The sequence below is a fragment of the Aegilops tauschii genome, chromosome 2 (genome assembly GCF_002575655.3).
Source record: "Aegilops tauschii subsp. strangulata cultivar AL8/78 chromosome 2, Aet v6.0, whole genome shotgun sequence".
Taxonomy (NCBI): domain Eukaryota; kingdom Viridiplantae; phylum Streptophyta; class Magnoliopsida; order Poales; family Poaceae; genus Aegilops; species Aegilops tauschii.
The window spans coordinates 259559393-259631481 of NC_053036.3; the positions used below are offsets into that span (position 1 = coordinate 259559393).

General features: G+C 47.8%; 1 protein-coding gene across 2 annotated transcripts; it reads right to left on the reverse strand.

Annotated features, from left to right (window-relative positions):
• Positions 1–2196: 2196 nt before the first annotated feature.
• On the reverse strand, positions 2197–31929 carry LOC109741105 (mediator of RNA polymerase II transcription subunit 14). 2 transcript variants are annotated; one of them, XM_020300178.4, is made up of 9 exons: positions 31265–31929; positions 18206–19285; positions 17827–17924; positions 15862–16036; positions 8359–9007; positions 7168–8111; positions 5664–6218; positions 5248–5588; positions 2197–3960 (listed from the first exon to the last, which is right to left on the reverse strand). In XM_020300178.4, the coding sequence occupies exons 1-9, from the start codon at positions 31496–31498 to the stop codon at positions 3159–3161; spliced, it is 4878 nt and encodes a 1625-aa protein (XP_020155767.1). In that variant the 5' UTR covers positions 31499–31929; the 3' UTR covers positions 2197–3158. The 2 variants fall into 2 exon arrangements, with proteins under 2 accessions (XP_020155767.1, XP_020155766.1); XM_020300177.4 differs by having other exon boundaries at positions 5248–6218.
• Between the last annotated feature and the right edge of the window lie 40160 nt (positions 31930–72089).

Here is a 72089-nt window from a genome sequence, read left to right on the forward strand (position 1 = left end):
GTTTTAGAGTTGTGTTGTGATATCTTCCCGTGAGTCCCTGATCTTGATCGTACACGTTTGCATGCATGATTAGTGTACGATTGAATCGGGGGCGTCACACCCCAACCATGACCTACCACTGAAACAACCTAGCCACCACCCGATCTACATCAAGTGTTCTCAAATCCAACAAGTATTCAATCTGATAATAGTGAAACCTCAAAGGTAAAAACTCAATTCATCACAACAAGATAAAGTGGGAGAAACACCATATGATCCAACTATATTAACAAAGCTCGCGGTACATCAAGATCATGTCAAATCAAGAACACGAGAGAGAGAGAGATCAAACACATAGCTACTTGTACATACCCTCAGCCCCGAGGGTGAACTACTCCCACCTCGTCATGGAGACCATCGGGATGATGAAGATGGCTTCCAGTGATGATTTCCCCCTCCGGCATGGTGCCGAAACAGGGCTCCATGGTATTTCGAAGGTACAAATGCTTGCCCCGGTGAAGTCGAAGTTCTAGGGTTATTTCTGGGGGTTTCTCTATGTATAGGATTTTTTGGCATCGGTCCCACGTCAAGATGGGCTAAGATGGGCCCACAGGCACCACGACACCACCACCCCCTGGCGCTCCCTGGTGCCTCATGGGCACCTCGTGGCTCTTCTGGTCCTCCCACGAAGCTTTGTGGGTCTCTTTTGTTTAAAAAATCGTCAAAAAGTTTCATCCCAGTCCGAGAACTTTTATTTCTGCACAAAAAACAACCCCATAGTATTCTGCTGAAAACAGCGTTAGTCCAGGTTAGTTTCATTCAAATCATACCAAAACCATATAAAATTGTTATAAACATGGCATAAATACTTCATAAGTTATAGATAAGTTGGAGACGTATCAGGACCTAATGTATATTAAGTTTATAGTGGAAAAGATAGCGAAAATACACCTTGGTACATGGGTGCACATGTACCCGAATTGCAAGAAAAAAATAAAAATAGTAAAAATGATCAAATATTTGTGAAACTTTTTCGGAACAAGCATTGTCTAGTGTATTACTCATGTGTAAAGTTTTGCAACAAAATGACTTCTGTGGTATTCTGAACGAATAAAAACAAAACTGATACTAAATTAAGCTTGATGTTCACACATTTTGTAGTTGCGGTTTTGTCTTTTTTTTACAATATCACAGAAGTCATTTTGTCCCCTTTAAACGTTAGTGCTATGCTATACTATATTTGTCGCAATAAAGTTTCACATGTTTTTGACATTTTTACTCTCTTCTTTTAGTCGGGTGCATATAGACTCGGGTTCAAAAATCCGCACCACAAAGATAGGTAATATGAACCTATTAATATTAACTTATTTACAAATCGTATCCAACTAGTAATATTTTGGAGCATCACATTTTATTGATAGATTAGGATTTTAGTCTTCACATGGGCAACGCTCAAATATATGGCGGCACTTCTTCTTTGAATCAGTCTTCCTAGCTCCGATCCTTCTTATTTTTAACCATCAAAACAGATTAGACGAACCATCGAAATAGAATCTTGCCGGCAAGATTAGGCTTTCTTGTTATTTGTATGCGACAACAAGATTTGATGCCAGGTTCTTTTGATCGATTTAAAGGTGCAACAGCCACTCCAAAGGCTTCAAGGTGTTGGTCAGTGGTGGAGACGGGCCTAGAGCAGTTGGGGCTAGAGCCCTAGGCGTAATACCAATATCCTTTGTAATTTCTTTTGAGTCACTTATTTTGAGACGGAGGGAGTACAACATATAAAGCCACTAGAGTGTAAACTAGCTTAGCCCTAGGCGTGATCTCATGCTAGCTTCGCCAGTGGTGTTGGTCCTTAGATACACATGCATAAAAACTTCTTGGCTGTCATCAACAGGTCAGCCCGGCTCTGATATGGGGACGACAACAACGCCTAGGCGGCTCATTTTGCCAATGACAATGGTCAATGGTCCAAGAACCTCGATATAATTTTTATTATGTTTTGAATACTTTGTATTTCTCGTGAACTTTTATACTCTCTTCAATCCATATTAATTGTTGTACTAAATCAGCTACAATTAATAACATGGATCGAATAGAGTAGTAAATTTGAGTCCTTTTCGAAGAAAAGAAAAACCTCAACACCGAGTTAATAACACTATGGGTAAAATCACACATATGAAGACAAAATATGTCTACAAGCTAATAAATAAATGGTTGCATGACACCACAAATATGTTACTCTCATAGTAACATAGACTAGTAACATATGCATGTTATTAGTCTAAGTAACTCCCATATGGGTAGTCTGAATCTAAGCACTCACAGCCAAACCAAGCTTGCAGAACAGCCTGCACCTTAGGAAACAATATATCCAAGAAAAAAATGGGAATTTATCTCCACTCTTTCTGAATTGTCAACAATACATGCAACATAAGTTTGCATCTTCGAAACAAGTCTACCATCACATGCATATCGGTGATCAAACCAAACATAGCCGTTGTGCCTTCCTTGTGGGTATCAAACCAAGCAGACACCTTCAAATCTACAAGGTTTTCAACAGTTCACCGGGGTCGATTTCATGGAAGAGAGGAAACATAAGGGGAAGACCAGAGTCGGAGACCATGAAGTGAAACCAAAACTTTCCACTGTGTTCCCTTTTCAGCTCTGCCATAGCCTGTGTCAGATTCTGGCATACACCGAGTGTTCGACCCTACCCCCTAACACTTTGCAAGCTCCATCGCAGTCCGCGTCACGCCTCCCCTGCATCTCAAATCTAAATCCAATTCCTGCCAAAGCAAAGACTAGGCAAGTCCTCTGTGTCTGGGTTCTAAGGTTCATGGGGACATTGCTACTGCAGAGAGGGACAGTGGGCAACACAGGCTGCTGCTTGTTGTCCTGAGAGCTGAGATGTACATCTTCCACAAACATGCTTTTCAGGGGTTCTAAGGTCTAATCAGCAGCACACTAGCTACAAAGGTGAGCTGTACAAAACAAACAATGAGTCACCATAGAGTACCAGTAACCAATAACTGGAACATCATGAGCCCTCAGCTGAAAACACCAGTATGTCAGCCACCATATTATCAAACATCTAGTGACTTATTCAGTAGTGAGCAAGTCAGCAACTACCAGAAACACAACTCATAGTCTGGCTACAAGAATTCAAAATATGCATTTCATGGTCGAGTTGAGCCAGCAGAAAGCGAGCCATCTCTTAAATGCACTAGGCACAGTTGCAGTTGCTTTTGGACCATTTCAGCAACCATTTGCAGCCTTCCTCGGCTTGTCTCTCCACCTGCTGGCGATCCATTCACCATCTTCACTGCTTTAACAACACTCTGCTTACACCTCTCCCAATCCTCGTGTTGCAACCAGCAAGATCTACCACCATGGCTGCCATCCATTGCAAGGTATGCGATATGACTAGTATCCCCAAAGGTGTACCTTAATCTCAGAGAAACACAAAATGGTAACCAAGCAGCTCCACCAGATGTCCTCACATGTGGTGTAAGATTATGGTCAAGCACAAAAGTTAGGGTAAAATCTACTGAATTGTTGGCTCTGTCATGCTGAATATTACTCTTGGATAATAAAGAAGGTTCAGTATAATCATCTGAAACTGATCTTGGATGCTTTTCCAAACAAAGTTCAGCCCGTGCCCGCTCTGCAGCAGCGATGTCCCCATGAGCCTCGGACAAGCTTTTATTCCATGTAATTAGTTTTACAAATTCTTGTATAACTGAAATGGGCAGAGTAAGCAACATGATAAAAGAAGCAATCCTAGAAGCATCATAAGGTTCACAGACAACACATCTGCTAAAGTAATCGCATATCTCATGTATCTCAGATGGTGTTAGCTCTCCCTGAGCACTGCTCTGAGGAGCTTGCTGTTGCTGTTGCTGGTGGTGAAACCGCTTCACATTAAGAACTTGAAGGTGCAGTTGAACTCGCTGAACACTAACTGCAAAGACATAACCACTGCAGGAAAAACGAGTCAGAAAAAACATTCAGATACAATATTCCTTCAGGAATCTACATCGATGTTGGTGCATATTGACTGATGTGATAATAAACTGATATAAAATAGATTACGATGAATGTGATTTTGACCCTTGGTATATCCCAGCACTTAATCCTACCATTTTCATCTACAATCTAACATGTAGTAAAAGATTATGTACTTGTATCGTTGCTCTTAGCGAGCAACCGTCCAGACTAGATAAGATCATAAGGTTGCTATTTCATCTTTTGGGTTCATTGTTTGAGATAACATTGCACTGATTATTCAATTACATACTATTGTTAGGGATAACATCTCAAAGGACATAAAAAAATTTGTTAGCAAAAATTGTTAGGCACGTCTCTATTCAAGGATGCGCACAGATATTGCTTTGTGACCATGAGGTCAGGGGTTCGAGTCCTGAAAACACCCTCTTGCAGAAACATAGGGAAAGGCTGCGTACAAAATACCCAAAGTGGTCGGACCCTTCCCCGGACCCTACACAAGCGGAGCTACGTGCACCAGGCTGCCCTCTTTTCTTAGCATCTGGTATATAGTGATAAGAACAAGTTTTCCCTGCATCCTGTTAACCAGATCAAATTTGTTGGGGGGCGAACTGCCTAATTTATAGGAAAAGCAGAATTGTTTCTGTTCAGAAGAATGGATCAATTCTCCCTCCAAAGTTTATCGCCCAAATCTATGGTCTCATCTTTCACCTAAAAACCCTTACTTCAACCCTTGGCATCCATCCCTTCTTTTGTACTCACTCTGTCCTTGGTACAATTTTGTACTAAAGTTAGTACAGAGTTGAGACACTTATTTTGGGACGGAGGGAGTACAATATATATGAACAAGAAAAACTAAACATTAAAAATAGGACAACATTAATGTAAAGAATGATAAGAAAAATTTGCACAACTCTGGGAACTTTCCATGTGCAATTGTGTTCTAATAACACGCATCTAGTCATCCAATTGCATCATATTAGGCCATTAACATATCAGAAAAGCAGGGGATATTTTGGTTTTCTGTAAAGTATAAAAGTTGGGGATATCTTGGCTTTCTTGTACTCCCTCCGTTCCTAAATATAAGTCTTTCTAGAGATTCCAAAAGGGACTACATACGGAGCAAAATGAGTGAATCTACACTCTAAAATATGTCTATATACATCCGTATGTAGTTCCTATTGTAATCTCTAGAAAGACTTATATTTAGTAACGGAGGGAGTAGATACCATGCTAATATATGAATAAATTGCATCTTACCCCACAAAGAAGCGCAACGCTGGCTGTTCTTGATCCAAATTCAGAAGTGCACCTTCATTATCTTTCAAAACTGACCCCAATATATCTTTCAGAATATCACGCAATTGCGCAAACAACCATAGAACTCCAAGGTACTTGAGAATGCCTCGCAACACCTTCTTAAGAGCAGCATGAGGGACCCAGCCACCACCATAGCCACCATCATCTCCAAGCCCGATAAAAGCTGTGTTCAATTCTCCTTTCATATGCACAGGAAGGTTAGTGTCAGGAGAAAGGTGTGCAGGAGCTCCGTCTCCTGAAGGTAGCGTGGCATTGCCTGCTCTACTCACACTAGCTGCTATCTGACAACCAACACCTGAAGTTAGCTTAATTTCCCCAGGAGTACCACCACTCAAGCGATTCATAGTAGTATCTACCTGTTGACTTCCAGATGAAGTATTGGCACTAGTATGTCTAGCATTCAGAAAGCTCGGCTCAAGAGTATTTAGACCCTGAGCAACATGTTCCATTATGAATGGTCGAAATTGTGGACAAGGTAAAGATCCACCAATTGAAGGCCCACCTTTTGGAGGGGTTGCTGGCTGCAGCCAGACCTGATCCCCAGCAAAGCAGCGCATGTCAACAGAGAACTTATTGCGATATATAATGCGTATCCAGTATGGCCCACGGAGCACAACAGAAACATCAAAAGGCATCAAAGAACTAGGAACTAGTCCATGACCAGTCCAGCCTACAGCAGAGAGCATAGAGGAAGTCTGAGCATCATGACTGTTTATATGCACAGTAGTTGATGATGAACCATTTGCCAAAAGAACATTGTTTTGCTTTTGTGCAGAACCGCAAACAGCAGGGACAGCAGGCATCTTTGCAGGACGAATTGCACCACCAAGGGAAAGTAAAGGACCTGCTGTCAGTCTGATACAATCCAAAAATGATGCTACCTCATTGCAATTCACAAAATCCTCCAAAAACTGCATTATGGAAACGTGATTAAACAAAAGATTGACAATATCTCGTGCAAATTTCATATAGAAGTATGCCAAGTCTTGTTCAGAGTTTAGAATGCCTAAGTAGAAAATTCAAAAGTCTGGCGCAACACAGATTGGCAGAACTTTTTGCACTTTCTCGGTAAAAAAAGAATCATGCAAATAATGATATTCTGTGGTCACATTTTGGTCAAATTGAGCTTAAATCGACCAGTGCTGCATTTCAATTTGTTCATGAACCAAATGCTAACCAACTACAGACAAGGAAACCAAATTTAAACCACCAGTGTTTGACAACTTCAAGTTACAAATAAAACATGCCATGGTAACTGCTAGCATTCCAAACATAAAAATATGCACTTTGATCAACAGTTTCCATGTAAGACTAACAAAAGTACTACCTCCGTCTCAAAATATAAGACGTTTTTGCAGTTCAATTTGAACTGCAAAAACGTCTTATATTTTGAGACGCTGCAAAACGTCTCATATTTTGAGACAGAGGTAGTACAAAACAACATCATATCTGAACAAAAACAGTATCTAAACTTTTAAAGAAGTCGAATAGTTCAGTTGGATGCAAGTGACTATAAAGTGGGCAGCCCGGTGCACGTAGCCCCCACTTGCGCAGGGTCGGGGAAAGGTCAAGTGACTATAAAGTGGATTGAGAACAAATGTAGTTTAATCACTGAGATGGCTGCAGTTAAAAAAGGAAAGCATGCACAACTGCACACCGTACTGATACCTATTATACCAACCTCACTGAGATCTTTATCAATATCCAATCTAGTAAATGAGGTGATGCATTTTCAAATATAAAACTTCAGTCAACATGTTACCCCAAACGAAGCATAATCACAAGTCAGCCAAACATGCAGTAATGTAATGCACAGTTGCATATACTGTGATGCAGTACGCTTGTATCTAAAAACCATACCTTTGTGTGTGGCCAAAGATGATCTGGTGAAATACGCATTGTGCAACCAGCCTTACTGGCATCCCACTCGACAACAAAGTGAACCATGGGCATGGCATTGGCACCATAACTGAACCACAAGTTCATCAAACCAACAGCGTTAATCCGGAAATTTTTAGCCATCTGGTCCGATAACCTGTTCCTGAAACCTTTTCTTGCATGTAACTTTGCCTTTGTAGCTAACTGATTCTCAACTAATTTCTCATCTACTTTAATACGAACCAACCTCCGCATTCCACAAGCAAATACACGAGCATTTGAAAGTCGTCGTAATTCTGAGACAAGCCGCTGTATACTATCAGCCTCAACAGAGTTGTAAGTCAAGGTGACCCCATCATAGTCAAAAGAGATGTGTGAATCCATCTCAGAAGTGTTTGCAATGCGAACATGAGAACCCCATTCTGTAGTATTGCTGCCTCCATGAAGTTCCCACAGTGCACCATAATATGGATCGTTGATCCTAACACCCCATGACATGCTTCCAGCTTCACCGAGACGTAAGCATGTGTGTTTCCAAGAACCATCTTGAGCAAAAGGTAGCCGTAACCAAAGATTAGAGGAGGGTGTCCCCAGACCAACTTCTTCTACATATGGAATGTTAAGAGAATTCATCTGGGTAGTCAGTTGAGCATATTTGATACGAAGCGAACAATGCTTTATGACTTGAAGAAGCACAGAAGCATATATATTTTCTGTAATACAACAATTTCCTTCTCTCAGTATAGTTCCATAGGTGAGGGTTGTTCGAGATTGCACGCTGCTTGCATCTTCTGGCAGTTTTCTTCTCTTTCTTGGCCCACCACTGATTATTGATCGCTGTAATGATGGGATGTTCAACAAGAACTCTGAAAGATATCTCTTTCCAGATGGAACTTCAGAGCGTAAAGCGGAGATATTCTCCAAACCTGACAATTTCCAAATAAAAGCATAACATTAAGAAGAAAACCTCTTTATTTTACATAAAAAGCTATTTGAATATCAGAGACTAAAAATTCTAATTTTGGTTAATGTGCACAGTACTATAGTTTGGATTATTTGAGAATCAAGGCAAGGAGATTTATTTCCATCCACAATAACATGATTTCTCGAGATCTAAATGAGCTCTCAAGTCATGACCGAATTAACAAGCTGATAGCTTGGATGGATGATCACCTGCAGGGACCGAAACGGAGGTCTCTGTACTATTTGCAGACTTCGAATTACTCAGCAGATAACTGTCCAAAGTGACACCAGAAGCGACTTTTGCTGTGTCAATGTTAGAATGTAGTAACTCGTCATCCAGTTCAGGTGGGCCAGCTCTACTGCTAACCCCCTGACGGCCAACTTTTTGAGAACTCAAATGAGTTGAGGGCGAACTATAAGACAGCCAATTTTCCTTACTTGGAGAATCTCGCTCATATCCTAATACTGCGTTAACAACAGAAGAAAATGAAGGCTTTAGAGGAAGAGACTCATCAATTTCACTATGCCCGGGAGACCCATCTTCCATGCTTTGTAGCACCTGCAATTTCTCTACATCGAGAAGATTTGCAATGCATTCATCTTCACCTAGTTGCATCTGGCCAATGTCAATTCTGTTAAACCTTACAACTTCTTTAGCGTCAGTGGTTGTATCAATGTTAGACCTGTCTTCTCCGTCAATATGCACCTCAAGCAAATAAAAAACCGGCATGAGGTTGTCATCAAGTTGCATCAGAAGATAATAGGCATTTGTACGCCAAGGAAATCCCATAACCATAAAATCTGAACCATACAGTATGGATTTTGGTATCTTCAGAGTAATCTGACACTCGGAGTAAACCTGGAACAAGCACCAGACAAATAAATTTAGTATATAAGTTTTAAGATAGTACTATATGAACGAAAACAATCAAATATAGAAACGACGTTTCACTATGAGTATACACATAAAAGGCTAATAGTTCTAAAATGTTTGGGGCCCTGACAGATATAAAGCTGAGGCTTTTCCCTGTGGTCCAGTTGGTGCTAGTAATTAAAACTCAAATGCATAGTACAAGGACATATATCACTAGAATAACGTGGATAATACCAAGAAGACATCTTCTCTTCACATGTGACATGTTCCCTTATGCATGGAACTTTGAGCAAAATGGCTCATAAGCGTGAACTTTATAGCTTAATTTAAGTTGGCACATTGCATTTAGACCAGGTATATATTAATCTCAGTTGCAGCTTGCACCAAGTTTCTGAATACTAAAAACTTTGGACAAGTGAGTTCAAACAAATAGTACGGTTCAGTCCAGGCAAGAAATAACCGGACCAACCGAGTAGGTCAGGCCTTGTGTCAGGTGATAAATCCATACCACTTCACTCCACTCTTCCACCTCACTCCTGACTAATGATTTGGTTACGTGATTACAAAATAAAAATACTTTGGTTACAGATATTTGTGTGTGGATTGGCAACTCCTCGGCGTCGATACTTCATTGGCAAAAAGGTCCAACAAGAAAAATAGTATTGGTGAGGCAGCCACGGCCAGACTCCCCAGTGACCAGGCACAACCAGACTCAGCTTGGAGACGGATAAAATGGAATGGCAGTGATTTTCCCTCCTTTCGATGGTGACAGAGAAGGGTTCAAGACGATGTTGTGAGCTCGGGTGCTGCAGAATCAAGACATAAGTGTGATGTCAGTGTAATTGGGCTCCAGATGTCAACACTAAGGATCCTGGACGTACCAAACAGGGAAACCAAGGGTACCAAAGATCAGCCATGTTTGGATGTGGTGTCAGCACACTGCCGAGGTAGATGGTTCTTCAACAGAAAAAAAAAAAAAAAAACTTCTGTTGATATTAGGAAATATGCAACTTGTATTCCCATGAGGCCATAGGCCAGTATATATACATGTACAGGTGCAGGAAATATGCAGAAAACCCCTTAGACAATGGGTAAACAGAAAAGGCTACATGACTATATATACTACTCTAACACCCCCCCTCAAACTCATGGTGGATGAACAACACTGAGTTTGGAGAGATAGAAGCCATATTGTGCTCTTGTCTGGGCCTTCGTAAAGAAATCCGCCAACTGTAAGTCGGAAGGCACATACTGAAGAGCAATAACCTGATCCTGCACACCAGCACGCACATAAAAAGCATCAACACCAATATGCTTGGTGAGCTCATGCTTCACAGGGTCACGCGCAATGCTAATAGCACCTGTACTGTCAGACAATAGCAGAGTAGGTGTAGTGACAGAAACACCAAAATCCTGAAGTAACCACCATAACCAAGTCACCTCTGCCGTCAAAAGAGCCATAGCTCGCAACTCAGCCTCTTTCACTCGAACGGGAAACTGCGGTCTGTTTCTTCGTCTTCCAGGCAATAAGAGAACCACCAAGGAAAACACAATAAGCAGAAAGTGAACGGCAATCCGAGGGATCACTAGCCCACCTAGCATCCGAATAGGCCTGAAGCTGTAATGAACTGGAGGGAGGAAAGAACAAACGGTGAGAGATCGTGCCACGAAGATAGCGGAGAACACGAAGAAGGTGACTGTAGTGAACCGAAGTGGGAGCAGAGACAAACTGACTCAAAATATGGACTGGATAAGAGATATCCGGACGAGCGACAGCTAGATAGACAAGACTCCCAACAAGATGACGATAACGCGTCGGATCAGACAAGGGGTCACCATCAGTATCACGGAGGTGAACATTGAGCTCCATGGGAGTCTCAACAATGCGCTCATCAGTAAGAGTAGCACGAGCAAGAAGATCCTGGATATACTTTTCCTGGGAAATAAAAAAGCCATCAGAGGTAGAAGAGACTTCTATCCCAAGAAAGTACCGAAGAGGGCCAAGATCAGACATAAGAAACTGCTCACTAAGACGGGCCTTCACAAAGGCAATATACTCAGGGTCGTCGCCAGCGATGATCATGTCATCGACATAGAGAAGAAGAAGAGTCCGACCACGAGCGGAAAGGTGGACAAAGAGCGCTGGATCATGAGCACTCGCTGAAAAACCAGCGGCAGTCACTACAGAGGCAAAACGCTCAAACCAGGCGCGAGAGGCTTGCTTAAGGCCATAGAGAGAGCGACGAAGACGGCATACCATGCCATCAGGAACAGAATACCCAGGTGGGGGCTGCATGTAAACTTCCTCACGCAGCTCAACATTAAGAAAGGCATTCTTAACATCAAGCTGAGACACAGACCAGTGACGAACAGAGGCCACGGCAAGAAGTGTGCGAATAGTGGTCATATGGGCCACAGGAGCAAAAGTCTCATCGTAATCACGGCCATGCTCCTGCTGAAAGCCACGAGCCACAAGACGAGCTTTGTAGCGCTCAAGAGATCCATCGGAGCGAGTCTTAACCTTGTAGACCCACTCACAAGTGATTGGGCGAACACCTGGAGGAAGAGAAACAAGGTCCCACGTGCCGGTGCGCTCAAGAGCAGCAAGGTCCTCTGCCATCGCAAACTACCATTCGGGATGAACAACAGCTTGACGATAAGAAGTCGGCTCAAGAACAGCAGCACCAGCACTTGGAAAACCAAGACGATCAACAGGCGGAAGCGGACGAGGATGTAAGCCATAAGTAGGCTGAGAGGAGGAAGATGGCACATCAGAAGCAGATGGCGCATCAGTAGATGCATCCACAACACGTGGACGACGAGTATAAAAGTGAGAGAAGGATGGAAGAATGCCAGGAGGAACCATCAGGGTAGACTCAGGTGAGGGAGAGGGAGATGTCACCGGAGAGGAAGGTGCGGAATCATGTGACAAGCGAGGTGAGGAAACCATCGGAGATGGCGAAGTTGGATGTGCAATGGTCGGAGAAGCAGGGGGAGTACGATGGATGGACAAGGGCTCAACGGGGGTGATAGGTGTGTCAGAAAAAGTGAGGAAAGAGATGTCCTCTACTGCAAAGGTCGATGAAGATGGACGCGGGTAGAAGGGACGGGACTCATCAAAAGTCACATCCCGAGAAATACGCATCCGACGACCGACTGGGAAGACGCGCATAGCGGATGCCACCTCTGATGCATTGCGTCCGTGGTGTCGGACCAAGCCCTGTTGCTGCTGGACTGCTCACCCACGCCCACCTTGCATAGACAATTCCATTTTGAGGAATACTGGCTGCGATTGGAAGGGTTCCATGACGTTGTGACCGTGGCCTGGGGCTCCACATACCACGCCGACCCCTTCCACCGTCTCATGCTCAGGCTCCCGGCGACGACGACGAGTCTTACTAGCTGGATCTCCAGGTCTACAGGCAACATCAAGGCCAAGCTTGCGATCTCCCAGGACCTCATCTCGCGCTTCGACCAAGCCCAGGAATCGCGCAACCTCACGCCCCCGGAAGCCTGGCTTCGCAAGCAGCTCAAGATATCCTACCTGGGGCTCGCGTTGATGGAGCGCACGATCGCCCGGCAACGTTCCCGCATTGCCAATCTCAAAGACGGTGACGCCAGCACGGGCTTTTTCCACCGGCAGTGCTCGTTCCGTTGGCAGAAGAACCGCATCTACAGCCTGTCCGCGGACGGCAGGGTGCTCACTGACCACGCCGACATGGCAGAGGCAGCCTTCACTCATTTTGAGGCCCTGCTCGGCACGGCGACCGTCCGGGAGCACTCCCTGGACCTGTCACAGCTCATTGAGCCGACCGATCTTGCCGACCTCGATGCACCGTTCAGCGCAGAGGAGATTTGGGAGGCTGTCAAGCGCCTCCCCGCACGCAAGACGCCGGGCCCAGACGGGTCCACGGCAGAATTCCTCCGTGCATGCTGGACCATCATCAGGCAGGATTTCCTTGACGTGTTCCGGCAACTCTATGACATGCGAGGAAGGGGATTCTACAAACTGAACCAAGCATTGTTGATGCTGCTCCCGAAGAACGCCGCCGCCCATGGGCTGCGCGACTACCAACCGATCTGCCCCTTGTGGCCAAAATCTTCGCCAAGGTGCTTTCGATCCGCCTCGGTGCCAAGCTGGATCATCTGGTCAGCCGCAACCAAAATGCATTCATCTCGGGAAGAAGCTTGCACGACAACTACGTCCTTGTCAAGCAGTCACTCAAGCTGCTGCACCAACTGAGAGCTCCGAGAGTCATGCTCAAGCTCAACCTCACGCGCGCCTTTGATTCCCTGTCATGGCCATTCCTCTTTGAGGTTTTGCACCGGTATCGATTTGGGAACCGATTCTTGGAGTGGACCGCCATCCTCCTGTCTTCTGCCAGCACGCGCATCCTTCTGAACGGCGAGCCCAGACCCCCCATCTGGCACCGACAAGGGCTCCGGCAGGGCGACTCCATGTCCCCGCAGCTCTTCGTGCTCGCCATCGACACTCTGGGACGGCTTTTGCGACGTGCCCACAGCCTGGGCATCCGGCAGCCCTGCACCCACGGCGACTCATTCCAGCGTTCTCGCTCTACACCGACGACGTCATGGTCTTCTGCCACGCCACGGCGGATGACACCACTGCGATCAGGGAGATTCTCGCCTTGTTCGGCAGTGCCTCCGGCCTGCAGGTGAACTTCGCCAAGAGCTCCGCCACCATCCTGCATGGCGACCAGGCGGCCACGGAGATGATCGCGCACCTCGGCTGCCCGGTGGCGACTCTCCCCATCACCTACCTCGGCATCCCCATGTCTACGCGCCGCCCATCTGCCGCCCAGCTATAGCCCATGGTGGATGCTGTCGCCGCGCGCCTACTGACCTGGAAGGCCGCTGATGACTAAAATCGGGCGCCTGGCGCTGGTCAAATCGGTCCTGAGTGCCATCCCGGTGCACCAATTGCTTGCGTTCGCGCCTCCCAAAAAAACACTCAAGCAGCTCGAGAAGATTGAGCGTGGTTTCCTTTGGGTTGGACGAGCCGCTGCCAATGGGGGACACTGCCACATGAACTGGAACAGAGCCTGCCGCCCCATCGAGCTTGGGGGCCTAGGCGTGCGAGATCTCGAGCGTGCCGGCCTCGCTCTACGGCTACGCTGGTTGTGGTTCTCCAGAACAGACCCGGAGCGAGCGTGGCAAGGGCTCGACCTCCAGTTCTCGCCCACGGAACGGGCCCTGTTCTGGGCATCCACGTCCACAGTCATTGGGAATGGGTAGACCGCGCTACTCTGGGAGGACCGGTGGATCGGCGGCCAATCTGTGCGTGAGCTCATGCCTAACCTATACGGCTGCATCCCCAAGCGATGACGGACGACGAGAACAGTGGCGGACGGGCTCAATGGCAACTCCTGGGCACGCGACATCCAAGGCAACCTCGGCCTCCACGAGATTGGTCAGTATCTGCAGCTCTGGCAGATCATGCAGCGCGCCGAGCTCTCCGCAACTCCGGACAGGTTGATCTAGAGATGGACAGCAAGCGGCAACTACTCCGCGCAGTCCTGCTACATGGCCACCTTCCATGGATCAACGGCCTGCTATTCCTGGAAACTAATCTGGAAATGCTGGGCGCCGCCGAGAGTCAAATTCTTCCACTGGTTGGCCAACCAGGACCGGTGCTGGACTGCAGAGAGGCTGGCTCGTCACGGACTCCAGCACCACCCCCGCTGCCTCCTGTGTAACCAACAGCCGGAAACGGTGCGCCGTCTGCTGCTGGAATGCCCCCTCGCCCGGCAGGCATGGCACGAGACTCTGGCCTGGCTACGCATCCCAGCCCCAGCACCCACTCAGGAACTGTCGCTTATGGACTGGTGGAAACATGCCAAGGATGACACGCCGTCGATCCTACGCAAGGCCCTGAAATCTGTCGCGTTGCTCGTGCCATGGATGGTTTGGAAGCACAGGAACAGCTGCGTCTTCGACAATGCAACGCCGTCCTTCAACACGCTTCTAGATAGTATTAAGGACGAGGCCTGCTCTTGGGCGGCAGCCGGGGCACCTGGCCTCCGACTCGTGCTGCCTCAAACCTAGGACGTGCATTAAAAACTGGATGTAACCCGCACGTCCTCGGATAACTGTAACTGAACTTCCCCCTTTTCAATGGAAAGAAACGCAAAGCTTTTGCGTTTTCTCGAAAAAGAAATGTAACAGTTAACTCAAGAAGCGTTGTAGTAGGGCGCTAACAACCCAATACCTCCATCCAAGCCCTTGTAGATCTGGGGAGAGTGGCTGACACCCTAGCTTCTTCAGTTTTTCTGAGATGGCGAAAAGCAGAAGCAAAGGAAGTGGCAAGGGGTGTTGGCGTGGCAACTGACTCTGGGCCTAAGTCAGTGAACCGGCCCAATTTTATTATACCTGGTCCAAGTTGTGACATTGGCCCAACTGAACTTACGTGGTAGATTCTCTAAAACTTGGTGCCAGCTGCAACTGGTGTCAAATTACTTTGCAGTTACTCCTTTGATCTACATTATGACAGTTCACATTATTCAGATTGGCTTCATACCAAGCACGGGTTACTGTTTTTTTTACATGAAAATGGTTAATGCAAGACCAAGTATGATCAATTAATTGCATGAGAATTCTTTTATTGGCTATTGTAGTTACCAAGCAAATCATTGTACAACCAAGTAAGGTTTTGGTTTTAGGTTCATCGTGAACAAGACGACGTATTGCTGTTTCATGTCGTAGTATATCTAAGCTCCTAGATTTTTCCAGTATTCAATGAGATCTTTGCAAGAAATAAATTCAAGAGCTGATTGCAACACAACAGAAGATAAAGACAGCAAGTTGAGCAAATTGATAACCTTCACGCCCAAAAACCTTCCTGTCGCAGCAAACAACTGAAGGATGCTTCTGGTCTTTAAGCTCACGAAGACCTCAGTGGGTGTTATGCTCCGTTTATTAAGGGCTTCTTCAGAGTCTAATACCGCAGAAGGTGGTAATATATTTTTTGGTGATTGCAGGAGAAAGCCACCACTCCTATTGTAGAAAGAAATAAGGTATAAATTTAGGAAGTAAAGGGGACTGAGCTGGAACAAATATAGAGATTAGATTTTTTTTTGGGGTGGGGGGTTATCTTATCATTCTGCATGTTTTGTAACATATGGGTTAGAGGTCTTACCGTCTTACACACCCATATTCTAGGGTCAAACTTTAACTAGAACTCAAAATCTATCCCTCTCCTAAACATCCCCTAAGGAGGTACTTTCTTTCCTTCATGATAACCGACTTGTTGAAGCCTATTTAAGGGAAAAAAATAATCGTGCACGACTCTCATTCCTAGAATTGATGGAAGGCTTAGAAATTAGAATAGAAATAACTCACTATAATACACTCTTGAATTTTATTGGAATCTATATTGTGGAACATGCAGGAAGATAGGCCTTTTACCATGAATTAAAAGGATCACTCCCTCCGTCCAAAAATATTAGGCCCGCACGCTTTCCAATATTTGTTCAGCAATGTGTGGATCACATGACAAAAACAATTGATACCATTGGGCTCTTATTAGAAAACTTTTTTATGGTGTCAAGTTTGTACATATGAAGTAATGCAGAGTTGAACTAATCGTCGGTCAAAGTTAAATATTGAAGAACACTTGCATCATTGCCAGTCTACTTGACAGATATAACCATAGTTGTCATGGTATCACCTAGGAATTCATTTGCCTGCCAACCAACACCTAGGTAAAGCACTCGTTGCCGCCGAACTTACCGGTTGTGCCATCCCACGAAGCTCAATGTACGTGAGGTGTGTGTGTGCCCCGTGATCATCATGCTCATGCCATCCCATGAGCTGGTAAGGACACACACCTAAATAGCTAACTAACAACCCCAACGAGATCAGCCAGGGCGTGGACATGCACACGCTGCATGGCTGTTTATTTAGCTAACAGTATAGCTAAACAAGCTAGCTACTAACGGGCAGCAGGATTACAAACTCAACAGACATGCAACTGCAGTTGCGCGCGGCCAGTGGACATGCAGTTGCGCACGGCTGGAGGGCGTGTAACTGCCGTTGTGTGCGGCCGATGGAAATACACTAGTGCGCAACTGATGGACAAACAGTAGCGCGTAGCCGATGGACGTGCAACTGCAGTTGCACACCGGTTCGCGGGCGTGTAACTGTACTTGCTTGCAGCTGGTGGACATGCAACTGTAGTTGGTGTCGGTGCACGATCATGCAACTGAAGTTGCGCGCGGCCGGCTAAATACTGAGAAAGCAAAGACAGGATTCTCACATAAAAGACAATAGGAAGTCACTATAATACCTATACTGCCAGAGAGTTTATGACTCCGTTAGTTGTTTTATAAGTACCATGAGTCCATGACCATGGAATAAATATTCTTTAAAAGAATAAACTTGTTGAAGTGTGTATGTGGATTGCCTAGCCCTTTCCATAAGTTCGGGCTTTTGGTTGCGTTGGCTAGTGCATGAAGCTTAACATGGTATCAGGGTCTAAGGTCTTGAGTTCAAGTCCTGGCTTTCACAATTTATTCAAAAATTGGTGTTCCCCCCTTTGTGTCCACATATAGGCCTCTTGAGCCATACCTCTGAGTCTATTCACGTGTTGACTTCCCGCGTCACACGTGAAATGGGGTGTCGAAGTGTATATGTGGATGGCCTAGCCCTTTCCATTAGTTCGGACTTTTGGTTGCGTTGGCTAGTGCGTGAAGCTTAACAAAACTGACACTAAATACCTTGTGGATATTAAGGACAAGAAAGTAAGGATGAAGCATCAGCCATGCAAAAGGTAAATAACAACGGACCTGATATTTATTCCCAGGTGAATATACGATTTTCCATATGCCCTAACCTGAAGCACTTCATTTGTACAACAATTCTCGAAGCCCCTTCTATCCACTCTCTGTGCAATTTATGAACAGAGACAAAGCACTAAAAATCAGAACTAAGCAGGGAAGCAGGCAAACAAAAAAATGCCCACAGGCGAAAGAACTTCAGAAGTGATTATGCACAAGTCTTAGCTCGAGCAAATATAAGAAAATAAAGAGTTCAGTGAAGTTGCATTTTCAGTAATGGACTGGTATGAAGAAAATTTATGAATCCTGCTTTGGCAAGTGCAAATCAGTAAGGTATCCCAAACATAAGGAAATCCACAATCCTAAATATAGTGGTTTATATCAGTACCTTTTGCAGGACGTCCATATGAACTTCTTTCCGTTTCAGGACAACATCAGTTGGGGATCGAGAAATCCGAGTATTTTTTTTCAACTCCCTCTGAATTTCCAGAAGACGTGTGTGTCTATTGCAAGCAATTGCTTTCAAAATGATTGCCTCAACATCAATGCAGCTCAGATCAAGAGAAAGATCAGCTTCTTTATCTGTAAGTGGATCCAATACAAATGAACTGTGCTGACACTTTATCTGCATATCTTGCAGTGCCTCAACTTTAATAAATGGAGATGAATCAGATTCTGCTGACCCACTGTTTCTTTCATCCAGCCAATAATTTATTTTCAAACCAGGTATCCTGAACCCACTTGAATCGAGCTCTCCATCTTGACCAAGCTGCGTTGGAGCATTATTCCCACCTTGTCCTGCACTTCTATGACTATCCGAGACAAGTTCAGATTTTATTGCCTCTTTCCATCTACCTTGTCGTAGAACATTAGTCTGTCTAATTACGGTATCCATAACAAAAGAGATGCATAGCTCATGGAGAATTGTATACAAAATTGTGAGGGGATTGTCAGCCACAGCCATTCTCCGTTCGATGTCATCACCCAGAACATACCTTCTTGTCTCTTCAAGCTTAATAGGCCCGGTGTTCTCACCAACAAGTAACTCAATATGCAATATCCTCCACAGCGAGAAGTGCCCACGGTAACCTAACGTAAGGAGTACTTTGAATTCGCCATCTACCTGTACATTGGCTATTCCATCAGTCACCGAAACCTCAGACATTTCTTTAGGAACTAGGGTTTCAAGTAATTTTGCCCGCACAAGGGTGCTTAATTTCTTCAATGTAGGCTTCCGCTCATCTTGAAAAAGTGTATTCTGAGTACCTATTTCCTCTACAGATTTAGGCAATCTCCTATAGCTCCCTGTATGTATGACTTCTATCGCAGATGAAACATCAAAAATGGGAGCACGAGCTTGCTGCAATCCTTCATGCATAAAGAACAGTGAATCGCCTGTTTGGATGAAGCAAGTTTCATGGCTGGAGAGAGTTGACGCAAGTTGCTGGCAGTAATGAAGCAAGGGCACCTGCAGAAGATCAAAAGCAATATTCTCTATCACAAAATTCCAGATACATATTTTGATGGCCCAAATATGATAATGAAGGGGAAAACTTAGTTTTGAAATACATTCTTTGTTGAGTAGCTAAGGAATTAAGGTAGATTGTAGCCTGTCAGAGCAAATACATTACACAATGATAAAATACTTTAAAGTTGGCATTTTGGGTTTTCTTTGCGACTTCAGTACGCACTTCTTCAGCATGAATTTTGCATACATAGAATAAAGTTTGGTCCTTTGCTCCATCAAAAACGGTTTTAAAGATGACGACAGTTTCGTACACGTGGATGCCCAATCAGCACAAAAAAGAGGCAAAAATTTCAAAAAAGAAAATGGGAGAAAATTAGGAGAAAAAAACTGTAGTCTCCTTTCTAGAAAACTCGACTAGTTTAAGGAGAAGTTGGGGGGCAGCAGAACAAAATATTCGGAAAATCCAGAAACAAATATGGAAATTTTGATTTTTTAACTGAAATTTTATTTTGAAGGTATGTTTGGTTGATTCCACAACATGCCCTACCAATTTTTTGCCAACCATTGGCTAGATATTCTTTGACCCTTAGTTTGCCTATATGGCAATAATTGTGAAGGCAATGTCAAGAGGGTGGGCAAGTTCTCATAGGCAACCAACCAAGTAAGAGCCAAGATGTCATTGGCTGCCAAGATTTTGGTAGGGAAATTTAGGCACCAGAAAATACCCTAGAAACAGTCTTTACGATGAAGATATAAAAGACATTGAGGAAAAAGGAAGAAAATTAAAGAGAATAAAGAGGAGATAACAGGAACGTTTAAAAACAGGAATCTTTCAGCCAAGTGCAAAGTTACGGGAAAATATGTGGATTTTGAAGATGAAGAATGTATTGAACGAGAGCCTCCATAACGTTAAAGAATTATGTGGTCGAATATTTCTGATTATTACGAGACTTCTTAAGTTCCCTAGAATTTTTAGTAACTTTACTGGAATGTTTAAGTTCTTTCCCTAATTTTTCATCTCTGATTTTAAAAAATTTCCCCATGTCACGTGCTTGGGAACAGCGGGCTGAGACGTGGAGCATAAGAGGTAGTCGTGAGATACCCGTGGCCGGGGACGGTAGTCCTGGACCCGTGGCGGCAGCAAGGGTTGGAGGGGCGCACGGTGCAGAAGCAAGAGGTAAGATACTAAGATTAACTTTTCTGCTTGCTTTATTGCTCAAGTGGGGTGCTGTAAATAGACAATTACAACTGAAGAAACAGACTTGGACTCTAATTGGAATTGGATCCAGTCGGCAGGGTAACCTTTTCGGGATTAAACCTTCCTGACTTACGAACTGGACTCCTACTCTAACTCTAGATGGACTCGGCAAGCACTAGACTCGAACAAGAACTAGGGCAGTCCTGCACAGCATGGCCCTTGCGCCTTTCACCCTCGGTCGGGGACCAGTCCGAGCCGGTTGGATGAAGCTGCTCCGTCTTGTTGCGCTGGCACATGGTGCAGACACGCATGTAGTTTTGGGGCGCCACCCGAGCCTGGGGAAGGTTAAAATCCCGGCGAAGGCGATGCAGCGACTTCTGAAAGCCCTCATGCCCCATGTCAACACGTCGGCCAATAGTGGAGACATGGGTGGCACATATGCCCGGTGTTTAAATTGTTACAATATATATGTGGATTGCACTAGCTCTTTCCATTAGTTCGGACTTTTGGTTGCGTTGGCTAGTGGATGAAGCTTAACATGGTATCGGAGCTAAGGTCTTGATTTCAAATCCTGACTTTCGCAATTCATTAAAAATTGCTGGTACCCCCCCCCCCCCCCCCCCTTGTGTCCACGTAGTGGCCTCTTGAGTCATACGTGAGTTCCACCGTGAACGATATGGTAAAATTGGGGAGTTGGAAGGCTGGTGCAGTGATGAGGGCGGTCTTCAGGGCATCGAGACGCAGCCCCGTCCTCGGACCAGACACCAAATTCACAGATGACCTTCCGGTAGTTTCTACTAGTCCCAGGAAGCTGTGCACCACTGTCCGTGGAACCGGTCAGTCGACGACTGTGAGTATCTTGTAACTGTCCATGGTGATGCCGTCGGCGGAGATGACATGGCCGAGGTATGTCACCGACTCCTCGCCAAAGGAACATTTGGAGCGCTTGAGTTAAAGTTGATGTGCCCTCAAAGCCTCCCAGACGAGCTTGACATGACGAAGATGGTCCTACCAGGAGGTGTTGCAGATGAAAATGTCATCAAAAAATACGAGCACAAATCGGCGTAAGAAGGAACGAGGCACATCGTTCATCAAAGCTTGGAATATCGAGGGGGCATTGGTTAGACCGAATGCCATCACCATGAACTCGAAGAGGCTTTCATGCGTGCGGAACGTTGTCTTGTGGATATACCTTGGAGCCATGCGTACTTGATGGTAGCCGAAGCGGAGATCTAGCTTCATGAAGAAGCGAGCACCCTTCTGCTCGGCCAAAAGATCGTCGATGACGGGGATGGAGAACTTGTCCTTGAAGGTGACGCTATTGAGTCCCAGATTGTCGACGCAAAATCGCCAAGTACCCTCATACTTCTTCACCAGGAACACCGGTGAGGAGAAAGACGATGAGCTACAACGGATGAGGACGCGTTCCAGCATCTCGGCACACTGCTTCTCAAGCTCATCCTTCTAGATGGCCGGCTATCGGTATGGTCGGATGGCCACCTATTGAGATCCGGACAACAATCGTATGTGGTAGTCGTGTGCGCGATATGGAGGAAGCCCTTTGGGCTCGGCGAAGGTGTCTGCGAAGGAGGCCAAGAGGCTGTCCAAGAGCTTCCTTGTCGATTGTGATGGCGGCATGCCGGGAAAGGCCAGGAGACCATCTAGGAGCTTCCTTGTCAATGGTGATGGTGACATGTCGAAGAAGGCCCCAACAAATGATGTGGTCGCCGTTCGCGACCGTGACACGGAGGCTGTTAGACCTTTCAGCCTGAGCATTTCATAGTTGTGGATGACACTAGGAGAGTTGGGACAATTTTCGTTGGTTTATTTCTCACACAATGCCATGCCAACCTGAGGGGTTGGGGATACATACTTATAGGCTGCTACCCAGCCAAGCATATGCTAAGATGCTAGTCTAAGATGCTGCTAAGATGCCAGTCTAAGATGCTAGTCTAAGATGCTATCCTAACTGCCAGTCCTTGATGGCCAGGGATTCTATCCTAACTGCCACAAGGACCATGTGCTGCAGCCAAAGGACCATGTGCTGCAGCCCCACAAAGACCTTAGTACATAGACTTATCCATCATTCTCCCCCTAAGTCTTGTACGTCATTTTGTGGGAGGGTTGAATCATCCCGATCCTGGAGCAGAGTTCGAGGAACTTGATCCTCCCAAGAGGCTTGGTGAGCAGGTCTGCGAGCTGGTCCGTGGTGTTGATGTAGCTCGCCTCGATGCTCCCTTCTTCCACACAGCTGCGGATGAAGTGGTACCTCAGTCGGATGTGCTTGCTCCGTTCGTGGAAAACGGGGTTCTTTGCCAGGGCCAGGGCGGACTTGCTGTCCACCAGGAGCTGCACCGTTCTGGTGTCTTGAACAAGAAGATCACCAAGCAGTCGAGCGAGCCAGAGCGCCTGAGTGCAGGCGGTGGAGGCCGCTATGTACTCAGCCTCACAGCTGGACAGGGCCACCACCTGCTGCTTGACTGATTGCCAGCTCACGAGACACTTGCCGAGGAAGAAGAGGATCCCGCTCGTGCTCTTGCTGGTGTCGATGTCGCCGGCGTGGTCGCTGTCGCTGTACCCGACGAAGTGTGCCGCCCCCGGACACCTAGGGTAGTGGAGGCCGTGGTCGAGGGTCCCTGCTACGTAGCGGACGATCCTCTTCACTGCTTGCTGGTGTTCCGACGTCGGTCGCTCCATGAACCGACTGACATAGCCGACGAAGAATGCCAAGTCCGGCCGTGTGTGGGCGAGGTAGCGAAGGCTCCCCACAAGGCGTCGGTACTGCGTAGCATCCACTTCCTCCGCCTTGCTGTCGCGGCTCAGTTTCAGCCTCTCCTCCATCGGAGTGAGAGCTGGGTGACAGTCGGTGAGCCCAGCTAGCTCAACGATGCGCTTGGCGTAGGCGGACTGTCGAAGCGCAATCCCGGAGTGATCCTGGTGCACCTCAATCCCAAGATAGAAGGAGAGGAGCCCCAGATCACTCATCTGGAAGGTGGCCTTCATGTCTTCCTTGAACGCTGCCACCTCTGCATCTTTGGTGCCGGTAATCACCAAGTCGTCAACATAGACGCCCACCAGCAGGGTGTTTCGTCCACTGCCCCGTCGGTAGACGGCCGCCTCATGCGGGCTTTGCTCGAAGCCCATCTTCTTTAGCGTGGAGTCCAGCTTGGCGTTCCACGCCCTAGGTGCCTGCCGTAGGCCATAGAGAGCCTTGCGCAGGCGGAGTACCTTGCCCTCCTGGCCAGGGATCGCAAATCCCGGTGGCTGATGCACGTAGACTTCCTCCTTCAAGTCGCCGTTGAGGAATGCCGACTTGACATCCATGTGATGGACATGCCAGCCCTCCTGGGCAGCCAGCGCGAGGAGAAGTCGCACGGACTCCATCCATGCCACGGGAGCGAAAGCGTCGTCGAAGTCGACTCCTTCCTGTTGCAAGAAGCCTCGGGCCACCAAGCGAGCCTTGTGCTTGATGATTGCGCGGTGACCACGAGGGAGGTCAGCGAGCTCCCAGGTGCGGTTTTGCTCGACCGCATCCATCTCCAACTGCATCGCGGCGCGCCATGCCGCGTCTCTCTCGGCCTCTGCAAAAGACCGTGGTTCGCCGTCTTCACACGCGAGTTGTAGCTGCGCCTCCAGGTCACGTGGCACCAGTCCCGGCACCGGCTGGTCGCCGAGTAGATCTTCCATCGTACGATACCGCAGCGGTTCGCCGCCATAATACGCGTCGATCCGCTCCTCGTCGTGAGTGAGCGGAGAAGCGAACTTCGTCGGGTTGTGCTCTGCGTGAGCTGGTGCTGATGAAGATGAGCCCGGGGTGGTGACTGCCGGGGCTGGAGTGTGCGGCGTCGCCGGTTGTGGTGCCGTCGGCGTAGCAGGCACCGGAGTCGATGTGGTTTTGGGGGCCGGGGTAGGCGTGCCCGGCGACGAGGAGCTGGTTGCTCCCCCGGCTTCCTTGAAGTGGACGTACTCGACAATGAAGTCGTCGTACGTCGGCGTCGAGCCGTCGTCCACCGCCTTGTCCCATTGCCACCCTCGCCCTTCGTTGAACACGACGTCTCGCGCCGTGCGCACACGCTGTGTCTTTGGGTTGAGGATGCGGTAGGCCTTTGAGCCCTCCGCGTAGCCGATGAAGACTCCCGGAGTGCTCCTGTCGTCGAGCTTGCCGATGTGACCGAGCTCCTTGGCGAACGCAAGGCAGCCAAAGACCCGCAAGTGGGAGACCGCCGGCTTCCGCCCATGCCAGGCCTCGTACAGTGTCCTACCGTCGAGTGCCTTGGTAGGCGAGTGGTTTAGGATGTAGACGGCTGTTAGCACCGCCTCTCCCCAGAAGACAGTCGGCATCCCTCTCTGCTTGAGGAGAGCTCGAGCCATCCCCACAACCGTCTGGTTGCGCCGCTCGACGACGCCGTTTTGCTGCAGGCTGTACGGCGCGGAGTAGTGGCGCTGGATGCCCTCATCGGCGCAGTACGACGCGAATTCAGCCGCCGTGAATTCGCCGCCGTTGTCAGTGCGCAACGCGCGCAATTTGCGGCCGCTCTCCGCCTCCACACCAACCTGCGCGCGCCTGATGGCGTCCGCCGCCTCTCCCTTACTGCCGAGGATCATCACCCACATGTAACGGGAGAGATCGTCGACGAGCAGCAGGAAGTAGCGTCGACCTCCTGGTGTGGCTGGCGTCACCGGGCCGCACAGGTCTCCGTGCACGAGCTCCAGCCTCTCCTTGGCCCGAAAACTCGCCTGTTGGGGAAAGGGGAGTCGTCTCTGCTTCATCATCACGCAGATGTCGCAGAACTGCTCCACATGGTCGAGGCATGGCAGGCCTCGCACCATCTCCTTGGCACTTAGACGCTTCAGGGCCTCAAAATGAAGGTGCCCAAAGCGCTCATGCCATTGCCACGCCCCGTCGTCCCGACGGACAACGAGACAGACCGGTTGTGCCACCTGCACATCAAGGACATAAAGTCGATTTCCACCTCTGGGTACCTTGGCGAGAAGGCGACCCTGGCGATCCCAGATGCATAGGACCCCATGCTCAATCAGCACGCGTGAGCCGTTCTCATCCAGCTGTCCCAAGCTGATGATGGAGTTCCTTAGCGCGGGGATGTAGTAGACACCGGTGAGCAGCCGGTGCTCTCCCGCCTTGGTGGTGAAGATGACGGAGCCGACGCCCTTAATTTCCACAGCGGAGGCATCCCCAAACTTGACGAAGCCTCGCGCATCGGAGTCGAGCTCGGCGAAGAATTCCCTTCGACCGGTCATGTGGTGGGTGGCGCCGGTGTCGAGGCACCACCCCGTAGTCTTGTCCTTCCCGGAGCCATCGCCGAGAAGAGCGTGCGCTTTTGGCTCGTCGAGATGGATGAGAGCTTTTGCGACTGGTGTCGCTGAGGATAGCTCAATGCTTGCATGCGCCATGAACAGAGCCGTCTCTTCCTCCTTCGCCTGTGCGACGTGAGCCTGGCCTTGTCGTGGTTGCCGACACTCATTGGCCCAATGGCCAAACCGGCCACAGTTGTGGCAACTATTGTCTTGTGCCGGCTTGGGCTTGCCAGCGGCGCCGTCCTTGGCGCCTCCGTGGGCGTCACCTTCGGCACGTCCTTGTGCCCTGCCCGGGGGGCCTCTTCGCGTCTTACGCTGCTTGCCACGCTTGCAGCCGCCCGTCGTGGAAGAAGGCTCCCCCTTCTTCCTGTCACCAAGGCTGGGATCCCACTGCTCCCGAGTTAGGAGCAGCTTCCCGCCGGTGGTGATGGGCCCCGAGGGAGGCTGTGGCTCGTCGGTGTCGACGACCTTGAGACGGCCTATCGCCTCCTCGATCGTCATCGTGGAGAGGTCCAGCAACGACTCGATCGAGCGAGCCATCTGCTTGTACTTCTCGGGAATGCACCGAAAAAGCTTCTCGACAGCTCTCTCCTCGGTGTAGGTGGCATCGCCAAACTTCACCATCTTCTGCAGCAGAGTGTTGAGACGGAGAGCAAAGTGCCTGCAGAGTGGACTTGAAAGCCAGGCTCTCCCACTCCTTACGAAGTGCCTGCAGAGTGGACTTGCGAGCACGGTCGCTGCCGATGCGTGCTGCGGCGATGGCGTCCCAAGCCTCCTTGGCAGTCCGCTTGTCGGAAAGCGAGAACTGCATCTCGGGCGGGACTGCGGCGATGAGGGCGTCCAGCGCCCGTCGATCCTCTAGGCGGTCAACGTTGCTGTCCTGGACTGCCTCCCACATGCGCCGCACCTGGAGCCTGACCTTCATGATCCCGGCCCACTCGACGTAGTTGGTTTTAGTGAGGGTAGGCCACCCAACACTGGGACCAACATCCCTGACCACAGTCCGGACCTCGTAGAGGCCGCGGTCCTGGTCGTTGCAGCCGCCGTCGCGGTGCGCGCCTCCACCTGGAGCGCGGGCGTGCTCGGCTGCCCACTGCGCCGTCCGCTCCTGCGCCACTTTGGCGCGATCTGCGTCGGCGCCGTCGTCCGCAGGCGCGGAGCTGCTGGAGCTGCCGGGGCCGCCGCGGAGTGCCTTGGCATCCGCCGTAGCCTCACGGGCTGCTTCTGCTGCTGCTGCTGCTTCTACCTCCGCTCTGGCTGCTGCCAGCTCCGCTGCAGCCAGCCTCGACACCCTTGCCGCCGCAGCTGCTGCTGCTACAGCCGCTCGCTCACGCTCCTCTGCCACGGCGCGCTCGGCCTCCTGCCGGCGCCGCATGGTCGAGGTAGCCGTGTGCTGAGAGCGACCTGCAGACATGGCTCGCTGCAGGGGGGCTGTTGTGTGAAGAAGAGGCTGTTGTTGCCGAGCCGCTGCTCGATAGTCCAGAGGGAGGGAGGTAACCAGAGGCAGACGGAGCAGCTGCTGCTACCGACTTGGGTTGCTCAGCTCCCGATGAGGGAGGTAAGCAGGAAATGCTCAGGGTACAAGATAACCTTGCTCTGATACCACTTGTTAGACCTTTCAGCCTGAGCATTTCATAGTTGTGGATGACACTAGGAGAGTTGGGACAATTTTCGTTGGTTTATTTCTCACACAATGCCATGCCAACCTGAGGGGTTGGGGATACATACTTATAGGCTGCTAGCCAGCCAAGCATATGCTAAGATGCTAGTCTAAGATGCTGCTAAGATGCCAGTCTAAGATGCTAGTCTAAGATGCTATCCTAACTGCCAGTCCTTGATGGCCAGGGATTCTATCCTAACTGCCACAAGGACCATGTGTTGCAGCCAAAGGACCATGTGCTGCAGCCCCACAAAGACCTTAGTACATAGACTTATCCATCAGAGGCGGCACCCATCCAAGAAGGGTGCTCCGACAAAAGTGGCGAGATCCTCGTTGATGAAGTTATGGGTGCTGTCGGAGTCAATCAAAGCAACGAGCTCGCAACCGCCGATGCGCACGGCGACCTGCATGGTATGACAGCTAGGAGGGAGATCTGGATATCCTTACAATGTTCATCAGAGTTGTCGTCGTTGTTGGCGGACTGGATATGGAAGAGGCATTTGCAATGATGCCCGTGGACGAACTTCTCAACGCAGTTGAAGCATAGACCCTTAGCACACCGATCATCCATCTCAACATAAGTGAGCTTAGGTAAGTGCCAGCACTAAGCCGGTGGCATCAAACGGCACTGGCCCGAACCCAACTGCGAGCGCGGCTGGCGAACCAAACAAGCATGCATGGCCACCGCCGCTTTTGAGACATTATGGAGGGCCTCGAAGGAGACAGCCAGATCCATGGTTGCTTCAAAGAGGTCGGCTTCGTCATCTCGACCTGCATCTTCATAGGCTCGTCCAGGTTGTTGGTTAAGATGTGCAACTCCTCGGTGTCAGGGATTGGAGGAACGCGAGTCTGGTGCTTGAGGAAGCACTTGGTGTGCTCTGCTACCATGCAGGAACGGCAAACCGAGATTAACTCGCCGAAGGGATTGGCTTGTGTTGATGGTCCGAAGTGGTTCAAATGAATTGTAGAACTCTCCCCACGACGGCCGACCGATCTTCTCCTCCAAGTGGTTATACCACAGCACGATGATGACAATGAGGTGGTAGGAAGCCAGCCATGTCTTGTCTGACTTGTATGCGCTGGCCGAGGAAGAACAGATTGCATCTGATCAGCCATGGACGTGGATCACTCTCCCCAACAAACGTGGGAAAATCAATCTTGTAGAGGCGCGGAGCTTGCTCAAATTTGTCCGTTAGGGCAGCCGTTGGCAACACCTTGGATTTTTTTGTGGCCGGCGGTGGAAAGACGTTGGTGCCGCTGAGGAGCTACGTCGAACTGCCCTGCTCGAGGTAAAGGAGAACGAGGTGTTGGGCATGTTGTTGCTGCTATGTCTCAGTGATTCAATCCTAGACCGATTTTAGCGTTGCAGAGAATTGTTGTAGCACCATGTCGAGCTTAGCGCGGTCGGCAACTTGGAAGTCGCTGGTGAGGCTATGGAGGGTGGCAACCACACCTTCGTGGTCTTCGCATTGCTTGGCGATGATGTCTTCGAGGGCTTTGGGTGGTGGCGGCGGCGGCCATGGCGCCGGAGGCTGACTCATAGTTGTCGTCAAGATCGTAGATGAATCTGATACCAAATTGTCACATGCTTGGGAATCAGCAGGCTGGGACGTGGAGCATAGGGGGTAGTAGTGAGATACTGGTGGCCAAGGACGTTAGTCCCAACGACCCGTGGCGGCAGCAAGGGTGAGAGGGACACACGGCGACGGAACTTAAACTGGGAGATCTCGAGGTAGGGGATCCTAAGCTAGATGTCTTGGAACAAGGGTAACAGAGACACGGGGATTTTACCCATCATGTTCGGCCTCTCCGAGGAGATAATATCCTATGTCCTGCTCGTGTTTATTGCGTTGGAGTGTACAGGGTACAGGTAAACTACCACGAGATTGTAACTTGTCTTAACTTGTGTTCTATTGACTAACCCGGCCCCAGCTTATATAAGATACTTGGGTCCTAGGATTACAAGAGCCCTAGTCGGCTACGTCGGTGGAGAGGAGAGTCCTCCACGGATACGAAGTCCTTGTCTTGAACGTCAAGGCTTCCAGAGTCTTCATGTATCTCGCCAAGGGATACTCAGCCCGGCCCACCAGACCTGGAGTCGACATGGTGAGTCCCCTTATCCGGGACACCGTCAAATGACGCAGGAGCAAGAGTTGAGAAAATAGATTAACTTTTCTGCTTGCTTTCTTGCTCATGTGAGGGCGGCTATAAACAGCCAATTACAATTGAAGAAACGGACTTGGACTCTAACTGGAATTGGATCCGGCCAGCAGGGTGGCCTTCTTTGGGACTAAACCTTTCCAACTTAGGAACCAGACTCCTACTCTAACTCTAGATGGACTCAGCAAGCACTAGACTACACGAACTAGGGCAGTCCTGGCCCAACATGGCCCTTGAGCCTGTATGTTCGGCCCCACATGACATCCCACTTTTCATGATTGTTTTCAATTTTCTGTTCTAAATGGGTTGAGACGTGGAGCAAGGTTGGGATAACACTTGAGGGACCAAGATTGTTCTCTAGTACAGTAGAGGGACCAAGCGTAGACTTTGGCAATGGAAGGGCTAAAAATATACTCTTTCCAATACTTTACGACCTTCAAACTGAACTGATAGCCTGACCAAATTGAAGTCAGAGCATCCGGAGCCCTAAATTATGTTAGGGTGATTAATGACAACCAAACATAACTAGCTAATATTTCCGTCAATCAAATCTAAGGAGAATTGTTTTGTTTTGAAAATGTCTCAGTGAAATGGAAGGATTCAACATGGATTTAGCTTAAGGCTGTGGACACTTTCAAGCATTTCGTAGCTTTAGGTGTCGGTTCATAGACTGGTTTGCCAGATTTGTTGTAAGTGTTACCGTTCAAAAAAGACAAGTCTACTTGCTTGAGACTTGTCATATGTAATACTGCTCAATAGCAGAATACATATACTCATATGCTTGACATAAATTCAGTTTTGTTGATGCGAACTGACTGTGTAAACCATGGTCTGACCAGCAAGGCGGATTGACCACAAGTCGTACACCTGCTATTCCATAGCATCTAGGGTGCTTCAAAACAGATTCTCCTGTGGATTCTGATTAGGATTGTGAGTCCTAAACTGAGCGTTCAATGCCGACTAACAGTCTCCACAATTTTAGCAAAATTATACTTACCACAGTGGGTGTTCTCAGCATTCGCTGATTCTTCAGTGCTTGAAAGTTATACTCCCTCCGTTCCAAAATAATTGAAATTCTAGATTTATCCTAAGTCAAACTTCATTAAGTTTGATCAATCTATATAAATTAACATCTACAACACCAAATTTTCTTCATTAGATTCATTGTGAAATGTATTTTCATATTATATATATTTGATATTGTAGATCTTAACATATTTTTCTATAGACTTGATCAGACTTAAAAATGTTTGACTTAGGACAATCCTAGAACTTCTATTATTTTGGAACGGGAGAGCAATATCATAAAGGAAAAGATCTCCTTCGAATATATGTGGGTTTTGCAGCCCGGTCTGGTCAGAGCTATAATAGTGGAATGTATACTAAATAGATTTTGATGTACACTAGTCCCAACAAAGTGTTGAACAATGATTTCCTATTACAGTAAACACTTCTGTCCTTGATTGCAACAAAATCCAAAACTGCTTTCCAGTCACTCTATTCAACTAAGGCAGACATCAGAGCAATCAAAGGCCTGATCCTATAAAAACATTTTTACTTGAGAACACAAGTTGCAGCTCTAATAATTGAACAATGAAAGTTGAAACTCCTTATTCAAGGAAGGAAACAATTGACAGCTGCGGACCTGCTGGCACCACTTGGCGAGGACATGGAGCCGGAGCATGCGCTGGCGGGTGCGGTCGATGAATTTGAGCAGGTCGATCTTCTTCTCAGTATCCGACCTCTGCTGCGCTACCTCCCCCTCGGCGCCCGCCCGCGACTTCTCCACGAGCTCACGCAGCGCCAGGTAGGACTCCTCCGCCGCCTGCCGCGCCACAGTCCCCAGCTCCACTGTCTGCTGACCCAACTCCCCCGCCATCTACCACCACCCGAGAGTGAGTGAAGAGTCTAGGGTTTCACGCACGTCTCGGGGTAGGGACCTACAGGTGACTGAGCCGCGCCATAGCCACCGCAGCTGCTCTCCCTGTAGGGTTTCCAGCAGATTGTAGAAGCTCCGCGTACACGGAGCGGCTGGGCGGCTGGGCGGCCGCTGCCTCGGCTATAGAGTTACGCCCCCGCAGTGCCACCAGGCACCAGCGGCTTCAAATTGGGTATCCTGTGAGAGGTCGGGAGCGGCAGCCGGTAGAGTTCAGCTTGGACCGAGAGGGGAAGTTCGAAAAGTTCGTGGGAATGGAGCTGGGATCGCGAGGCGGCGGCCGGCAGGAAGTTCTTTTTTTCGAGGGAACGGCAGGAAGAAGATGGGCGAGCTGGTGCGTCAGGTGGATGTGATCCGCCCAAGGTGTCTAGGGTGTGTTTGGTTCAGGTCATGGGGTGGAATGTAACGGGTCCATTACGCTCCTAGGCCTGGTTCCTGTGTTCGGTAGCAGCGAAGAATTGGAACGGTGGAACCTACCCATTCCCTCAAACGGAATATTAGCCTGAGATGCGGAATGCACTCGCACCTCGATTTAAACATGTATTCCCTTCGTTCTGAATTACTTGTTGCAGAAATAGATGTATCTAGACGTATTTTAGTTCTAGATACATCCATTTTCGAAACAAGTAATTCCGAACGAAGAGAGTAGATACTTATATTTTTACAGATTTTTGACATATAGATACGTGTATTTTGACAGACCCTTGACATGTGTATGACTGAATAATCAGCATTTATTTGACAATTTTTTATTACATGTATCCTGTTTGTATTTGATGCCAAAGTCAATAATTCGAGTGGTGCAATCAACAAATTCATTTCATTCCATCTCAGAAACTAAACACCGAAATGTAACCATTCCATTCCTGTGAATTGCCCCTACCAAACACAAGGACAGAACCGACCCATTCCAGTGGAATGGAACCATGACATTCCATTCTACTTCGTTCTCGAACCAAACACACTAAGAGCATCAAATAATTTAGTTTACAACTGGATACCTTAAATTCATACCATTACATGCAAACGGTCGCGACTCAAATAATTCATTTTAATACCTTAAATCCATACTATTACGGAGGTGTTTGGTTGGATGATTTCTGCCCGTCACCTGATTACAGCGTGATCTGAAAACGTTATGCGCGTTTGGTAACGCAGCGCCGTAATCGGCTCCCACCGTAAACGAGTCCCGTCACACTTGCGCTCGATACCGCTCACCCCCCACCGTAATCAAGTTGCGCCACCGAACCGAGCCCCACTCTTTCTCCTCGCCTCCCCACAATCCTCTCCGCCTCGTCCAAAGCCGCCCGTCAGGCTGCCTCGATCCCCTCTGCTTTATCGAAGCCGCCGGTTATGTGACGCCCCCGATTCAATGGTACACTAATCATACACGCAAATGTGTAAGATCAAGATCAGGGACTCACGGGAAGATATCACAACACAATTCTAACATAAAAAAGTCATACAAGCATCGTAATACAAGCCAGGGGCCTCGAGGGCTCAAATACAAGTGCTCGATCATAGACGAGTCAGCAGAAGAAACAATATCTGAGTACAGACATAAGTTAAACAAGTTACCATAAGATGGCTAGCACAAATTAGGATACAGATCGAAAGAGGCGCAGGCCTCCTGTTTGGGATCCTCCTAAACTACTCCTGGTCGTCGTCAGCGGCCTGCACGTAGTAGCAGGCACCTCCGGTGTAGTAGGAGTCATCGAAGGTGGCGTCTGACTCCTGGGCTCCAGCATCTAGTTGCGACAACCGAGAAGTATGGAAAAGGGGAAAAGAGGGAGAAAAGCAACCGTGAGTACTCATCCAAAGTACTCGCAAGCAAGGATCTACGCTACATATGCATGGGTATCAGTGTAAAGGGGCAATATCGGTGGACTGAACTGCAGAATGCCAGAATAAGAGGGGATAGCTAGTCCTGTCGAAGACTACGCTTCTGGCAGCCTCCATCTTGCAGCATGTAGAAGAGAGTAGATGGTAAGTTCACCAAGTATCATCGCATAGCATAATCCTACCCAGCGATTCTCTCCTCGTCACCCTGTGAGAGAGCGATCACCGGGTTGTATCTAGCACTTGAAAGGGTGTGTTTTATTAAGTATCCGGTTCTAGTTGTCATAAGGTCGAGGTACAACTCCGGGTCGTCCTGTTACCGAGGATCACGGTTATTCAAATAGATAAACTTCCCTGCAGGGGTGCACCACATTACCCAACACGCTCGATCCTTCTGGCCGGACACACTTTCCTGGGTCATACCCGGCCTCGGAAGATCAACACGCCGCAGCCCTACCTAGGCACAACAGAGAGGTCAGCACGCCGGTCTAAATCCTAAGCACGCAGGGGTCTGGGCCCATCGCCCATTGCACACCTGCATGTTGCGTGGGCGGCCGGAAGCAGACCTAGCCTCCCTAATACAAGAGCAGGCGTTCTAGTCCAATCAGGCACGCGCCGCTCAGTCGCTGACGTAAAGAAGGCTTCGGCTGATACTACGACGTCGAGTGCCCATAATTGTTCCCGCGTAGTTGGTTAGTGCGTATATGCCAGTGGAAAGAGTCAAATCAAATACCAAGATCTCGTTAAGCGTGTTAATTGATGTATCTGCGGGCGCCGACCAGGGCCAGGCCCACCTCTCACCAAGGTGGTCTCAACCTGCCCTGTCGCTCCGCCACAAAGTAACAGTCGGGGGCCGTCGGGAACCCAGGCCCACCACTATCGGGATGGAACCACCTGTCCTTTCAGCCCCCACATTGGAATCACTTGCGGGTACTCTACGAGCCGACCCGACTTTAGTCACCACATGTATCATATAATATGTATGTAAGTATATACCCATGATCACCTCACGAGTGATCACGGCCCGATAGTATAGCATGGCAGACGGACAAGAATGTAGGGCCACTGATGGAATACTAGCATCCTATACTAAGCATTTAGGATTGCACGTAAAGGTAACAACAGTAGTAGCAAAGACAGGCTATGCAGCAGAATAGGATTAACCGAAAGTAGTAACATGCTACACTACTCTAATGCAAGCAGTAGGGGGAAGGAATAAGCGATATCAGGTTGATCAAGGGGGGCTTGCCTGGTTGCTCTGGCAAGGAGGGGTCGTCAACACCGTAGTCATACTGGGTAGCAGCGGCGTCGGTCTCGATGCCTAGCGAGAGAAGAGGGGAAGAAACAATAAATATAATGCAAACATAAGCATGACAATGCACGACATGACAATGAGCGGTGCTAGGTGTGCCCTAACGCAGTAGGAGGTAATACCGGCGAAGGGGGGAAACATCCGGGAAAGTATCCCGGTGTTTCGCGTTTTCGAACAGATGAACCGGAGGGGAAAAGTTGTGTGTTCTCTATGCTAGGGATGTGTGGCGGACGAACGGGCAACGTACTCGGATTTGTCTCGTCGTTCTGAGCAATTTTCATGTACAAAGTATTTTCATCCGAGTTACGGATTATTTTCTATGATTTTCTAAAGTTTTAAAGTTTTTCTAAAATTCCTCGATTTATCATTAATTCGAAATTAAAAACAGAATTTGCTAAGCGTACCCAAAAGTAAACCCACCGAGAGGCTGACTGGTGGGTCCAGAGGGCCCAGTTGACCAAGTCAACAGCCCAGTCAACAGTCAACTGGTTTGACTGTTGACTAGTCAAATATGACAGGTGGGGCCCAGTTGTCATACTCTGTAGTTTTCTAACAGGGTTTAGTTAATTCCTAATTTAGGGGTTATTAGAGGGTGGCCCACGTGTCAGTGTACATCTATTGAAAATATTTTAGTTAAGCAGTTTAACTAAACACAAACTAAAAAAATAACTTAACAGGGGGCTAATCCCCAATCATTAAGGGTCGGCCAGATCTAGCAGGGACACAGCCGACCTGGGGGCCTGCCTGCTCGAGGCAAGGGCCGGCCACGACAGCAGAAGTGGCAGCGGCTGCAGCGGCAACTACGGCGATCAGCAGGGGGAGCGCAGGCGCGGGCCAGGCGAGGCCAGGGCGGCTGGGTCGCAGCCGGCAGCGGTGCGCGAGCACGGCGCGCGACGTGAGCAGCAGGGAAGAGGAGGCAGCAGCAGTGTTAGCAGCAGAACGCAGAAGAAGTGGTGACAGAGTGCGGGAGGCTGGGCGAGGCCACGCACGGGCTCTGGGCTGTCCAGGCGGCCGGAGCACGACGACAACGCGTCCAGGAGGCGGCTGGGCATGGCCACGAGCGCGCGTCGCGGGCGCGACGGGTCGCGGGCGAGCACGGGGCGGGCGCGGGTTGCTCCGGTGAGCCGTGCGGGCGTGCGGTGGGTGGAGGCGGCCTACGGCTGGGGCATCGGTGATAGCGGCGAGGGGGAAAAGCGGGGGACGGTGGTGGCTCACCACGGGGAGGTCGGGGCGCGCTCGGGGTGGACGGGGGGCGCTTGAGTGGCTCTTCCGACAAAGACGACCGGCGACAGAGGTTGAAGCAGGGTTCTATCCCGTTGATGGAGAGGGCCTCGGCTTGAGCCGAAGGGCGGAGCCGACGTGGACGATGACGGTGGTCCTCCGGGATGTCTCCGTGAGGCGCGGGGTGGATGGAGGTTGCGGGATCGACGGCGCCGCAGCGCTAGCGGCGTTCGGGAGAGAGTGACAGGGAGTGAGGGAGGGAGTGGTTGGTGCTAGCACTACAAAAAAAGACACATCCGTGACATTTTGGGCCGAACGAAAAAAAATTATGTCATACATATGACACTTCTATGACGATAATTGTGACAAAACCCGGTATCATCATAGATGTGGTGGGCTCCTACTTCTATGACAAAAAATCATGACAGAAAATGGGCTATTCGTCCTGGGCGGGCCGGAGACGCAACTGCATGACATTCTTTGGGCCGTCCATGACGGAAAAAACCGTGGTAGAAGCGAGGGCGAGGAAAATTTCGGGGAGTTCCCGGTTACGGTGGGAGGTCGGGGGCCGAGCGATGCGCGTTTCTCTCGTACACGTACGCGCGTGTGTGCGAGGCGTTGGCTCTGACTGAACCCGAGCGAGGCATTGGGCTCTAACTGAACCCGAGCGATTGCACTGCAGGCTAGGCGTTACTGAACCCGACCGATCGATCGATGGCTGTTAACTGTACCCGATCGAGCGATTCCTTCGCTACTGCTGCTAACTGAAGCCGATCGATACTGCCTCTGGGATGAACAGTGAGCGTTGCGGGGGGGTGGATGAACAGTGAGCGGCGACGTTGCCTCTGGATGAACAGGACCCCGTGGTGTGGTGGAGGGCTGGATGAACAGTAGACGGTGGAGGGGTGCCCATGGAGGGGTGGTTGAACAGGACCCCGTGGTGTGGAGGGCTGGATGAACAGTAGCCGGTGGAGGGGTGCCCGTGGAGGGGTGGTTGAACAGTAGCCGGTGGAGTAGCGCGCGGTGGAGGCTGGATGAACAGGAGCCCGTGGAGGCTGGAGGAGGTCGATGGTAGCCCGTGGAGGCTGGAGGAGGTTGACGGTGGAGATGAACAGTATCCCGTGGAGTCCCGTTTTGCGGTACGCCACACCCCTCCCGATGAACAGGACCCCCGTTTCGACCGTAGGAGGTCCGTTTCGTCCGTTTTGCGGTACGCCACACCCCTCCCGATCAACAGGACCCCCGTTTCGACCGTAGGAGGTCCGGTTCGTCCGTTTTGCGGTACGCCACGCCCCTCCCGATCAACAGGACCCCCGTTTCGACCGTAGGAGGTCCGTTTCCTCCATTTTGCGGTACGCCACCCCCCTCCCGATCAACAGGACCCCGTTCCGAACGTAGGAGGTCCGTTTCCTCCGTTGTGCGGTACGCCAGGCCTCGTTTCCATCGCATGTTCCGTCCAAGCCCTCCCGATGACCACGACCACGCATTCCGTTCCGACCCAGCCGGTTGGCTCCCACGCGTTCCGTTGCCTCCCGATGAACACGACGCATTCCGTTGCCTCCCCATGAACACGACACATTCCGTTGCCTCCCCATGAACACGACGCATTCCGTTGCCTCCCCATGAACACGACGACGACGATGTTTCTCCGTTCCGACCCAGCCATGTACACGAGCCCTGGCCGTACGTATGCGCGAGTAGGCGTTCGAGACCCCGCCCGTATGTACACATACGTGGCCGTATTTTATTTCTTGCACCCTGGCCGTTGTACGTACGTGTACATGCTACGTGCGCACCTCTACTACGACACGTACGCGCCTCTACTACGACACGTGCGCGCCTCTACATCCACCAGTATATATGTACGTACACGTTCGCGACCAGAATGACAATGCTACGTACGCTTCGACCAGGTGGGTCCCGACTGTCAGCCACTTCCTTGCCTGCGAAGATGTAGCTGGTGGGTCCCAGCAGTCAGGAGGGCGAATCGTTTTTTTGCCCGGACGCACTTCCTTGCGTGCGAAGATGTAGCTGGTGGGTCCCAGCAGTCAGGGGCAAACGTTTTTTCCGCAAAATATGGTGGCCCGTCCGGTGGGTCCCCGCTGTCAGATGGAGGAATAATTATTTTGCACGTAATAAGGAGGCACTTCCTTGCTGCGGCCGTGGACCCAGCTGTCAGCCTCTCCACGTATAGTCCACGTCCGATGGAAGCCGTTCCTTGACCACGTTGACCACGCCGCGCCGAGAGCACCAAGGCGGTGGACGACGGCGAGGCCTAGGAAGGGGACGACGCGGAGCCGGGGAAGACGCGGCAGTGGATGCCCACGTGTAGAGGAGTACGAGGGTTCACTGGTTTGCTGCGGTGTGAGGCTGCCGTCGCCGCAGAATAACAGGGGGTGTGGGTGAGTAGAGGGATGGCCTGGCCAGCAGTGGGAGTAGTAGGGGGCGGTGAGGCCTCCGCCGCATCGCAGCCGGCCATGGGAGGCAGGAGCACAAGGCACGACCGGCGCTGGTTTGGGCGGCTGGAGCAAGAAGACCAGAGGTTGAAGAAGCACTACGGCCGTTGGATGGACATCGTACGGTCACTGGAGCTAGAATCGTGCATATTGACTAAGTTGACAAAGCCCTCCGTCCCCGTCAACTTAGTAGGCCCACAAGTCAGCTTGCCACTATACTGGGTCCCAGCTAACAGGGGGAGTATTCATTTTTTTGTGCGTAATAAGGAGGCACTTCCTTGCGTGCGAAGATATAGCTGGTGGGTCCGAGCTGTCAGCGGCGGTAACGTTTTTTTCGCGAAATACAGAGGCCCTTTTGGTGGGTCCCTGATGTCAGGTGGAGGAATCATTATTTTGCGCGTAATAAGGAGGCATTTCCTTGCGTGCGGCCGTGGACCCAGCTGTCGGCCTCTTCACGTACAGTCCACTTCAGATGCATGTCGGTCGTTGACCACGTTGACCAGGCCGTGCCGAGAGCACCAGGGCGGTGGACGACGGCGAGGCCTAGGAAGGGAACGACACGGAGGCAGGGAAGACTCGGCAGTTGTTTCCCACACGGAGGGGAGTACGACTGTACGAGGGTTTACTGGTTCGTCTGCCGTCGTCGGAGAATAACAGCAGGTGTGGGTGAGTAGAGGGATGGCTAGGCCAGCGATGGGAGTACGGTGGGGCGGTGAGGCCTGCGCGGCAGCAGAGCCGGCCGCAGGGAGGAGGGAGCAGGCAGTCCCGCCGGCGCTTGTTTGAGCGGCTGGAGCAGGAAGAGCAGAGATTGAAGAAGCACGACGGCCGTTGGATGACCATCCAACAGTCACTGCTTGTGCGTCAACCTTTTTTTTAGGAAAGCCTCAAATCTGTGGAAAACAGCATACAACCCATCTGCCATTATTTCTAATAATTTATAGCCCATTTGCTAATTATTAAGGTTTTTTTGGAGCCCATATTCTTTTTGTTAGCATTACAGCCCATATTGTGGTCACGGTTAAAAAATTATACGAAATTTTGCATATTTCGGTGCGGTCCGAACTGTTTTTAATCCCGAAATTTCGACTCACATTCAAACTGATTTTAAAAATAAATGTATATCAATATAAAATCCAACAAATTCTCCACGCATAAAAATTAATGTAATTTAAAATCTCAAAATGAAAAAAAAAGATATTTGAAACTAATTGCCGGTTTGATGTGTTTTAAAAATGTACAACTCATTTCTCATTACTGATGGGCCATTTTCTCGGCCAGCCGAATGAAAGCTCTCCTCGTCTTGAAAAATTTGTAGCCCAACAGGCCTGACAAAGCGACTTACTTGGCAAATCACAAAAAAACTGGGTTGTGGCCGTGGACCCAGCTGTCAGCCTCTCCACGTACAGTACTCTTCCGATGGAAGTTGTTCCTTGACCACGTTGACCACGCCGCGCGGAGAGCACCACGGCGGTGGACGACGGCGAGGCCTAGGAAGGGGACGACGCGGAGCCGGGGAAGACACGGGAGTGGAAGCCCGCGCGGAGAGGAGTACGAGGGTTCACTGGTTCGGCTGCAGTGTGAGGCTGCCGTCGCCGCAGGGCTTGGCCAGCGGTGGGAACAGTAGGGGTGGTGAGGCCTCCGCGGCAGCACAGCCGGCCACGGGAGGCAGGAGCATGCGGCACGACCGGCGCTGCTTTGGGCGGCTGGAGCAAGAAGACCAGAGGTTGAAGAAACACTACGGCCGTTGGATGGACATCGTACGGTCACTGGAGCTAGAATCGTTCATATTGATTAAGTTGACAAAGCCCTTCGTCCCCGTCAACTTAGTAGGCCCACAAGTCAGCCTCCCACCAAGGTGGGTCCCAGCTAGCCGGGGGAGTATTCATTTTTTTGTGCGTAATAAGGAGGCACTTCCGGTGGGTCCGAGCTGACAGCGGGGGGAACGTTTTTTCGCGAAATACGGTGGCCCGTTAGGTGGGTCCCAGCAGTCAGGGGGCAAATGTTTTTTTCGCAAAATACGGTGGCCCGTCCAGTGGGTCCCTGCTGTCAGTTGGAGGAATCATTATTTTCCGTGTAATAAGGAGGCACTTACTTGCTGCGGCCGTGGACCCAGCTGAGACTCTCCACGTACAGTATACTTCCGATGGAAGTCGTTCCTTGACCACGTTGACCTTGCCGCGTTCCGTTGCATGCATGCGTCCATGGGCGTGGTGCGTCCCCACTGTCAGCCTCTCACGTACAGTCATCTTCCGATGACTCTCGGTTGTTGACCACATTGACCACACCGTGCCGAGCGCACCCAGACTGGAACGACCCGGAGATGGGGAAGACGGGGCAGTGGAGTCGCAGATGGAGAGGAGTGGGAAACTTCACTGGTTCGGGTGCGCGGCAGCACAGCCGCGGTGCCGCCCATGGGAGACAGGAGCAAGAACAGAGGTTGAAGAAGGAGCACGACTGTTGGATTAACATCCAACGGTCCAGCTGCTAGAATCATTTGTTGATTAAGTTGACAAAGTCGTGCGTACACGTCCGCTTAGTAGGCCCACAAGTCAGTCACCAAATCTGACGGGTCCCAGCTGTCAACGGGATGAATAATTTTTTTGCAAAACAAGGAGGCACTTCCTTCCGTGCGAAGATACAGCCGGTGGGTCCCAGCTGTCAGGTGGAGGAAACATTTTTTTCAGCTTAATAAGGAGGAACTTTCCTTGCGTGCGACCATGGACCTCGTGGGTCCCAGCCGTCAGGCTCTCCACGTACAGTCCTCTTCCGATGACTCTCGTTTGTTGACCATGCCGCACCGAACGCAGCGAGGCGGTGGACGACGGCGAGGCCCCGGACGGGAACGACTCGGAGATGGGAAAACGCGGCAGTGAAGTCGCAGATTGAGAGAAGGAGAAGGGTTATAACTAGTTGTGTTGCGGCGTGGGGCTGTAGTCTGTGGAGAATAACAGGAGGTGTTGAGGGGTGGAGGGATAGCCTGGCCGGTGATGGGGTAGCGCTTCGCAGTGATGCGTGCTAAGCAGAGCCGCTAGCCGCCAGAGGCCGGACCAGGCGGTCCCGGCGACGCTGGAGGAAGAAGACGGGAGATTGAAGGTGCATGCCGGCCGTTGGATATAAATCCAATGGCTGTGGATGACACAATCATTTGTTGACCAAGTTGACAATGCCCTGCGTAGGCTTCGACCTATTGGCCCACATGTCAGCCTGCAAAAATGTGGCATATATTTAACCCATGTTTTCTAGAATGTACAGTCCATTTGCTGGGCTGGGTGAACAAATAATTTCGCGTCAATCAGGCCCATTTATATTTTCTAAGAAATCCCAGCCCATTTGCACTTCCTTGAAATACACGATTAGGTGGGCTCGTTATATATATAATGTTATGTTAGAAGGAGCAATTAATATCAAAGAATAAACCGGAGAGGCACATTTTTTATATATATAATTAAGAAATTAGCGAGTTATTGCTCAAAATAAAAATGAGCGCGTTATTATTAAATTGGTCCTTAAAATCTTCGCAAGCTTTTGTACGCAATCACCAGGATTTTCCTTGCCAACTTCCGTTAAACATTTACTTTTATAAGTTAATAACACGTGGGGTGTTTTTATAATGTATATATAAGTCTCTATAAAATATACGATAATAGTAATAATATAAATATATATAATGTGGTTAGAAGGGAAAACATAAATTGGACACAACATTACTTTTATAAGAGACCTGCGTTTTATACCCCACAGTAGGCATACTAACAAGTTCACACACAAATACAACAGAAAAGGTAAACATTCATATCAAACTCAGGTTCACAGGACACGTTCATATTCATAGCCAACATTCACTATCAACAACTCAAAAGATTCATATATACACAAGCTCAGCATATCTATGCATCCAAATGATTGATAGATCACACGACAATATTCATAATAATTCACAAAAAGATTCAGATATACACATGTTCAGTATGTTTATGCATCCAAATGATTGAGATCACAACCAATATGATCCATGGACGAACTTTAATTACCTATGGTACAGACTGGTAAATGGTGTTCAATCGGAGGTACTTCTTGCTAAATTAGTTCTTGTATGAGTAAACTTTCGAGTACATAAGAGGCGGCACAGACAATCTGAACTTTGCTTGTAGGTTTATCCTCAAATAGTGGCCTCGTGCCGAGGGAGGTTTGAGCAACTTGGCCACTACTTTCATCCAACTAGTTTACTGGCTCATCTTGGTCCTGTATCTCGCCAAAATTCTACATTGCAGACGAGAAAGGAGGCGGTTGAGAAAATGAACCACCCAAATTTTTTGTGCAGTTCAACTGAAATGGAGCATCCTTGGCGTGCAGACTGGTTAAGTGCCAGATGAATATACGCCTCAACCAACTTGTCTGGAATCTTTAGACTCCATGCCATATAGTTCGCTACCATATGTGCCGATAACCAAAAGGCACAAGTTGGGACCAAAGACTGGACTACGTTTTTCTGGGCTATGCACCAAGCAATATTTGTGGCGTTCACTCTCCTAATACTTGGAGTTTGACAATTGGTTGACGCCGGTTGATACTTGAATGAATATAGGCACTTCTTGTCAACATCGATGCTTGTTTGAGTGAACTTTGGAGTACATAGCAGCAGCATAAGTACCTGTCCATCTGATCATTTTGTGCAGTTCTACTGAAATCACCCGATGTAATGATTTGCCTGCAAGTTCAGGCTCCAAATTACTCCTTTATGAAATCGGCAAACCGTAGCACAATACCAAATTACCAATACATATGACAGGCACAATAATCAGGATAAAAACCAGTACCAACCTGTGTGAGGTAGCATATCAATTACTATTTCCTTTGACTGGAAGCCGAGACAAGCCAAGCGACTAACAGCAAAGGAAGAAAGCAAGCGTAGATTAGCGACTGACAGGAAAGGACGGAAGCTGTTGAGGCAATGAAGCACCCAAAGTTTTTGTGCAGTTCCACCAAAATCGAGCATCCCTATTGGCACATATATTGAGAGAGTGAGATTACTGTAATAGTGGGAGTAGTTGATGAAACATACACTAACAAATAGAAGCACCCTCATTATCTTAATGGGTAAAGTTAGCAACATAGTAGTCTTGCTTAAAGAGAGGTATTAGTTTATTTAATCAGTGCCAATTAGCTCAACTCAACACTCAAAGCATTGCCATTTATCATAGGTTGCAAAACTTTAACGTGCAAAGATAAAGGAGTTTCTCATGACAGTAGCATGATACAAATAGAGATGTCAGCAAACTAATATGGATGAAGGCCTTAGGCCCGTACCAACCTGAGAAAAAAAGCTTATTCATGTAGTCCCATAAGAGATGATAAAGCACTCACTGGAATCACACAATAGTATATATTTTTGTGCACTTCAAATGTATGGTTGAAATCACTCTTGTTTACCAGTGTTGAGATTATATCGAAAGATTATCAAGAACTTCCAGCAGAGTTAAAGCACTGGCTGGGATACAGTTCATTGTATTGTCTTGTGTAGTTCCACTAAAATGTATGATTGACACAACATGATCCCTGTTTGCACAAGTAGGAACAAGGTGAAACCTTCATTAGCTTAGTGAGAAAAGATAGGAAGACATTAGCATATTACTCAAAAAGTAGCATCAAATTCATGATGGACAATACACAAAACATTGCCTCATTGAACCAATGGCAATAAATTGACATGCAAAACAATAGCACTATTATGTCATGACACTAATAATATTCCCTCCCTGCTCCACCACATGATTCACCTCCATAGACAAACATACATACGTACATGATTCAGCATAGGGTCATACTAAAGATTTGTTTAACTCCAACAGGAAAATTAGGCAGTAATAAATTAGTGGTACTTAAGTACTCCTAATTAATTAAGTGAGACAGCAGAAGTGGAAGGGCTCCCTGGAGGATCGTCTCACATGTAAGGTAGTCGTTGCCGGAGCCCTTGAATGGCCTCGACTGAGGCCCCTGGCTTCAGCAAGATCGCCTTGGCACTGTTTATTCTTCTTCTTCTTCCTCTTCATGCTCTGTTTCTCTTTCTCCTCACCAGTTGGTGAAACCAAGTACATGATTGGCCTTCTAATTCAGAATTGGTTTTGTCAGTGAGGGAGTACAAGTGTACTAGTAAAAAACAGCATTATTTTCTCATGGCAGTCGGAAAATAGAGATGAACACATGCATTAAATATCATTCTTACCTAAAGGAAGGTTATGGCGCCAATATGGATGATGAGGATTGGAACACAGATCTCCCTTTGTGCAGTTCCACCAAAATGAACCAACTGTTCCATTCTGACATTCCAGTTAAACAGCACAAAAGTCACTTCTTTTAAGAAGAGTTTTGTGCAGTGCACCAAAAGGTCACAACAATAACCAGGTGAATTGGATATCCCTGTTTGCACAAAAAGGCATAGAGGAAACAGTCAGAGTCTCAAACAATTACATGCAAAAAAAATTGGCTAAACTTGTCAAGGCTTATAACAGTGGCATGGCTTCATTTTTACCAGGGACATTAGATTCAGAACAGCTAAGGCTGCGTTCGGTTCACAGGTTTGGTGCAGGATTTTCATAGGAACACAATTCCTACTGTATTCTTTCCCTTCCAACCGTTCGGAACACGGGAAAGGTGAATAGTGTTTCATAGGAAAGCTGGTCTGGTAGTATTGATTCCATAGGATTAGAAACATCCACGCGCTGCTCATTTTTTGGACGGAAGCCCGAGGCAGGCGCTCGCTGCCATGCATTAGACAGGTTGTTGTGCTGTGTTGCCGGAATAAAAAAATCAACCTATGTGTGGTACGTGAGGTGAGGACAAGAGTAGTCACTGTGCAGCTGAATAAACAAATAGCATCTCATAGTGCCAAGCATGCTACTCTAAAAAAACAAATCTGTACATTTCGTAGTCCATCCGAACACATTCTCTTGAAGTTTCCTCCGGTTCGCTGTTCCATAGTTTTATACCTACATTCCTTTCCTATTCCTCTATTTTCATCAAGACCTATGTTTTCTGCCCCTTTATTCCGAACGGAGCCTAAATATTTGGTATAAGGGCATGGGACAGTGGGTGCACCAGCAGTCCAGCACCATGTACGTAAACAGGGGCATAAAGGGGTGATTCATAGTTTGTTGCCCCGAGAAACAAACATCCAAGAAACATATCTGGGTTGGTCCCATTTTTGTTCACTCTAGCCACCTACTCCTATGTGTGGATAGCAAATCTAGTCCTGGTCATACCACTGTGTACAGCGTTACCCCTATATTTCCCTTTTCGACCAAGAGACCGGTTGGATGACCAGTCTGTACTACTTTCACCCTCTTTCCTTCCTGTTTGTACCAAGTCCGATGTACATACTAAATTCCCCCACCCCCACTTTATTTCTTGTTTGAACCAAGTACTCCCTCCGTCCGGAATTACTTGTCATCAAAATGGATGTGTCTAGAACTAAAATACATCTAGATACATCCATTTCAATGACAAGTATTTTCGGACGGAGGGAGTACAAGATTCGACTCCATGAAGCAGCTTTACCTCTAACAATAGAAGAAAAAAATGTGTGACGTTGGACCATCCGATCGAGAGGGGCTGAGAGGTAGAAAATGATGCACATGCAGCGATGTAGCGAGCTGGGGAAGTAGAGCTAAGGTAGTTTCGAACGAAGATATACCTGAAGGTCGTCGGGATGTGGATAGGTGGGCGGCGGGAGGCCGGATCCGCCCACAGGCAACGACGAAGGGATCGAAGGACCTCCCGCATCGGCGCTCAGCCAGAGATAACGGTGTGGTCGACAGTCGGTCTCCTCCCTCGCTGTCGACGACGGCCTAAACGCTGCCCCTCCTCCCCTTCACTGGCGGAGGGGGATACGTCCGGATCTGTAACCAGCGGTGAGGATAGAAAGCCAGTGTTTTTTGAAGGGAGAAAGACAGTGTTACTACCCCTATATTGTTTAGATCTGGAGAGGATGAGAGTGTGTGAATAGAGCAACCCTAGCAAGCAAGCGCGGAGGCTCCGGCCTATATATACGTAGTGGGGTAGTTTTCCTTTTTCACTCCATCAAAACAATCGTTTAAAATTGTGTACAACTACATGCCAGGTCGCAGTTTTTTTAGTTGTTGATTGTTTTTTGAGATAGCTACCCGCTTGTTCCAAGTGGTGTTACGGTGGGCCAGGTCGCACTTTGTATCGTTCAAGTCTGGTACTACAAGTCCCTCCATTAAATGAACAACCACCCCCTCGTAAAAATTGTGAACAAGCCCACGGCTAAAATTAGCGGAAACGTGGGTTGCCCCAACATGCATTATTATTTATATTTTCTACTCCCTCCGTTCCTAAATATAAGTCTTTTTTATAAGCCACACCTAAGACAAGAATTTTTTTATTAGCAGTGAACCCCACATGTCATAGACACAAAAATTGTGGCAAGATTCCCTTAGGAAAGCCAAAGTGTGTCTAACAATTTGAGCAACTCAGGTTAGGCAAGTGTGGCAAGTGTGGGAAAAATAATGTGGCAACATAAGACAAACATAGTCACAATCCAAACAGCCCCATAATTTTTTGTGACATGCATGAAAATTTGGTTAGTTAAATTTATAGTCAAAATTTGGCAAGGTGCATCAAATCAACACATGCAAGTATCAAAAGGAAAGTCACGGCATGCATGCATGCGTTGTACTCCCTCCGTTTCCAAATATAAGTCTTTTTAGAGATTGCAACAAGTGACTACATACGAAGCAGAATATGTCTACTCCTACATACGAAGTAGCCCATTTGAAATGTGTAAAAAGACTTATATCGAGTGCAGTGCTTTGATGTGTCGTGTCAACTCGTACAAGACCGAGAAATTTGATTACTACAACGCCCTCTCCCTCGCGGACTGAGCTCCGGTGCCTTAACTGCACCTGCCTTTGGCTGCATGACAGGAGGGCCAACCACCTGTTGGGCCCACCTGTCATAGATGCAAAGGCAGGAGCAGTAAGTAGAAGCTTTCGCTACACGCTATCCCTCCCGCACGAGGTGGACGGACATGCAGCAGTGGATTCGATACTGTAGAAGTAGGAGTAACATCATTGTTCGTCTTCTCGAAGAGGCGAAGAGCCAAGCGCAACCCGAACGTGGCAGTTGCGAACGCTCGCGTGGTGCGGTTCCTTGGAGTACTAGCCAGGCTCTTGCATGAGACAAAATTGCTATTGTTTAACAATTAAACTCCATTATCCATTGGTTGATACTCATTCTGCATAGGTCCACGCGCTTAGCACCGTTTCCTCCTAGGGTCACCAATGTTTATTTGCTAATTAATAGCATTGCATGCAATGAACTAGCCATTGCAAGTCATTAAAAGCATGCACACCTCTCATCTCTTATTGGTTGATATGTCAAGAAACAAGAAACAAGGTAGAAGTTAATGCACTGCGCCTAAGTGTTTTGGGACTATTTGGTTTTCGTAAGATGACTTACACACCTAGACGGAGGGAGTAGTATAGCCCTGTAAACCGGAAAGGAGTATTTGCCTTTCTAGAGATTTCAACAAGTGACTAGACTACACCGTGTGCAGTACTCCCTCCCTTCCGGTTTATAGGGCTCAAATCTCATGAACCAAGACATTTTGCGATTGGAGGAATGTATCTCGTAGTTTACAAAACTACCCTAATTAAACTCATGCATTAATTACGTAGTTCTCTCGTTTTCCTCTCCGCCTTGGTCGCGGTGCACAATATTGAGCACTCCTATATGACTAGCCGCTCTATCTACATGCGGGACATTTCAAAGCATCCGGGCCCGCATGCCATCCACCAAATCACAGCGAGGTGCTACAGTCGAGACTCACCTGTCACCCCGGTGTGGCCGTCATGACCCGTCATATCACAAAACCCACACCTTTACCAGCAGTGGTAAGGTGGCCTCCAAGTTGGACTGGACGAAGCAACCATCATTTCATTGGAACGCTCGTTCAAGCCCTTTCTTCCCTTTCTTGAAGAAAACCTCACTCCAAGCTACTCACTTCTGCCTTTTTCTTCTGTACCGACGAAGGAATGGTGGGCGAATCAGTTATGCTGCTATATTTTCATTCCAAGAATCTTCTTTTTGAGAAGCACCGACCGATTCTCACATCCTATTCTTTTCCCGTTTTCATTGCGATTGTGGTTTCCTTTCGATTGCTTTTTGTTTGTCAGTTCATTGATGGATCCTGGAGCACTAGGCAAAGAGTTGCCGGCGGACAACCCATTGGAGACAGCGATCTCCAGGAAGCGAGCACCGACCAACGAGTTGTCCATGTTGGCGGGCCAACCCATGGAGACGAAGAACTCCAAGAAACAAGCACTGGCCAAAGAGTTGAGGACGTTGGCGGACGAACTCCTCAAAGAAAGTCGGAAGAACAGCAAGGGCCCCACCGTGCCTACCCCAGGAACTCTGATTGCCACCTATGTGAGGCTCAAGACCGAGTTTGAGGAGATAGTCGCCGTTGAGAAGCAGTATTCCCCTGGCAAGGTGATGGCCCCCATCGAGGACGAGGAGATGGCCCCCGGAGGGATGAGATCCCCCGGTGAGCTGCACAAGGTAAAAAATAATGGCTTATTACCATAGTTGTGGTTTTTGATTATTTGCAATGTGCTTGCTAATATGTTAGGGTTGTGCAGGTGCCGGTGGACGTCCTTGATTATTCCGATGTCGTGGCCCGTCCTGTTGGCATCGCCCCGGAGATCGATTCCGATGCCGTTGTCCATCCTGTGGACATCGCCCCAGAGATCGATTCTGATGTCGCGGTTAGTCCTGTGGACATCGCCCCAGAAATCGATTCCCATGCCGCTGTCCGTGCTGTGGTCATTGCCCGAGAGATCGATGACAAGAAATAGTTGGTCGCGCTAATACTTCAGGGTAGTTTGCATTGCCCTGTGTTTAATTACCAGAACGATGCGTGTTATCAAACCATCTTAGGGCTAGTGCACTGTCTTGTGTGGGCGGATCTTGCTACTTTTGTTTGATAGTGAATCATGCGATGAATCATGCGAACCCTCTTCGAGTTATGGAAACAGATGTATCCTCACTAGCTTTTGATGTAATATATGGCATGCTTAGATGTAAGTTTGAACTGTTTATCATATCAGCAGGGCTTATTTGATGATTCTTGGTGTTAGTAGGCTAGCTATTGTGCGAGCTATAGTACTTGCAAAACACTCACCGAAGAGAAACGTTGGGGCTGATGAGCTCGTGGTACGCTTATACTTATCCCTCGTCGATCGACCAATAGCCCTAGCTCCTAAAATTGTAGGCTTAGCGATCGATCAGACAATAGTCGACATACATTCAGGCCTCATTTGGTTCATAGGGTAGGAAAATCGTAGCAAAAGTACAGAGAACGTGCAACACAAAATCATAGCAGTGCAGAGACGTACTCCCTCCATTCCAAAATAGATGACCTAGGCGGGCTAGTTTGGCCTAGTGGGTTTCAGTGATATGACGTGGTACAGTGCCGTCCAGTCTTCGCGTGTGGTAGCAGTATTGCGGGTACAGTAAGTTTTCTTGAAGAAGCGGAATTCAACGAAGTCATGATGGTTCCTTCGTCCGAACAACTTATAGTGGGAAAGGTTGGGCCTGCGATACGACCGGGGTAGACCAGGATAATTTTGTGCATGGCAGGTGGACCAGGATGGTCGACGTCCCACATGTCGGCGAATGAAAGTATTCTTTCTGATATAGAGGACGAGCAACGAGTATTCATTGTTTATTTTTGATGAAAGCTATTGTCTCCACTGTTACGATGGAGGAGTGTGAAACACGGCAGCCCAGTGAACTTGGCATGTGCACCACTCCCTCCTTCCTCATGTAATGCCCAGGTTACAACTTTTTCTCACTTTCTCTCTATCTATTTCCTCTCAAATGTTTTTTACCTTTCTTTTTTTAAGACACAATTGTTTTTATGCCTTTTTTTTAGAATTATTATTTTTATACCTAGGAGCACGTGTAGAGACGGGCTCTTGCAGAGCCCACTCCTTGACTTTGTCAATGCCTCTCTCTCCTCCACATAAGGAGTACTACTTGCTATGCATGCATGCGGCGGGCAGCTGGCGTCTTGAGGGGCCAGGGCGGTGAGAGCAGGCTCCGGAAGCGGTCCGGACTCCAGCATGGCCCACCTCACATTATCACCATATATTTCTTGGAGTCCGTGCGCGGCGGGCGGGTGATCTCTTCTCCCTCCCCCGTTTCTCTCTTCTCAGCCGACGCCCGCCGAGCGATTAGATTTCGGCTATCGACGGTTTATTCAATTACGGTCCCACATGTCAGTGAAATTGCAAGACAACGCGTGTCCCCTCTGGTGAGCGGCGTGCGAGCCAGACTGTCGGGGTTGCGACGCGTACGAGTCGTAAGTGTGCCGCCTTTTCCTTTAGAACTTGCGAAGCGTAACATTTTCGCACGATCGATCGATAGAAATCCAGAACAAAATGACGAGGGTGGTGCTTTCCCGCTCGTTAGGCGGGCTAGTTCGAGTGATATGACGTGCTACAGTGCCGTCCACTTGCTCCATTTTTATGTAAGCAAGAGTTCATACTCTTACGCGGGAGGAGTGCGAAACACCGTGGATCTGATTTTGATCGAGGGATAACTGTTCCCTGCCAAATAATGGAGGATTGTTAGCGATTATAGCATGATAGTTAGGGCATCTCCAGTGCTGGCCCACAAATTCACACCGGCATCTGTCCGAGGACACTGATGGATGCCATCCGATGCTGCCCGCATACCTTTCGACAACTATATGAACTAACAGGACGAAATTCGTGCAAACAAAGCAAATTTCAAATTAACCGGATGAAATTCATTATATTTCGAAAACTTTTCCTACAAACTGGACGAAATTCATTACATATTTCGCACAAACCGTACTAAAACCTACTGTAAACCTAATCTAAACGATCGCCGGCGCCCGACCACCATGTCCGGCCATGAACCCGAGAAAGCCGGCCATTGCCTTTGCCTCCTCCTCACCCACCTCGATAACCTCCTCCTCCGGAGCACAAGGTTTTGAAGATTTCCGCCTCCACGTCGCCGTCAAGCGGCTAATCAGCCGCCGATGTTTACCCCACCAAGCTTGGCGTCGACTGAGTGGAGTAGCGGTGGCCTTCCCGGGACCAGAGCGGCGGCGACCTACCGTGTACTACTCTTCCTCGCTGCCGGCTGCGCCCGCGCACGCACGCCGGCTTCGTGGTCGTGGCGGTGGAGGGCGGCTGGGGGGTGCCGGCGATCTCCTTCGTTTGCTCCTGCGACAGTACGTCGAAGAGAGCTTTGGAGCGCGCCCGGAGCGGAGCCGCCGGTGTCCCTCGTCTGCTCCTGTGACAGTACGTCCAAGAGAGCTTCGGAGCGCCAGGAGGCCATGGTTGAAGTGGTGCCGACAGAAGGAAGGGACCGGATGAGAATAAGTGTGGGTCTTTGGCTATGGCTGGGAGCTGGGGCTCAAGTTAATATAGCGGGCGAATGGCAATGAGCCGCGGCAGACGGATGGACAACTGGCGCCGGAGTAGGTTCATCGGGCGTGAATGCGGGTGCTGCTTCAGTGACTTAACTGCATATGCGTTTGGGTTATTGACATGTGGGCCCAACGGGCATCTGGCCCGCATGTCAGTGACACACCAATTGCACCTGCAGTTAAGTTCGGTGAATGCGGCATTGACATTCTGGAGAGACGGTGACCGTTTCAGGCGGGAAGCGCGCGCTAGAGATGGAAGGGGTTTCGGTGTGCAGTGGCACCAAGATCGGTCGCTCACGATAGTACATACTCCGTACCATACTACCATAGTACCCTCTCTAGCTTAGGCCGTTTTATAGATTGTCGTTGTGATGGACGATATACATGAGCAAGGCGGTCCGAGTATGACCGTTGGTGTTGAGCCGGGTGAATACATGCTCGGCGTTCGCGTAGGCCTCCATCAAACATCTAAACAGTAATGTCAGGCACCGCCGGGGCGCGCAGGTGATGGGCTCGCCGTTTGCGTTGCGCCATGAGCAGGACTTTGATTTAGAGGGCGACGTGCATGCATTAGCATGCTTTGACAGCGTGAGCGTGAGTGTCTGACGCGAAGTATTTCATTTTCATTTGGCTGACGAGGGTGCGTTGCAGCGACGAGTCCGTGGTTTGATTCCCCACATACGCATAATTTTGGTTTTTACAGTATTTCTTTCTCCATTGACAGGTAGGCCCGCGTAGATAGATAAAGAACACGAGCTGATGAGGCACATGCGGACTGTTTGACTGGTCAACCGGAAAAATACGGAGCTATACGCTGAGCCAGTGACCGTATAATCACCATATCTCGTATACAATGATCAAAGTGAGCTATCAAGACAAGTTCGATGACCGCCAATGCATTTTACTCGGTAATAAATGACCAGGATTGAAGGGGAATCCAAATTTGCTTCATCTTCTATCCTTGAGCTCTTAACAAACCAATGCACTATACGGTTGTCCGGCCACTCCACCCCAGAGCTCTCACCAAGCGTCGTTCATGCCACCGCGCCGCACACTAACCGGTAAGGCAGCGATGGCATCCTGCCGCGCCGAGTTCCTCGCCGCCCACGACCGCACACAAAATGGTAGGGAAGCGATGGCATCCCGCCGTGCCGAGTTCATCGCCGCTCGCGACCTCACAACTATGTGGGAGGAATTTGAAGATGCCAAGGCCGAATGGGCGGTAGAGCAAGAGGCGGCCAAAGCCGCACAGAGGGAGCGGAAAAGTCAGAAAGCACTCAAGAAAAGAGAGGCCCGCCACCGCAAGAAAGAAAAGGACGCACACGCTGTTGCGGAGAGGTCGGCGGAGATCCAAGCACGGTGGGGTGTCGCCGACAAAGCCGGGAAGGAGAACGACGGCGTCTGGCCAGCATGTGAGAAGTAGTAGTACTAGTAGTTAGTGTGTGTGTCTGTGTCTGAGTACGAGCATGTACCAATACTACTAGTTACTACTGTAGTTTATAGAGCAAATTACCAGTACATTAGCCTAGACTAAATGGAAAAATTCCTATCCTAAGCATCAAATGGCATCTCTTTCTCTATAGGAATTGAGATGCATGTCATCTCACTTCCTATGATTTTCATATTCCTATCCTATGAACGAAAGGAGGCCTCTGTTGGAGTAACTACTGTAGCTAGCAGTACTGCTGGTACAGTAGTTTTCTTCAAGAAGCGGAATTCAACGAAGTCATGATGGTTCCTTCGTCCGAGCAACTTCAAAGTGGGAAGTGGGTCTGTGATTTGACGGCTCATTAGTCATTGTTACTGCGGCGCGACGACCTGGGTGACTCTCCCTTGGAGTTCTGCGTGCATGGCAAGTGGACCAGGATGGTCGACATCCCACATGTTGGCGAACGGAAGTATTCTTTCCGATATCGAGGAGCAAGGAAACCGCGTGGTATAGTGTCACTGCTGATTGGTTCGCAAAAAAATAGTATCACTGCTGATTTATAATTATTTTTTATTTCTGATGAATGCTAGCGTTTCAACTCTTACGACGAAGGGTGCCAAACATGGCACGTGCTGGATGTCCCACACGTCAGCGAAAGGAGTGGGACATGAACAACGTGGTAGAGCCCAGCGTAAAAAAAACAGTGTGGTAGAGCGTCTCCACTTCTTCCACTTCTGGGTCGGAGACCACACGTAGTAGTACTTAGTGGTATGAACGATACAAAGTGCAACCTGGAGAGAAAGACACGTCTAGTTGGAAGGTCTCGGGGCATACACGTAAACAAATATAAAAGTTAATATGTGCCTCCAACTAATATAGTAGTAGTAGAGTACTTAGGCACGTACTCCATAACATCACCGTGCATTGCACGTACAACATTTAGTGGTAGTACGTAGTAAGAGACAAATGCCGCCCAAGAGTTCCCTTCTCGACCTACTTTTGGGTGTTTGGTAGAGTGTATGGAGGGTGCATGAGTCCACACTAGTTTAGCACAAATACACTAGAAGCATGCATGAAGAGGGGTGTTGAGTTGAGCATGCATGAAGAGGGAACAACTATGCTGAGACGAGAACGCAACCAAACACACCCTATATGCCACGCATGTTCATACCATTTGTGCCTTTCTACTTCACTTACCACGCTACATTACTCAGGTTCGTACGTCCACTCCTGGGTACATGTCTGTCTCGTAGTTCCAGTCCCACGTGTTCTTCATATAGATGGAACGATCCTTGCATAACACGTGCACCTTGATGCTAGATGTCTCGCGTGTTGGCAAAAGGATGAACAAAGCTCACGTAAAAAATATAGAGTGGAAGAACATAGATTTCGGACGACCGAGAAGGAGTAAGGAACCTCGTGGTGGAGCGTCTGCACTCATAATATTTAATATTATTCAGCGATATAAAATTAATCAATCATCTCCACAATGGACTGGAAGAGTACGAAACACGGCAGCCCAGTGTAGTTACATCATACTAGTACATGGCTAACCCACGCTATCACCATATTTCTTGGCTTCCGTGCGACACCTATCTCTAGTAATCCAGCAGCCTGTATCGCTTCTCCCTCCTCGTCTCTATCAAAGTGCGGCGGGCTCGCGTTTCTGCCGTCTATTGAGGTCGGTTAACTATCACATGTTAGCGACATGCCAAGAGCATTCTAAAAAAATTCCTTTCATGTTCCGTTTTCAAAAAGAAAAAAATCCTTTCACGTACGAATTTGCCTGTATGCTTTGAGCAACTTGCATGTCCTATACTGCTCCTGTTTGATACTCTAACTTAGCTAGAGGTTAGACTAACTCATGACTAACCCTGAACTAACTGTAGCCAAAGAGGTGTTTGGGTGACAGGGTTAGATTGACAATAAATGCACTTCATGGAGAGAGAAAAGTGATTTTTCAGTGGTCCCAATGAGAACTATCTCCAGTTAGCACCTCTTGGGTGGGATAGTTTTTTTTGGTGGGTTCGGTGCAACTTGCTCCAATTTAAACCCTCATGCTTGGATACTTTAGGGCTATTTGAGCCCCAACTAGCTCAAACTAACTCTAACCCATGGATCCAAACAGGGCCTATGGCCAGTCTCGACGTGGAGCAGTCGCGTGCACCGGGAAGCGGCGCTCTCTCGGCCGCCGCACCACTTCAAAGCCGGCGCCAGTGAGAGGTCGCCTCCGCTCTGGCCGGGCATTAATGCGGCACTGACGCTCCAGGGCGACGCTGACTGTTTCACGCGGGAAGCGTGCGCTGGCAAGGGAGTATAGGTTTTGAACCATTTCAGGTGTAGTACTGGTAGTTTGCAAAACTACTCAATTATTGCACTCAGTTTCCTAAGAAATTGTGGTAAAAACGTTACTCCACAGCCCGCTTCCCTTCTCCTTCCTCTTCCACCACCCGCGCACGTCCGCGGGAAGCGACCGGTCAACCCTTATATAGGAGTGCTAGCACAAAAAGATGCATGCATGACCACTAAAATTTCCATATTAAAGCGCCGCTCCGGCGGGAGTATGGCGTATGTTGTTACCTTCGGCCGGCCCATGGCTACCGGGCGACGGCGACCAAAGAAGAGGCGGCGGGAGGGGAATGATTGCAGCTACTGTTTGGGTTCGCCTTCCGGCTTAAATAAATACGCAGCATCACGTGTACCCGCGGGTGCACAAATTGTAACATATGTGTCTGCTTAAGTGGGTGTCACGTAACTGGTGTGTGTGTGAGAGAGATTTTGAGAGACAGAGTGCGTGTGTGCGACTCTACTCTTCGGACATGTACTCAACCTTTTGCATCGGGATATAAGTATAATGGTATTTACTTTAGCTAGTGATTTACGTGGCCATGTTAACGTGGTTGTGTCAAAAAATGTCACTTCCTGCTCGTGATTTGCGTTATATAATTACAAGCAAGATTCTCGTGCATTGCACGGAACATCAATATGCATTTTTTTACAGAACACATGTTGTGATTGACCCATGCAGGAGTAATCCCATGTGTAAAAATAATGATATCTCGAGAATTTTATCGGAAAACTGGTATCTCGAGAATGTCATCGAAAAAATGAAAGATGAGAGATAAGGCGAGGAGGAGTGGAGCGTGGTGGTGACTGGTGGTCGGAATGGGCGGAGGCATGGGGATGGACGGCACTGGCAGGCGGCAGCGGCCACCATGCATGCTAGATTGTTCCAGAGACTTATTCCTTTTTTAATTGTTGAGCAATGAGGTTGCGGGAGATAATGATGTGGAGAGAGGTGCGGGTATCTTTTGTAAAATTATCATAGTTTGCTTTCTATCCTCAGATATAGATCATACGGTCTGTATTACAAGATGGCAGGCACACCATCACCGCCAACTCGTTTTTTTATAAGGGTACAGATGATAAGTTTGTTGACTACTAAAGTAAAGTGGAATTTGTCCATGTTATGCAAGTAAATAAAGGTGATTGTTTATCATACGGGTAAGGTTGGATGAAGGGTGGTAGGAACAAATGCTCCGCCTAGAGCATGTGTGTGTGAGATGGAGTCTTAGTGTGTGGGGTGTGTGTGTGAGAGAGAGAGAGAGAGGAGAGAGAGAGATGGAGTCTTAGTTTGTGTGTGTGTGTGAGAGAGAGAGAGAGATGGAGTCTTAGTGTGTGTGTGGGGGGGGGGGGTGTGCGTGCGTGCGTGTGTGTGTGTGTGTGTGTGTGTGAGAGAGAGAGATGGAGTCTTAGTGTGCGTGTGTGTGTGGGGGGGTGCATGCGTGCGTGTGTGTGTGTGTGCGTGTGTGTGGGGGGGTCCTCTGTGGAGGATGTAATTTAAGTGTGCATGGCTTCATCATAGAGAGGTGATGTGTATGGCAGAGGCCACCAACGATGGGGTTCGAGAGAGAAAATGCCCGTAGAGAGGGAAGAGAAGGTGTGTGCGCGTGAGAGGAGTCGACATCGAGAGAACGTGTTTGTTCGAGAGACACCGAGGAAGACTACTATATATCGATGGTGCATGTAGGCGGGAATTAAACAAAGGGATGGTCTTATTGGTTTCGGGGATATAGGGGAAGAGTGAGAGGCCGGGGGGTAGCTAGAAGGAGATTGTTAAGTGTGAGTGTGTGTTTTACCCATCCAGGCGGAAGTTATGTGCACAAAAGAGGAGAACGATTTGATGTGGCGTTAGGATTGAGGGTAATTAAACGTATGGAGACATAGAGACCTTGAATGTGCATGTGTGAGAGGTATACATGTATACATGGGATGTGTGTGTGTGCGCGCGCATGATCGAGATAAAAGAAAGAAGACATAAGTCATAAGATCAACGACATGGGAGAAACGGATCGGTATGACAATATGCATGCATGTGAGAATGCGGGGAAGAAGGCCCGACAATTGAGCATGTGTTTTTGTCTTTAAGAGATAGTGGCGTGGGCTGGAGCATGCATCTATGGCGAGCAGAGGGAGTGAGGCGCAATGATTGTGCAAAAGAGACCAACCTATAAATGCATATGTATGGAGAGACATATATAGTGTGGGTGCTAGGAAGCAGGACTCCGTGCGAGAAAGAAATGTTGACGGAGAAACTACAGATAGATACAGAGATGGAGATGCTAGCTAGAGGGACATCCGCTAGTTTGGGTGTTGGAGATGATCGTCGGGTGGTTCAAAGGGTGAAGTTATATATGTGTGTGAGAGGGCACTTGACTGCATGTAGAGAGAAACATATGTAGTGTGCGTGATAGGAATCAAGAGTGAGGGCGAGAAAGAAGGTTGATGGAGAAACAGATAAATAGAAAGATAAAGATGCTAGCTAGTGTGCGTTAGAGATAGGAGTCGAGTGGATCAGAAGGCTGGGTTATGTGTGTGGGTGTGAGAGAGATAGAGAGAGGGTGCATGTGAGTCACATACAAACAGATATCAGAGAGAAATGAGATCCAGAGAGACGGAGTTTTGTGTTTGCGAGAGAGAAAGATATTTCACAACGAGAGTGATAGCTAGAGAGACATACGAGGGAACGCAAGATACTCTAGGGAGAGAGGGTGTGTGTGAGCGACATACAAGAGAACAAATGGAGAAATATGAGACCCTGGGAGACAGAGTTTGTGTTTGTGTGCGAGAAAGAGATATTGAAGAGGAAGAGTCACAGGTTCTCATATCTAAGGAGCGAAAGACATCTCTGTATGAGGGGTGTGCGAGTGGCACACATGGGAATAGTAGAGAGAAATGAGACCCCGGGAGACAAAGTTTTGTGTTTGTGTGAGAGAAAGAGATTCCACATGGAGAATCATAGTTAGAGACACATAGCAGGGAGCGAGATATACTTAGAGAGAGATAGAGTGATGAAGGTCGAGGGAGAGAGTACCGTCAGTGTGTTACGAAGATAAAAGATCATTGTCGACATACAGGTAGCACGAGAGATACCTGAGAGACGATGAACGCGTATAGGTCCAGAGAGATAGTCCTATATAAGCATGAGTGATAGCTATATGAGATGAATATCTGGATTAAAGGGGATTCAAATATTTAAACTGGAGATCACGACATCGATAATATCATAACGCAAATTGGTGTATCAAACATGCATATTCATTTGAATTTGGGCACACGTGTAATGTTATATAGTTTATCAATATTGGTGATCCATAGATTCTTCAATTACAAACAATGCATGGTTTATATGCAATTAATGTCTAAACGGGATTACACTATATGTTGCGTGTGTGAAACACATTATACATGTTTGAGAAGTAAAAAAACCGCATGAAACACACATTAATTGGAGACAGTTAGCGAGGAATGCATACATTGGATTTTAACATAAAGTGGTTTCAAATATTTGAAAATCCAAATTGATGGATACAACCTTATGAATCTGAGATCATGCCATTTGTAAACCATCTTTATGTATAAATGGTGTTGTGCTTTTGAAAGTATATATAAAAAATGATGTATATAGAATGTAATTCCAATTGAAAATGGATCCTGCCCGAAAAAAAAAGAATACAAACGGGATTCGAATTGAGTTGGCACAGTAAACGTGCACTCTGCAAAATTTGAACGAAGCGGGGAAAGTCGCAGTAACCGCCCGAAACCAAAATCTGCGAGATGGAAATCACTACTGCCTATCCCTGCCACGCAAAGCCTATCTGCTGGATTTCTATAGGTTTCGATAGGGGTAGGTTTGTAATTTCACCCAAACGTGACGTAACCACCTCTCACCCGGATTCATACACGGTGGGTGCCAAAACACAGTGTGTCCTCGGCCGAAATCGACTCCCTCCCCGATTCATATTCATACACGGTGGGCGCCAAAAACAAACTCTTGTCGGCAAATATTCGGTGTATGCGAGATTACCGTCCTATACCCAACCGACTAATGTTGCTGTGATGTAGTAGAAATTTGAAACGGGGGCTAAGTTTGTAAATTTCCTCGCATTTGAGACAAGCGCGCCCTGAATAGATGGTTCCCCCCTTCCTCTCTACCTCCCTTTTCCCCATTCGTACTCCATGGGCGCCAAAACACCCTCTCCACCCCAGGCAGATGGCCTGTCCTGTTCACCCATCAAGGTGCTTGTTCTAATTTGGCAATGTTTTATTGATTGCGGGTATCTTGCATATGTTATCTTGCATTTCTTCTACTTTGTTGCACCACCATCTGCTTAGTTTACTCATCATATATGTCGAGATGCCATGCCCATCCATTATCAATACATATTCCATCTGTCATCATACCATGTTTTTCCACTCAAATGTTGTTCTTGTGCATCAGACATCAAAAAGGAAGAGGGTGATTGCCGAACCTGAAGGAGCACCAGCAAAGTCCTTGAAAAACGTGGTGGTGCCGGAGAAATCAGACATCACCCCACTTATATTGGCTGTACAACCAGTGACACAAAACGTAGGACCGACTCTAGCAGACTGTACCCATACTTCACTGGCCACACCACTAGCCCCACCACACAGGACCTGCACTCCAGCAAAAGGTATACTAATTTCATTTGCCATAGCACCAGCTGTACCACAGAAAAATCCCACTCCAGCAAAAAGTACAGCAAGTCCACCGGCCGAAGACCTATCCCAACTGCAGAGACGGCCAATTCCTGCAGATTGGAACCCCATTCCATTTATTCCCAGTTTAAAAGACAATGCTTTCAATGTTGTTAGGGACTACGTGCATATATTCCCATCATGGGAAGATTATTGTGAAGACAAACACCATTTTCACATCTTCCTGTCCAACTTACGTGTAAGTGCTATTATTCTTGGTTATTATTTTCCTGTTTTCTGCTGATTGAACACATCAATGATTTACATTACATTGCTGTAACTAGGCGAGGGTCAATCTGGATAGTCATGACGAGCAAAGCTTGCTTGTGATTTTCAAGGAAGCATTGCAGCAGTATCGGTGTTACCTGAGGAAATCACACTTTGATGGCAAGTCTATAAATGAATTTCCGGTGAAGTCTCCTGTGCTAAATTTAGAAGACATTGAATGGAAAAACCTTGTTATGCACTGGTCTCGTTCCCAGGATGAGGTACTTTCTATGAAATCACATGACAATTTGAACTTCTACTTTTCCGCATGTGCCTTACGGATCTTTTTTGCAGGAAATCTGCTCGAAGAAGAATTCCGGTTTGACAAGAACAACAGGATATCGCAAATATGCTGCCCGCTGCTTTGCTCTTGTTAGTACCTGTTGTCCTGTATCACTATACTTGCATACATACCTGGTTCATTATGTGACAGCAGTATGCATGATAGCTTGCTTATCAATTGTTCGCTCCAAATTATCTGATCTGTATGAATGGTTACATTAGTGTAGAATATATCCAATGCCAATGTTTTTTTAGCTCTGCATTGTTCTTGTAAGTACATGTTGTCCTTTATCAGTGTACTTATAATGACAGGTAGTTGTTCATGTACCATCACTCTGCAGCTTATTTTCCTTTGCCCTCCATTTTCTACACATCAGATCTATATTTACGCTTACCATAAGGTTGGTACTGAAAAAGTTTAGCTGTGCATTGCTCTTGGCTATACCTTTTGCCTGTATCGCTGCACTTACATTTATAGCTACTTGGTTATGTAGCATCACTCTTCATCTTATCTTAAATATTCTCCATTTTTTCGGATATTATCACATCTATATTTACTCTTAACAAAATGTAGAATAAAGGCAATGCTTTTGAAGAAGATTCTGTGGTAAACTTCTTGAATTGCCCCCCCATCAGCATGGACAAGGCCTTTATAGAGCCTATCTTCACCAATAATGTAAGTTTGTCCATCTCAAGCCTTCAAACTTTGTTGTATATATTTGGTTAGGCATGACTGCAACAGCTGTTTATTTTTGGTGTTTGCATCAAATTGCTTGTTTAAAGTTTATTCTGTAGTTCATAAACAAAAGTTTGTCCTTTCTCAATTTAAGTTTTCAGTTGTACAACCAAGTTCCTTCTTCATACCATGTAAATTAAACTATACAGAGCAAGTGATCTTCTTTTGCACTGCATGTATGCTTCTGTTCTTCATCCGTAATCCAGTGGTGTGGTGAACCTACTCACTACAGCACAATGTCATATTCTGCAATGTCTTAACTATGAACAATGTCATATCATTCTACTATTATTTAAACAGTCTCTTTATTTGCCAATCTGAAATGGTATAAATTGACAGCACACTAACCATTGATACTTATGAGTTCTTGATCTGTAATCCAGTGGTGTCGTGAAGCTGCCAACTCCTTCACAATGTCATTTCCTGCCATGTCTTGACCTGAACAATACCATATTGTGTTAATGCAATTTTAAACTGTGTCACTTTACTCGTCAGTAAGAAATGTGATGAATTATCAGCACTGATACTTTTATGTGCAAAACCTGTCATCTGTCTGCTTGTTTATCTTTCAGAGTGAGGAAGATAGAAGTGTTGAACAAGCGCAGTCTCATCATCTTGCTCAGCTGCTTGCGCTGCAGCTCCCCAGCAGGGCTAACCTTTCTTCAACTCTATTGAAGTGCTGTCGGTTTTGTATATTATTTTGTCGGCGTGTTTATTTGCACTTGTGGCGATCTTTGATGCCCAGTGTATGTAATCTGCTGTCTGCTTGTGCTTTATTATCATAGTGGCGAACTTTGATGCCCAGTGGATGTAATATGCCGTAATTTCTTTATTGTATAGTCTAGGTTTTTTCTTATTCACGATGCTGCAGTTATTTTACTGTATATATATATCCTGTCTTCGCAGTAAACCGGCCAAACCGTAAAATTACGGTACATAATCGGGTCGTCATGCAATCACGATGTAGGTTGGGCCTGAAACGTGCCGAACAGCTCACGGGCCGGCAACAGCCCGAAATGAACCCCGGCCCATGATTGTGCGAATCAAATCACGGGCTTTTAACAGGCCAAAATTGTCTCGGTCCTTGTTTGGCCCAATCAGATATCGGCTGCGAGCAGGCCGGATGCAAACCGGGCCGTAGTTAGGCCCAACTATATGACGGGCTTTTAACAGGCCGAAATTAATATAGGGCCGAAATGTTAAACGGGCCTTTAACAGGCCAAAACTAATATCAGGCCGAATTACTAACTGGGCCTTTAGTAAGTGGGCCCAAAAGCATAGTGTCCAGTTGACGGGCCGAATCTGATATGGGCCATAATTGAGCCCAAAGCCTCTTAAAGGGCCGGACCTGATCTGGGCCGTAATTTGGCCCAGAACGTGGTAGGCTTTTAACGGGCCGGATCTCATATGGGCCACTATTAGGCCCGGAGCGTGGCAGGCCATTAATGGATCGGATCAAATATGGGCCAGCATTTGGCCCAAAACATGGCAGCCAGTTAATGGGCCGGCCTACTAGGGTCCTCAAAATCTTGTGGGCCTACAGCTGGGCCGACCCATTAATGTCGGCGAAATCTCGTGGGCCTTTAGCTGGGCCGGCCCATTATGATCCGCAAGAATCTTGTGGGCCTTTACCTGGGCCAGCCCATTATGGCACACAAAAATCTTGTGGGCCTTTACCTAGGCCGTCCCATTATGGCCCGCAAAATCTTGTGGGCCTTTAGCTGGGCCAGCCCATTATGGTCCGCAAAATCTCGTGGGCCTTTAGCTGGGCCGGCCCATTATGGTCCGTAAAATCTTGTGGGCCTTCAGTTGGACCGGCCCATTTAAACTTGATGGGCCGGTCCACGTGTCAACATATCATAGGTGCGTCTCGCCCATTGGATGAGTGACACCTGTGCCAACGCGGACCTAACACGTGTCTCCTCCAGCCAATGATGATTTTACACGTGGAAAATCCCCATTGGTCGGGGCTATTAACGGGTTATCGGATCCAAAACCCGACCCGATAGCTTAACGGCGTTCCGTTACGGTGGATGCCACGTGTCGGTCACCCTTGACGAAAGCACTTCTGTGACGCGCGATTTATCGTCATGGAAGTGGACACTTCCGTGATGATAATTTTGGTAATGTCATGGAACACTTCTACGACAACACAGGTATGACTATCTAGATTCTGTCATAAATTTGTCATGGATGTACATGCATGACAAAAAACGCGACCTACTGTGACAAACACGTATCATCACGGAAGTGTATTTTTTTTGTAGTGTAGGGTTAGGAGGGGATCGAGGGAGGGGGCCTGGCGATGTTAAGTAGGGCGTGGGGGGCGCGGATGTGCGCCACGACGCCATGGAGTCCGTGGATCTGCTCCACGATGCCCCTGCTACAGGTTGAAGGAGGGAGAGATGGGCTGACCTGGGTAAGTTGCTAGATGGGCCAAAAGTGCCCAGTAGCTTAGGTCTTTTGTTTGTTCTATTGTGTTTTTGTTTTTTTAGTTTTTGTTATTTTAGTTTTTTTAATACCAAGTTAGCACCTAAATTAGTATCATCAAATATATCACTGCCACATTAATTTGCTACCCAAGCTAAAATAGTTTCGTAATTATTTAATAGTTAAACTACTTAAATAATAGTTTTCGCTACTGTTTTATTCAGCTTATAGTATTTAAACATTTTATAAAGGTGTGGTTTCTCCACCATAATTTCCTATGAAATATTTGGTTCACTCCGAACATTTTAGTTTTAATATTTGAAAAGTTTTATTGTCTGCTTGATTTTGAATTTGAATTTGAATAGGTTTCGAACTAACGCGAGATTAGCAACAGTAATCGAAGTGATGTGGCATCATTAGCAGAGGGTTGTTGTAGCTTAATTATCCGGGCGTCACAATTCTCCTCCACTACAAGAAATCTCGTCCCGAGATTTAGGAGCGGGAGTAAGGGGGAAGGGATTTGGTTACGAAATTCTAACTGGTTTTCTCGGTGTTGGTTGATCTTCTCGAAGAGGTCGATCCATTACATTGACGTCTTCATTTGTCTGCTTCAGGTCATCCTGATGAAGTCGTCATCCTTTCTTCGGGGTCTTCATCGTACTTACGAATAGGTAAGGGGCAGCTGGACAACGATAGGATGATATAAGGGTTAATCATCTGGGGGTTATCCCATGAATGAGCACATGATTATCTCTCGAGTTGAACCAATAAAACACGTTGGGAGGGAAGTAAGAAGGTACAATAAGAAGTTTCAAACGGATAGACAATCATTCGATGTCTGAAACAAAGTGTGAAGGGGTCCAGAGCAACGAGAATAAGTATGCGCCTGATACCAGAATAGATCACTAGGAAGGTGCCTCGTGATCTTTCATACGAAGCCAAGCGTGAGGAATAACTTTAGAAACAGGGGTGTACAGGAGAGTCAGGTTTCGATCCTGTGGAATTGTGGATTATGGGCCCACCATGTGGGTTAAAAGTAAAAGTAGAAGGAGCGGTGACATCTTGCACGTCATGATAGCAAGGCATGCCAGAGGGTAGGTTGTCAGTTATGTCGGTACCAAGGGCGAGGGACGAAGAGAACCATTTTCCTGCTCGTTGAACGAGGCGGACCAATAGGCAAAGTTCTCGTCCATCAGTGGCTACCGGAATGTCATCAACAATAGTAACAGGGTCTTGCTGACATAATTATACACCGAGGTGCTTACATAAGCACGAGAATATTATTGCTTAGTTAAGTCGGGTTATAAGAAAGATTAAACAAAACAATGGAAAGGAAATTGTGATTATCAGATTAAACAAAACAATGGAAAAGAAAATGTGTTCATACTATGTTGGAAAAGGCAGTGCCTAGGAGGCGCTTAGGCGCGCCTAGGCGCCTGGCAATGGCCAAACGCCTCGCCTAGGGCATAAATGGAGGTCTAGGCAGGGCAAGCAAGGAATTGCCTACCCAAGCAAGAAATCATGCCACATACTGCACTGATACACCAAACTGGTTATATTCCAATGGTAGTAGACGGTAGTTAACTTATTTATATGCCCTAAACTAATACCAACAACCATATAATAATCACAAATACACTACGAGTAAAAACTATATTACCGCCTAGGCCGCGCCTAGGGCGCTTAGGCACCGCCTAGGCACTAGGCGAAGGCCAACCGCCTCGCTTATGCCTACCGCTTTTCCAACCTAATCAAACACATATTTCAGGGGTATATACTTCCCAAGGACAAGTAGAGCATGATAACCATGACATGATTTAAAGTAGAAAACACTTTAGGTGAGGGGAGAGAAATTTCATGACATTACCCATACAACGGTGTTAGGATAATTGTTAAAGAAAATTTAGCATTGTGCTTCAATTGTTCTTATTGAAGATCGGAGTACCGCAAACATGCTTCGAGATAGCATTGACATGGTCTTCAAGCAAAGGCCGGACTTGGATACTCAAAGGATTCATCAGGAACAACTTATAGAAAAAGTCTTACTATTTCCTCATGGAAGAATGGCTAACCTTAGTAAAGAGGATACTATATAAATAGGTCATCCGGCCAGGTGTGCTAGGCATGACACCATCTTACCGGGTCATATAAAGACCAATGTTATAACTCTTGGAAATATGTTCCAACCATCATAACTGACCGAGATTCAGATCTGATTGGTGTTAGGATACCTCAAACTCAGCATTCGTGAGAAGAAAAGGTGTGACACAATTGACAAGATGACATTGTTAGATTCTCGGAAATGAACTATGGAGGTGAGTTCTGAAACAAGAGTTCATCATTAAACCAAGGAAAGGGGTGAGGGGGTGGCTTATGGACTCAGAGACAATTCCTCGAGATTTCAAAAAAGATGGATTCGCACAATTAAGTGAACAAGGTGATAGCATTGGACACACCGAAGTATATAATGAGGTATGTTCGATGAGAACATCCACAATTAAATATTGAAAGAAAATGCACCTGGAAATATCGACCAAGTAGGACGATCAAAGTTAGAATGATGATTTGATAACGGAACTATCGACCATTCACTTCGAAACAATAGGGTTGCCAGAGATATTAAATTCTCACAACAGAGCTCACTCAACACGGGGGCCAAGAAAGAATGGTGATGGCGAGAAGCATCACTGCATCAAGAATTTCTTAAGAGGTGGTGAAATTCTCACAACATTCTTGACATACAAGTCAGTAATACTCCAAGGTAGAATCATAACATAAGTTGGATAGAAAGGACCTCTAGGTACAACACAAAATAGGAACAAGTTTGTGTTGGGGGGGGGGGGAAGGCAAGAATGGTTGTCGATGATAACACAAATCATTGAGGGGCAAGGATGGTATTTCTCATCATGAATTCGATTGGTATCCTGGAAGGAGTCAAAATGTTGATGATGATCACGACAAATTTTGTCGAGAGGCTCCATGAAGATGCAATCGCTCGGCGATGACATCAAGTCAAAGGAATGATGAAGCGAAAGGTTCTTGGAACGATGGGTACGTCACATACTCAAAATCAAGCTTGCTGTTCAAGGCGAAATGATATGACGGGGAAAGTCGATGTAAACTTAGCTCATCGTCGAAAATTGTGCTCCGGGAAGAAGGACCAAGTAGCACAGTTAAAAAGTTGCACGATAATGATATAGCCGATCAGACTAGGAATGACTTGAAGGATTAATAAACTCATAAGCAACAAAGATTTCTTAGAGTTATTGAATCGGAGTGCGGAATTGATTCACTTACCATTGTTCTCGGCTGACGACAACCCAGAACCCAAGAAAATTGGAATCGGTGAGAAATAACAGTTGATGAAGAACCCATAAGAAGTTATGCAGTTCCATGAGATACCAGAGTGTAATACTCGACAGTAGATCAAAGTAAAGGTTGGACAGGTGCAATGATCTGCAGAAGACAAGTACTTCAACTTGTCTGATAAATGGTATTTAAAAGGAGAACATGGTCGGAACCACGATTGCAAAAATGTCAGATCCCAGATATAAGATAAACTTATACAAAGGGAATATTTAATTGAATAGAAGCTTTAATGATACGATCTACATCGTGTCCATGGGCATGAACACAAAGTTCAAGGTCGACTCCCACTTGTCCAATGCATAACCTTTCATTCACTTCTCATTTTCGAAGAAGTTGTAGTGTTGAAATTTTATATGGCAAAATACAAGAAGATTATGACTCGTGAAAACTTTCGAGTTCACACATATTAAGGAAGGCATAGGTTCAACCCATCAGGGTATCGTGGAAGCATATACCACAAGCTTCAATAGTAAATATCACCAGCTCAAAAGCAGAGCATAGTTGGCCAAATCAGAGAATTGGATTTACCAATGGTATTATGTATAAGGGAAAAGAACTTCTCGAGGTTTTCGTATATGAAGGACACTGTCGGATGATAATTCAACAAAGGATCTGATGGTCCATAACGGAGCTGATGTGAGCACGACGCACAATCAGAGGAAGAAACAATGCAAAGGCATTGGATTATAGAAACAACTGACTAATTCAAAGCTCGGATGGAAAGGATTGTGATTTACAAATCAAGGGATCAGAAGCAGTCGCCCTGATCAAGGATGGAAAAGTTGAAAAAACTTAGGGGCACATTCGACGATAACTCGATTGGTCGAGAACCAGCTCATGTTTAAAATGACGTCTGAGCTGAAAGGATGAATTCTAGGATCTAATTGAGGATTGCGAGCATTCGCAACATATTGAATCAATGGACTCAAAATGATAGTGACAAAGGCTGCCAATAAGATTACTATACTTGTGGGATTTAACCATAATGCAAGCAAGGAAGAATTTCAAGAGCAATAGGCTGCTCATTATTTTTGGAAGATCGAATGGTATTTCGAAGTCTTTTGCGAAACACATGAACAACTGGGAATGAGCAAATACTCGATAAGTGCGAGGAATTATTAGTAGGGGTATTCATGCGGCAAAGATTTGTAAGGCAATGGCTCAAGAGATTCTTAAAAGTCGAAGAATAATTCGATGCATCTTGTAATAACAAGACCAACTGGGGATGAGTGTAAGAATGGCATGTGCATGTAGTTATCCGTAAGGGTTGACGATGGAGGGGGAATTGCAAACGCGATGAACACAAGTTCTCGGGATAACATCGGAGAGTATCTTCGGGGTCTTCTAATGAATTAAGCCATCATCTGGACTGAAGGGGCTCTCCGGGAGAAAGTAGTTACGAGATCCTAGAGTTAGGGTTAGCAAAAATCATTTAACCCGAATAGAAGAGATATTAGAGTCCCAAAGTAAAGATCGAGGAGTAAAAGATCCTAATACCACCCAATGACGATGTGGGCCCGTAAGCCACACAACCATGTTAGTAAAACAGTTTTCACTCACTATACTCAACTTCGTCCAAGGAGTTTGGAAGGGGATTCCTACAGGCAGTCGGCTCTGATACCAACTTGTGACGCCCCCATTCAATCGTACACTAATCATACACGCAAATGTGTACGATCAAGATCAGGGACTCACGGAAAGATATCACAACACAACTCTAAAATAAAAAAGCCATACAAGCATCATAATACAAGCCAGGGGCCTCGAGGGCTCGAATACAAGTGCTCGATCATACACGAGTCAGTGGAAGAAACAATATCTGAGTACAGACATAAGTTAAACAAGTTACCATAAGATGGCTAGCACAAACTAGGATACAGATCGAAAGAGGCGCAAGCCTCCTGCCTGGGATCCTCCTAAACTACTCCTGGTCGTCGTCAGCGGCCTGCACGTAGTAGTAGGCACCTCCGGTGTAGTAGGAGTCGTCGAAGGTGACGTCTGACTCCTGGGCTCCAGCATCTGGTTGCGACAACCGAGAAGAATGGAAAAGGGGAAAAGAGGGAGAAAAGCAACCGTGAGTACTCATCCAAAGTACTCGCAAGCAAGGATCTACACTACATATGCATGAGTATCAGTGTAAAGGGGCAATATCGGTGGACTGAACTGCAGAATGCTAGAATAAAAGGGGGATAGCTAGTCCTGCCGAAGACTATGCTTCTGGCAGCCTCCATCTTGCAGCATGTAGAAGAGAGTAGATGGTAAGTTCACCAAGTATCATCGCATAGCATAATCCTACCCGGCGATTCTCTCCTCGTTGCCCTGTGAGAGAGCGATCACCGGATTGTATCTGGCACTTGAAAGGGTGTGTTTTATTAAGTATCCGGTTCTAGTTGTCATAAGGTCGAGGTACAACTCCGGGTCGTCCTATTACCGAGGATCACAGTTATTCGAATAGATAAACTTCCCTACAGGGGTGCACCATATTACCCAACACGCTATATCCCTCTGGCCGGACACACTTTCCTGGGTCATGCCCGGCCTCGGAAGATCAACACGTCGCAGCCCTACCTAGGCACAACAGAGAGGTCAGCACGCCGGTCTAAATCCTAAGCGCGCAGGGGTCTGGGCCCATCGCCCATTGCACACCTACATGTTGCGTGGGTGGCTGGAAGCAGACCTAGCCTCCCTAATACAAGAGTAGGAGTTCCGGTCCAATCCGGTGCGCCGCTCAGTCGCTGACGTCAAGAAGGCTTCGACTGATACCACGACGTCGAGTGCCCATAACTGTTCCCGCGTAGTTGGTTAGTGCGTATAGGCCAGTGGCCAGACTCAGATCAAATACTAGGATCTCGTTAAGTGTGTTAATTGATGTAACTGCGGACGCCGACCAGGGCCAGGCCCACCTCTCACGTACGTGGTGTGACGCCCGAATAGTTAAGCTACAGTGAAACTCTGCTAATGGTGCCACGTCACCACGATTAGTGTCGCTAATCTCGCGTTAGTTTAGAACCGATCCAAATTCAAATTTGAATTAAAGTCAAAACAATTAAAGTTTTCAAAAGTCAAAACTAAATTCTTCCTAATGTGTCAAATAATCCATAATAAATGTTGGTGAAGAAATCATCTCTTAATAAAATACTTAAATGCACTAAATAAACTAAAACAGCGATAAAACAATTATCTAAAATGCTTTTAAAATAGCAAGCAAATGCAAAATACTTTATTTAAAGTGCCAAAATATTTGGGGCTATGACCTATTTAATAACACCAAATTAGTTGTTGCTTTTAAATTTTATAAAACAAAAATAATAGAAAACCGAAAAGAAATAGAATAATAATAATAATAATAAAAGAAAAGTAGAACAAAAACAGAAAAAAAACAAAAACAAAAGACCCCCCCCCGCTGGGCCTCCTGGCCCAGCTGGCCACCCACGCGGCCCAGCCGGCCCACCCCGGCCGGATAACCCCACACCTATACCCAAACCCTAGCGCACACCCCCCCACGACCCCCCACGATCCCCTCTCCCTCGTGTCCTTCCTCTGCCCCTCCCCCGATCCAGATCGGGATCGGGCCGACGGCCACCCCGTGCGCCTCCTACCCACCCCCCGGCCTCGCGCGTCCTGTTGGCGACCTCGCCGGAGCCCCTCGCCGCCTCGACCTCGTCGTCATCCGTCGCCGCCCCCGTCCCCATCTCTTCCTCGCGGCCTCAGCGAGCACACCCGCGCTCGAGGACTACCGCCGTCGCCCCAGAGCTGCCACGCCGTCGCCGGACCTTGTCGCCGCCTCACCGTCCTCCTCCTCGTCTCCTCCTCGCCGGACCACCTCAAGCACCGCTGCCCTGGACCCTGCGAACCCCGGTGAGGCCCCGGGCCTTCCCCCATCCTCCTCTGCCCCTCCATCGCCGTGCACACTCGCCGACCCGGGCCCCGAACGCGCTCACCGCGCTCACCGCACCCCCGTCCTCCTCTCTGCGCCATCTCGCCCGCCATCCACCATGGACACGAGCTCGACCCGCGGCCGCGTTGACCTCCCCCGCGCCCTGGCGCCCGTGCCTCATCCCGGCCGTCTGGCTCGGCCACGGCCAGTCCCCCTCTGGCCCGCGGCCCCACTCGGCGCTGCCCTGCTGCTCTTCCGCCGGCGTCCCCCTCCGTTGACCGCCCGGCCTCGCTGGCCTCGTCCCGCCCTGCGGGCGAGCGCTCGCTCGGGTGCGCCCGCACCCGCTGAACCAAACCCGCATAGGCCTCTTGGCCACTGCCAAACGGGGCCCACTGCCCAGAACGTGTTTAAAAAAAGAATTTAAAAATAATAATAAATAATAATATAAATAAAGCAAATAATAAAAATAAATTTAATTAATTAATTAATTAACTAAATTAATTAAGTTAATTAATCCTGTTTAAATTAATCTAATTAATTAGTTAATTTAATTAAACATCAATTAATTAGCTAAACCCTAATTAAACTAAGCAGTGTATGACATGCGGGACCCACACGTAGTTGACCCAGTCAACTGCACAGTTGACTGCTGACATCAGCATGATGTCATGCTGACGTCATCTTTTACTATTCTGGATAATGTTGATTTAAAATGATTAAATAAATCCTAAAATGATTAAATCTTTAGAAAATCATATAAAATAATCCGTATCTTGG

Excerpts from the sequence above, each read along its gene's own strand:
- LOC109741105 (XM_020300177.4), bottom strand. The coding sequence starts at position 31,498 with ATGGCGGGGGAGTTGGGTCAGCAGACAGTGGAGCTGGGGACTGTGGCG. Across the intron at positions 19,286-31,264 it reads TCGCCAAGTGGTGCCAGCAG|GTGCCCTTGCTTCATTACTG; the intron begins GTCCGCAGCTGT and ends GATCTTCTGCAG. Across the intron at positions 9,008-15,861 it reads GAAGGTTTTTGGGCGTGAAG|GTTTACTCCGAGTGTCAGAT; the intron begins GTTATCAATTTG and ends TGCTTGTTCCAG.